At 48.6% G+C, this 69,072-nt stretch overlaps 4 protein-coding genes and 1 non-coding gene across 12 annotated transcripts; 3 read left to right on the top strand and 2 right to left on the bottom strand.

Moving 5' to 3' along the window:
• Positions 1-8,508: 8,508 nt before the first annotated feature.
• LOC126493100 (U1 spliceosomal RNA) lies at positions 8,509-8,668 on the top strand. Its single transcript, XR_007589749.1, has one exon. It is a non-coding gene; the product is annotated as a U1 spliceosomal RNA (small nuclear RNA).
• A 16,932-nt stretch (positions 8,669-25,600) lies between these two features.
• On the top strand, positions 25,601-48,273 carry Ttyh1 (tweety family member 1). 5 transcript variants are annotated; one of them, XM_050129807.1, is made up of 14 exons: positions 25,601-25,836; positions 28,712-28,890; positions 30,851-30,962; positions 31,743-31,963; positions 34,609-34,704; positions 38,910-38,982; positions 39,276-39,351; positions 40,063-40,118; positions 40,283-40,375; positions 40,779-40,871; positions 44,769-44,911; positions 45,045-45,090; positions 45,326-45,400; positions 46,650-48,273. In XM_050129807.1, the coding sequence occupies exons 1-13, from the start codon at positions 25,711-25,713 to the stop codon at positions 45,362-45,364; spliced, it is 1,353 nt and encodes a 450-aa protein (XP_049985764.1). In that variant the 5' UTR covers positions 25,601-25,710; the 3' UTR covers positions 45,365-45,400; positions 46,650-48,273. The 5 variants fall into 5 exon arrangements, 3 of the variants coding, with proteins under 3 accessions (XP_049985764.1, XP_049985763.1, XP_049985762.1); XM_050129806.1 differs by having other exon boundaries at positions 45,998-48,273; XM_050129805.1 differs by having other exon boundaries at positions 45,522-48,273.
• A 139-nt stretch (positions 48,274-48,412) lies between these two features.
• On the top strand, positions 48,413-59,664 carry Leng8 (leukocyte receptor cluster member 8). Of its 3 annotated transcripts, XM_050129801.1 has the most exons (16): positions 48,413-48,562; positions 50,347-50,439; positions 51,042-51,213; positions 51,558-51,665; positions 52,634-52,744; positions 53,565-53,817; positions 54,027-54,168; positions 54,369-54,572; positions 54,938-55,216; positions 55,309-55,449; positions 55,569-55,854; positions 56,259-56,360; positions 56,446-56,514; positions 56,602-56,731; positions 56,812-57,019; positions 58,409-59,664. In XM_050129801.1, the coding sequence occupies exons 2-16, from the start codon at positions 50,402-50,404 to the stop codon at positions 58,569-58,571; spliced, it is 2,406 nt and encodes an 801-aa protein (XP_049985758.1). In that variant the 5' UTR covers positions 48,413-48,562; positions 50,347-50,401; the 3' UTR covers positions 58,572-59,664. The 3 variants fall into 3 exon arrangements, with proteins under 3 accessions (XP_049985758.1, XP_049985757.1, XP_049985760.1); XM_050129800.1 differs by having other exon boundaries at positions 56,812-58,551; XM_050129803.1 differs by lacking the exon at positions 52,634-52,744 and having other exon boundaries at positions 56,812-58,551.
• Positions 59,226-61,665, bottom strand: Leng9 (leukocyte receptor cluster member 9). Its single transcript, XM_050129804.1, has one exon. It carries the CDS (start codon positions 61,231-61,233, stop codon positions 59,707-59,709), a length of 1,527 nt encoding a protein of 508 aa, XP_049985761.1. The 5' UTR covers positions 61,234-61,665; the 3' UTR covers positions 59,226-59,706.
• Positions 61,666-62,772: 1,107 nt separating this feature from the next.
• On the bottom strand, positions 62,773-68,178 carry Cdc42ep5 (CDC42 effector protein 5). Of its 2 annotated transcripts, XM_050129886.1 has the most exons (4): positions 67,679-68,178; positions 67,275-67,381; positions 66,736-66,815; positions 62,773-63,438 (listed from the first exon to the last, which is right to left on the bottom strand). In XM_050129886.1, exon 4 carries the CDS (start codon positions 63,436-63,438, stop codon positions 62,977-62,979), a length of 462 nt encoding a protein of 153 aa, XP_049985843.1. In that variant the 5' UTR covers positions 66,736-66,815; positions 67,275-67,381; positions 67,679-68,178; the 3' UTR covers positions 62,773-62,976. The 2 variants fall into 2 exon arrangements, with proteins under 2 accessions (XP_049985843.1, XP_049985842.1); XM_050129885.1 differs by lacking the exon at positions 66,736-66,815 and having other exon boundaries at positions 67,679-68,174.
• Positions 68,179-69,072: the final 894 nt, after the last annotated feature.

Here is a 69,072-nt window from a genome sequence, read left to right as displayed (position 1 = left end):
TAGAATTGTACCTCGCTCCTTTTACGTAATATCAAGGACTTTGCTAGTGAGTCATGCCCCTAACTTCACACTGGTGGGTTCTTTGCAGATGTCCTGTTGAGCCATGTCCCCCTTCCCCTCACCGGGAAATTCTAGGCAGGGGCTCTACCACTGAGTCATGCCCCATCCCTTCAGTGGAGGATTTTAGGCAGGTTTTATACCACTGAGCCACACTCCCAGCTCCTCACTAGGGGATTCTAGACAGGTTTTCTACCACTGAGCCACACTTCCAGCCCCTCACTGGGGGATTCTAGGCAAGGGTTCTACTGCTGACACATGCCCTCAGTCCCTCCATGGAGGATTCTAGGCAGGTGCTCTACCACTGAGCCACACCACTTACTCCCCATCCCCTACCAGCACAAGTCCCTTCCTCACACTCACATCCTTTGGTCTTGTGTTGTTTAACCAGGACCATCTGTGTGACCACGGATTTAAAACTATACACTGGAGCCGGGTGGACTCACCATTGGGTGCACAACTGAAAACAATGATACCTCCTTTCCTAAAATCTATCAGTAACCAAAAGTTAAGCAGAGAAAAGTAGGGCATTGCAAGCCCCTCCCTCATCTATAACTGACTGATTACAGGCCCAGACTTGCATGGGTCCCAGTGCAGGTGACCACAGCTGCTGCGAGGTTACCATTGCATGGTATTCTAGGGGCTTTCTAAAGCTATCGCAGCTGGAGCAAAGGTCCCCAAAGTAGATATGTTGTTGGTGTGGCAACCACCGCGATAACTGTGGCTACGACAGGAATAAAGCGCCTTGAGGAGACAATCTGATGTGAAGGCTCTCCCAGGTGTCAGTGGCTAGACTGGTGATTCTTTTAGCAGGCACAAGGGATTTAAAGCAGCCACAACAGTCATGATGACAACCGAGGAAGCAGCTGCTTGATATTTAGGGCTGGGGGTTTAACTCAGATGTTAGACTCCTTGCCTAGGCACAAAGCCTTGGGTTTCATTCCCAGCACCACATTAACCAGTCGTGGTGATGCATCCAGGTAATCCCAGCACTACAGAGGTGAGGGCAGGAGGGTCAGAAGTTCAATATCAGCCTGAACTCCATTCATGAGACACTGCCTTAAGGAAGGATGGAATGAAAGAATGGAGGGGGGAGAAAAAGACGGAGGGAGGGAGAGAGGGGAGGGAAGGAAGAGGGGAAGGAGGGGAACTGGAAACTGGGAGCACCTTTATTCCTTCTGTCTCTGCCTTAACTCCCCCTAGAGAGTACCACATAGGCCCAAAAGAGAGCTGGAGTTCAGAACTGACTCTAAAGAAAGTTCAATACATGGTAACAGTGGGCAAGCAAGTACTTTGGCTTCCATAAAAGGAGGCAAAGCAAGACTTCCCGCTAAGCCCCAGATGGATGGAAATGTCTTTCCAAACAGGAAAGGAACGGCCATGTACAGAGCCAAAGATGGCAACCACGCTGTCTCCATGCAAAGCCGTCAGGGTGATACCTGAAATAAAGGCTCCTGCTCCTCCTGCCTGCCCACACACATTCTGCCAGGTGCCCAGAGAGGATATTTTTTAGAAACTAAGAGGCTGACAGACCTGTGGGTGAGAAGGTTGAGCTCCTCAACATTTTAATATACAAGTTTTGCAAACATAAAGGTTGAAAGAATTTGACAGTTTCTATCTACTCATAGTCTGCTTGAGTACTTTCAATAGCAGCTTACCCTGCTTGGTTTTAAAATATAAAGTCTCTATTAACTCTTTGAGAATCTCATACTTGCATACAACGTATTTTGATCATAACCACTCCCACTCCTCCCATAACTCCTCTCAGGTCCATCCTTCACCCCTTCTAACTTCAAGTCCTCTTATTTTGCCTTAAATAATCTTCAGAGCTCAATCTGTACTACTCATATACTCACCAGTACAGGTGTATACAATGGATCTTTGTGGACTTACTAGGAGTCAACCTGTAAAAGCTCTCCTTTTCCCAGAAGCCATCAACTGCCAAAATCTCCTCAACCAGGGAGGGGCGCTGGTGAGCCCCTCTCACCTCCTTGCCGGATCATCACCTGGCTTGATCTTGTGCAGGCATCCACAACCTCTGTTGAGTTCATGGATACAGCAGTGCTGTTGTGTCCAAAGGAAACTGGTTTAGGCAGTCCTCCTTGGCCTCTGTCTCCCCTTCCTCGATGATGGTCATTTGGAGAGTGAGGGTGGTAGAGGTGGCCCATTTTTGGCTGAACATTCCACACTCATTATTCTCTGTACTTTAATTGGTTGTGATGCTCTGCCTTGACTGTTATCCACTACACAAAGCAACTTCTCTGCTGAGGTCTGAGAGCCACACTAAACAATGAGTATAGAGATGGAAATTTAGAGGGTAATTTGATAGATACTACTCTCATGTCTTAGTTAGGGTTTCTATTGTTGTGATAAAACACCAGGACCAAAACCAACTTGAGGAAGAGTTTATTTTAAGTTTCCTTGCCAGATTTACAGTACCAAGCGTGATCCTCTAAGAATATCGTTGCTCAGTTAAGTATGTGAATGCTGGTGTGGATTTCTGTTAGGTAAATGCCGAGTTCTGGAACTCCTGAGTCCTGAGAAGAAATTGCAATTTTATTTCTCTGGGTAGAACTCTCATGTTTAGTCATTCAGGTTAGTTGTTTTATTGCTGCTGATTATCAGTTTTGTTCATGTTTTAAACCAAATCGCAAAACTTGAAACCAGCCACTGACTATTTTAAAATTCTCTTGAACTCCTACTTGTATATATAGTGGGGGTTGGGATATGTGAGGGTCGGAGGATAGCTTGAGTGAGACAGTGGGTTTCAAGGACTGAACTCTGATTGCCAAGCTTGTCAGCAAGCACCCTTACCCTCTGAACCATCTCACTGGCCCACAACTGACAGTATGTAATTTGGCGAATTTGGTATCTTCATATATTACCCAACTTCAAGACAAATTCATCACCCTGAAAGGAGATTCCATCCCCTTAAGTCATCATTCCTTGAGTCCCTGGCCACCATCTCTCAAAATCAGTGATCTGCTTCTGTTGGCATGGCTTTTGATATACATGGACTCATATGCCCTGTGACTTTGTGTGTTTGGTTTCTCTGACCCATCATACCCACCCATGTCCTAGGTATTAATAATTCATCCCATTTTTCTCTGAATAATATTCATTTTTTGTGGGGTTCTGGGATGGAACCTAAGATCTCACATATACTAGGCAAGTGATTTATTACTGAGTTACATCCCTAATCTCCTTTCCTTTTATTTTGAGATAGGGTTTCACTAAGTTTCCTAGGCAGATCTTTAGATCACCCTGTAGCTAAAGCTACCTTTGAACTTTTATCCCACACTGTCTCAATCTTCTAAATAGTTGGGCTGACAGATCTGGACTACTATGCTAGGCAACTAGCCTTCCTTTGCAGGGTCATGCCATTTTTTGCTTACCCATTCATACACTGATGGGTTGCTTTTAATAATCATCCAACTCTTGTGGTGCCCAAGAGTTCCAGGGTTAAACTGTGGGACCACACATTCTGCCCTCGAATCCCAGCTCCACTAGCACTTTTTGTGATAGTGATCAGATGGCTCATAGTCACTGACCATTTATCTGTTTTCTCAAAAGCAGAACGAAAGGAATGACTGTGTCTGACTCACAGGATGGGTGGGAAGGTCGAGAGAGTTGATCTTTGGTGAGTGTCTGTAGCCTTGGAATGACCCTTAACTCTTTTCATCGTTAATGAAACTAAAGCTTTTGTGAAGCCAAGTCACAGATGCACTGGGAGGCGAAGTCAGGTTTAAACCCACACTCATATCCTACATAGACTCATGTCCTACATATAGGCCTAGTCCTTCCTCCTCCTCTTCCCTCCTCCTTCTCCTTCCTTTTTCCTTGTTTGTTGGAAGTCTCCTACCCCTCAAAAATACCTCAGAAGCCATAATAATGGTGATGACAGCCAAAGAAACATGGCTATCGTGTCAGAAGGAATAAGATACATGATAAAGTATATGCAATAGATTATTGCCCCATCACCAAAAAAAAAAAAAAAAAAAAAAGAGGACTGATGTGTCTCTGTTCTATTTTGCCTCTCTGTTGCCATGATAAAATGCTGACCGAAACTTACTGGGAGGAAGTGTTTCTTTGCCTTATAAGCTGAAGTCCATAACAGAGGGAAACTGGGCCAGGAACATGGATAGGAACCTGGAGGGAGGAGCTAAAGCAGAGACCATGGAGGAACACTTACTGGCTTGCTTTCCATAGTGTGCTCAGATTGTTTTCATATTGTGGTGGTTTGAAACAAAAGTGTGGCCTTGTTGGAGGAAGTGTGTTGCTGGAGGCTCAGCCTCAGCTCTGATTCAGGTCTTGAGGTGAAAAGGGGCATCAGTGCAAGGGAAACTTCAGACCCTCAAGTGGATTGCACTCAATTGACCCAGAGAGCTTGAGCTGTCTTTATACTTTAACAGAGTATTTGTTTCTTACCAGGGTTTCATGAACAACTTTATTATTGGCTCCTTTTTTTTTATTCTTAAGAAATACATCATATTTTATAAATACATCGTAGTCATTATAAAAAGCCTTCATTGTTCCCCTTTATGCTTCCCCAAATATACTTTTCCACCCCTTACATAACCTTATTCTAGACATAGAGCTCAGCATTTTTGCAGGATTAGCTAAATATTGAGTCAGACACATCCCGTTCTTGCAGCATTTATGTCAGCTAACAGCCACTTGGGTATAGAAACTTAAAAATTAATAGACAGGGGTACAATGCTTTAAGGACAACAATATTCAAGCTCAAACAACTCTTTAATGTCTACAAGATATGCTTTTATACAGTTCCCTTCTCTACAAAAGGGCCCCATGTCTCAATCGCACAGACTTTGATAAGCCCTCTTTCCATCCCACTGTGCCATACATCTTTCACCAATATAAGCTCCTATCTATGGTAAAGTTGGATCTCTTCATCCCCCATTTACACTGCATTCTTCCGCATTGGAATATACTAGATCTTATCATTGAGTCTATATGGTTGGTGTCCAGGGAACTTACAACAGTTGACATGATGCATATTCCTGAGACCTTTTTCCTATTCTGCGTAAGTAAGCCTTACTCTCCTTTCCAGAACTGACACATGGTTAACGTTCCAAGTGTTGTTTTCTCACATATGCCTAATTGTCCCTATTGAGTTAGAAAAGTTCTCAGGATCAGGAGTTGTAGTTAGGAGATTTGAGAAACATTAACCCCCTTTTGGATCTTAGAGGAAAATATTTGAAAATGAGCAGAATTTCTGGGAAAAATTACAGCTGTTGTATGTGTGACTGACAAAGTAAAACTAAAAACCCACCCAAAGAATCACCAATATAACGAGAGAGAAAAGAACATGGAAGTTGTGTGAATTTTGTAAATCCCTGTGCTGTCTTATGGACTACTGATCCTTGGCAAGCGAGAGTCCATTTCCATGGGTGCCCTGCCCTGAGGGAACCCTCTGGACAGGTCATATGCTGATCCAGGAGTTTGTCGCTTTGTTGGGTGGGCCTTAAGGTCTCTTTCTCTCAAGCTTCCTTCAGTGAGTCAAGACGTAGGACTCTCAGCTCTAGCACCACATCTGCCTCTATGCCACCATGCTCCCCAACTCGGAGATAATGAACTGAACCTCTGAATACGTAAGTGAGCCATTTCAAATAAATGTTTTAATTTATAAGAGTTTAAACTGTCATGGTGTCTCATCACAGGAATAAACCCTAACTAAGACATGCATACACCCAAGGACCTCCTGTACATGAATGGCATTGCCCAAAGTGGGGGAATCTCCTTACATCAGTCAGCAATCAAGAAAATGCCTCCAGAGACATGACTATAGACCAGTCTTGATGCGGGAAGGTCATTGGTTAATCAATAAAGAAACTGCTTGCCCTCATAGGTTAGAACATAGGTGGGCGGAGTAAACAGAACAGAGGAAGAGGAAGTGAGCTCAGACTCGATAGCTCTTCTCTCAGGGGCAGACGTGATGACGCTCCAACCCAGGATGGACGTAGGCTAGAATCTTCCCGGTAAGCGCACCTTGGGGTGCTACACACATTAATAGAAATGGGCCAAGCAGTGCTTAAAAGAATACAGTTTGTGTGTTGTTATTTCGGGGCATAAGCTAGCCAGGCGGCCAGAGGCCGGGCTGTGGGAAGAGGCCCGCAGCTCCCTCAATACAGTCTCATGGGGCCAATACCTTTATAATTGTTTCCTTTTCCCAGGTGACAGTAGGTTGTGTCAGGTTGAGAAAAACTAACTAGCACTGTTCCCTGTCATTGGAGGATCCTTGAAAATATTTTGCTCTGTCATAAGAAAGAAGATATCACAGGCCATGGATTACATAATTCTGGATCCATGTGAAATCCCCAGAAGGCAAACTTAGAGTTAAAAAGCAGATTAGCAGGGGACAGAAGGGGTAGATAGTTGCTTCTCTCCATCACAGAACATTCTATGGGCCGGGGAAGACGGCTCCTACCATGTAGTGGGAACCTGAATTCAGGTCCCTATAAGCTTATACCCATATAAGCTGGGCAGGGTAGAATATGCCAGTGATCCCAGCACTCCTATGGCAGGATAAGAAATAGAAACAAGAGAATCCTGGGAAGTTTGAGGGTGAGTTGTCCTGGTGTACATAGGAGCAAACAAAGAGACCCTTTCTCAAACAAGGTAGAAGGCAAAGGACCAACACTTAAAGTTGGTCCCCACATGTGTGCTGTGACAGGTACACTCTCACACTCAAATGCACGCACATCAAGCACACACACACAATTATAGTAGCGTGTGTACATGCATGTAGAGCTCAAAGGATAGCTTTTAGGTGTTTGTTTTCGGCTCCTGACTTTTTGATGCAGGGTTCCTCTTGTTTCTGCCATGCTGTTATCCAGCCTATCTGGTTCACAGCCTTCCAAGTGATTCCCCTAACTCTGCCTCCCATCTCACTGTAGGATTACTAGGATTTCACACACATCCCACCACAGCATCTGGCTTTTTCACATGGGTTCTTAGGCTTGCAAGGCAAGTGCTTTTACCCACTGAGCCATCTCTCTGGTCATGAAAAAAATACTTAGGCTATGGCAATTCTAGCAAAAAGCTGGTATAAAGCCCTATCTCAAAGGAGTCAGCTGATGCTGAGGACCCTACTTGTAAATTTCTCCTGACAAAGAGGCTTGGGTCTTTTCATTCCTTCCTCCATGAAATCAGCTCTAGTGTGGCTTCCTCTCACTCTCTGGCTTCTAGCCAATTTTTTCTTCTTTCTTTCCTTCCTTCCTTGCTTGCTTCCTTTCTCCCTCCCTTCCTCTTTCCTTCCCTGCCTTCCTTCCTCCCTCCCTCCCTCCCTCCCTCCCTCCCTCTCTCCCTTTCTTCCTTTCTTTTATGCAAGATCTCTCTATATAGTTCTGACTGTGCACGAACTTGACATATAGAGTAGGCTGGTCTTGAACCTACTTTCGTCAACCTGCCTCTGCCTCCCAATGACTGAGATTAAAGACATGCGCTATCACACCTGACACAATATTTCTCTTAAAATTATTTCATTGCACTCTCCAATGAGCTTGCAAGGGAAATCAACAGAAAGACAGACAAGATGTACATTTTAAAATCCAGGAACTGCTAGGTTTTACTGTCTTTCTCCTTAGTTGGTGGCAAATTGTTCCACGCCTGCACGCCTGTCATGCTATAAATAAAATGATTTAATTTTTTATTTCACCTGCTGGAGCTAACGCATCTGCAGCAAAGCCCACACACGTTTCCTGCCAAGTTCCATTCAGAATCTTACTGCTGTGCTTGGAATCACCCCAGCAGCTTCTGGTGCCCGAAAATATACTCTGAACTCCCAGCCACCAAACTTTAGAATACTGCGGCATTCACCCTGCCTGCTCCCAGACCCATGCTTTAGCGATTCTCCAGCTCACCCAACTAGCCCTCACCAAAATGCTGTCAGAGTCTTCAGCCCTGCAACGGCTGACACCCACTAGCCATAGCTTCTTCTCATGCTCCCTCTACCACCTTTTGTTTCCACCTCAAAGCACCTCTCCTGGAGTCTAGAGAAATGGCTCAGCAGTTTAGAGAACATGTTGCTCTTTCAGAGGACCTGGGTTCAGTTCCCAGGACCTTCATTTTGGCTCACTCTTGATAACTCCAGTTTCAGGGGCTCTGATGCCTTCTGGCCTTTGTAGGTACTGCACGCACATGGTGTTCATACATACATGCACACATTCCTTTAGGCAAAACACTCATATGTATAAGTCAATTTTCAAAAAATAAAAAAAAACTTTTTAAAGACTTCTCCTGGTTATTCTAAATAAAAGGTCTTCCTCGTTGTGCCCCATCAGACCTCCATATCCATGTTCTATTGTCATTCTTTCCACAAGTATAGTCACATGGGGAGAACTGTGTTGTTTCCAACCAACCACCACTACATCCAGAGCCAAGAGAAGGAGACAGTCTCTTCTGAATTCTGTATCTAAAGTTTATGTCATGATACTTATATGGCCAGGGAGGTACCATGATCACATGTGGTTTCCCCAAGGTGAAGTTTATCCATTACACTCCAGATGTGCTGGCCCTGCAAGTTCCCCAAATTTGGGAAACTTGACTGCATACTTGTGATAGTGGAGGGCTGTGTTCTCACTCTCCTCTGGCAAAACAATAAATTTAAATCATTAATCCCAACCATGAATGAAATGGCATTATAAATGGTACATTTTGGGGTGATTGGTTTTAGACGAAGTGACGAGGGTGCTGCCTCCTTGATATCATTCCTGTTTGATATGGTGGGAAAGACACTGAAACCAGACCTCCCCCCCCCGTGTTTCTCTCCCTCCATTTTTTGCTCTCCTCACTATGCAAGGGTATACTAAGATAGCTGAAGCCTGAAAGACAACGTTCAGATCATTCTAGAATTTCCCCACCCATTTTTCCCATCTAGAGAAGCCAGATTCATAGCAGCTCTTTGCAGCACCCCACAGAATGTGTCGAGAGGGAAAGTTAAATATAGAGGCCCCCTGAGACTCTTCGCCATCCAGAACTGTCTATTGACAAGACCAGTCTTGTGCAGACCCAGTCCAGGTAGCAGAATCTACTCCAAGCTCATGATATATTGGGTGTGTCGTACTCAGAAGATGGTATATAATGGCCCTATCTTCTGCCTCTCACATTCTTTCTGCCTCCTCATGTAATGGTCCCTAAGGCCTAGAACAATGGTTCTCAACCTGTGGGTCATAACCCTTTTCAGGGTCAAAGGGGGCTTTCACCTTGCTCACATGTCAGATGACCTGCTTATTAAATATTTGCATTACTATTTGTGACAATATCCAAATTACAGTTATGAATTGGCAACAAAAATAATTTTATGGTTGGGTTACTACAACATGACAAATGTCTGTATTGCTGTATTAAAGGATCACAGGATTAGGAAGATTGAGAACCAAGGCCCTAGAGGGAAAGGTATATCTTGCTGAACAATGAGCTCAACTGTCGCTTATTCTCAGCATCTATTCAGCCATGAGTTGCCGCATTCACCACTGTTGGTCGCACAAAGACAAGGTTCTTTGGCTAAGGTTGAGTAACAATTATATATGGGTATACATATATTTAGAAGGTAGTGTGATGCTATGTCAACTTAGCTGGAAATGGTACCTTGTTCCCTCTGAGAGCCCATGAGTTCGCTAGCCAAGTGATTCTGACTAGATTTACAGTAGCAAGCATAGATTTCCTCCCACGGAGCATATCTCAAATCTAATTAGAGAGTGCTTGGTTATCCCAGTAAGAGTCGTGCCTCTATGCCACTAGGGGACAAATTGTGCCAGGCAAGGTGATGCTGTAGTTTGTAAATTTCACACCCTCTCTGCTGAGATATTGGCTAATGATAAAATCTTGGAGAGAGGGAGTCATTGCCTCTAGTTTTGGACTTGCTGGCGAGTTCACCAGGCTCCAGTGGATACTTCCAAGCAGATGATGATACAGACACCAATAGTTAAACTCTGAGTCTCCAAACAAAACCAAAAGACATGAATGAGAGAAAGGGATCTATAGGGAGGAGGGAATTTAACAAGGGTTTGGAGGGAGATGAGAAGGGCATGTGGGAATAAAGGCAACCATGGTGTGATATAAACAGGTATGAAATTGTCTGATAACAAATTAACTAAAAACAAAGCAAGAGGAGTATATTTAGACGACCCTATGGAAACCATTCAATCTAGAGACGACTTCTATAACTCAAAGAGGAAGCATCCCAGGGAACTCCTAACATAAGTGTCTCCCAAATCTCTACATCTGAGGGTTGAAACATTCCAAGAGAAGCAAGCAGGCTGCAAAATTGCAAGGGATGTTCATTGAAGTTCTGGATAGTACCACTAGATGTCAGTATTCAGTGTGCCCGTTGTTTAAGGCCAAAATAGAAATATTGAGGAGCAAGTAAGTATCTTACAGGCTAAAATCCCGGGAAGGGTTACTTTCAAGTTCCTAAGCGATGATCTCTGCAGTAAATTACTGCAAACCTAATACCTTACAGAAAGTCATCTACATTTAAGACAGTGAAGTACACGTATCTCTTCAAAGCCAGTGGATTCCTGACCAACAGGCCTAGCACATGACTCCTGTATTTTCAGTCTATATGTTTGCTTGTTTGTGATTTGACATCTTGAGGTCTTGAAAACTCTATAGAGGACTTTTCTAGATATGTTATCACATGTTAAACAACTCATCTGTTATGATGTTTAATTTTGGTTGTCAACTTGATTGCTCCTGGGCTTCACTAAGGGACACACCTGTCTGGGGCAGGACATTTCCTGTGACTATGATAAAAAAAAATGCTCTGACAAAATCAATTTGAGGGAGAAAGCGGTCATTCGACTCACTTTTCCAGGCTGCAGTCCATCATGGGGAAGTTAAGGCAGCAGGGATTTGGAGCAGCCAGTCACATTACAACCACAGTCAAGAGCAAAGAGCAGTGAACCCTAGCACTCAAGGCATTTCCCCATTTTTATACAATCCGAGATCCTCTGCTTGGGAACTGATACCACCCACAGTGGTCAGATCTTCACTTAAATCAAGACAACCCCTCAGGGACATGCCCATCATCCAGGATAATCTAGACAGTCCCTTATTGAGGCGCCTTTCCTAAGCGATTCTAGATTGTGTCAAGCTGATAAGTAAAAGTAAGCATCAAGAGTGCATTTCCTAGAACCATTAGGAGGAGGAAGATCTTGCCCAGAATGAACTTTACATTATGCTGCTCAGATAAAGTCCTGAGAGAAAAGCAGGCTGGGTCTTGCCTGTCTGCTTAAGCCTTTGCTGGTGAGTGTATCCACACTGTGGTTGCTGCCTCTGCCACCAACCATCCTTTGCTGACATCAGAACCCAGATTTTCAGCCTTCCAATATGGATTGAAGGTCAGTGGCTCTCCACAAATTCTCTAGGCCTTCAACATTAGATTAAGACAGCTGAAGATTGGCTGGATAGATGGCTCAGTGGTTAAGAGCACTGACTGCTCTTCTAGAGGTCCTGAGTTCATTTCCCAGCACCCATATGGCAGCTCACAACTGTCTGTAACTCCAGGATCCAGATACACATAGAGGCTAAAACACTGATACAGTAATTTTAAAAAAAGACCGCTGAGGCATCTAGCTTTGTGGACTGAGCAGCTTCTGGGCTCTCATTCTCTCTAATGTTCAGACAGTCACTGTTGGACTCCCAGTCCCTATTGTGTCAATCAATCCAATAAAGCCACTATATGACATCCATTCTTGAGACCCTCTCTCAAAAAAACAAAATGAAAAATAAAAAACATTCTGTCAATTTTGTTCCTCTAACTAAACCTGGCTGTTGTATCTGTGATTGTGGTTTCCCTATGTAGACCACACAATCTAGAATCTAACCACCAAACCCACACACATCATCCACCCACTCCTCTGTTGAGCCTGTCATGGCTCAGGTTCTCTGTCCTCAGCATTCCAAGACAGGTACCAGGCTTTAAAGTCACCCTATCCTGAGAGACACTGAAACTATTAGTGTTAATTAATTCTAAAATTGATTTTCACAAATACATTAATGTATCTCACTCACGAATTCCCCTTATTTTCAGTGCCTCTTGACTGGCCTTGTGCTTCCCCGTGTATTTTTGTGTGGCACAGCACATCCCTTTGTCTATAAAAAGCTACCCTTCAATGGATGCTCTCTTCTTATCTGTTGGTTTCATCTTATCTGTATTTTAAAACATCTTGATGCCTGAGTGAAATGAGAGATAGGGATGTGCATCCCTGGTGTTTGGGGTTGGAAGGATGCCACTGTGAACATTAGACCAGGTCACCTTTGCAGGGCTCACAGAAGGCTCGATGCTGCAGAGTCTATGTCTGGCAAAGAGTAAGCTGCCTAGAAATGAGAACAGCCAGAAGGTTGCCTGAGGGGAAGATTGGCCCCAGGGGAGTCATGGTAAACAAGAGCATAAAGGGGCAGGGCTGGACAGCAAGAGTTAGCGCGTCACACACAGGAACTGGAAGAACTGTGGAGAAGACAGATTCAAGTAACATCAGGACTCCTCCTAGCCAGAGTCCTGACGTCATCCGAGTTTTCTTTTTCATTTGCAGATGCCTTCTGCACAGGTGAGCCATCCTTAATCCCTTGTGATGCTCCTGCAAACAGTGAGATGGAGACAGACAGAGCAACGGAGACAAATTTTCTTGGCCAAGCTGAAGGTGATAAACAGTCTTTGCAAATCTTCCAACCCTGGAGATTAGCTACAAAGTCATGTCTCAAAAAAAAAAGGACAAGCGGGACATAGGTAGTGGCACCTGGCTGGGATGCTGTTTTCCAGTGAAAATGAGGAGGGGGATGAGGATGTAACTCAGCTGGGAGAGCACTCACCTAGCATGCACGCAGCCCTGGGTTTGAGCCCCAGCACCACATAAAAGTGGGTGTGGTAATATACACCTGTAATTCCAGAACTCAGGAGATGGGGCAAGAGGATTAGAAGTGCAATATAGTAAAGTTGAGGGAAACCAGATTGTACTACTTGAAACTCTGTTGTCGCGGGAGGTCCTTCCGCTTCTCCAACCAATAGCTGCTGAGATACCAGCCCATTGGGGGCGTGGTCTCTCTCCCTTTAAAAAAGCAGCTACTTCCCTCCACTCGCTCTCTCTTCACTTCCTGCTCCGCCCGTGACTAGACTCCCTTCCTGGTTGCACAGAGGGCTGTTGTCTGGGATGGTGATCTGTAAGTTTTTTCCTCTTTAAATAAATACCACCCTATTAATCATAATTCCAAACTGGCGTGGCATTGGTTGTGACTTACCCCTTCACTCTGTCTCGAAAGAGAAGAAAAAGAAGAAAGAAAGATAGGAAGAAAGGAAGGGAAGGAGGGAGAGACTGAGGGAGGCAGGGAAGGAGGAAGGGAGGAAGGAAGGAAGGGAAGGAGGGATGAGTCATGTTAGCCAAGACAGATCATATGCACGTCATGGCAGACACAGCAGTACTCCAACTAATCCACAGGATGGTTTTATGAGTTGAATCTAAGATGCACCCACAGCCCCTAAAGGCTCTTCTTATAAAGTCTTATCATCAGCTGGTGGCGCTGTTTAGGGAGGTGGGATCTTTAGGAGGGGTCTGACTGACAGAAGTAAGTCGCTAGGTACAGACACTTCAAGGTTGTACTTGACCCCATATTTTTCTCTGCTTCCTGATCTACTTGTGCTTCTGCCTCGTGCTCCAGCCACCAGGCACTGACCTCCACCTTGTCTTTCCTGCCTTAATGGACTGAAACCCTCGGTCACCAAGCCAGAATAAATTGTTCTCCTTTCAGTTGTTTCTGCCAGATATTTTGGTCACAGGGATACAAAAATAACTAATGCAGTTGACACTTAGGATGTACACAAGATCCCAAACAACTCTTTCCCATCTAAATGATGACTTCTTGCCTGGCACATCTAAAACACCAAATCACACACACACACACACACACACACACACACACACACACACACACGATGTATAGCTGGCCTGTTTCCTTTTTTCTACTCCTCACTCTGTTACAGATTTTTAGTTTGGGGTGGAGGATAAGTGCATAAAAATATATTCTACGGTGAAAGTACAAGACCAATACAAAGCTCCACAACTTCCATTCCTGATGGCTACTTTACTTATGTAGAAATACACCGAGATGTGTAGACTTTGGGTCTGATTAATTTTGATGTGATATTTTTCTATTTGTAAGGTTTTATAACAAAGCTAATAAAATATAAGAGAATAGTGACCCAAATGCCTTAGTCAGGGTTACAGTTGCTGTGATGAAACACCATGGCCAGTGGAACTTGGGGAAGAAAGGGGTTTTTTACTTACCCCTTCTTCCTCATCATCAAAGGAAGTCAGGGAAAGAACTCAAATGGGACAGGAACCTGGAGGCAGGAGCTAATGCAGAGGCCGTGGAGGGGAGCTGTTTACCAGCTTGTTCCTCATGACTGACTGACTTACTTGGCTGCTTTCTTATAGAACCCAGGGCCACCAACCCAGGGAAGGCACCACCCACAATGGATTGGACCCTGCCCTATCAATTACTAAGAAAATGTCCTACAGGCTTGCCTACAGCCACATCTTATGGAGGCATTTTTAACTAAGCTTCCCTCCTCTAGGTGACTTTAGGTCATGTCAAGTGAACATGAAACTAGCCAGCACACCAAATAAATCCAAATCTCATGAGGCTTTCTTTTTTTCTTTCCTTCTTTGTTTTTTGTTTGTTTGTTTGGGTTCTTTGTTTTTGGTTTGTTTGGGTTTTTTTTTTGTTTTTGTTTTTGTTTTTCTTTCTCACAGAGTCTTCTGGTACCTGATTAGCCTTGTATAGCCAAGAATGGCCTTGAATTTCTGATCCTCTTGCTTCTGCCTCCTGAATGCTCACATTATAGGCATACACCAACATGTTTTATTTGTGAAGCGCTTGGTGTTGAACGCAAGGCCTTGCACATGCTAGGCTAGCACTATTGCGCAGCCTTGTAAATTTGGGAGCTTTGTATATGAGGTATGTACACTACATCACACCTTCTTCTGACCCTCAGGGTCAAAAGAGAGCTTCAGATCCCTTGGGACTGGAGTTACAGATGGCTGTAGTTGGAGTTACAGATGGCTGCCAGGTAGGTGTTGGGAACTGAACCCAGATCCTCTGCAAGAGCAAAAAGTGCTCTTAACCACAGACCTATCTCTCTCCTAGTTATATTTTTTATTAAAATGCATTACATAATTTTCCCCTGGCTTTTCTTGCTCCAACCAAGTCCCCTCTTTCCAACTTAAATTTTTTTATCTTTATCCCCTCCCTATTTGTGTGTGTCTCTGTGTGTGTGTGTGTGTGTGTGTGTGGTGTGGTGTGGTGTTGTGCTTGTTGTATGTATGTGCATGTAGTGTGGTGTTGTGTGTGGTGTGTATGTGTGTGTGCATGTGGTGTGGTGGGGTTGTATATTTGTGTGTGTGTGCATGTTGTTGGTGCCCAACCAGAAAAATTGTAGCTGATATGGGTGCTGACACCTGAACTCAGGTTCTGTAGAAGAAGCAGTCAGACTTTTAAATTGCTGAGCTAACTCTCTAGGCCCTATTTATTTTTACATTTATTCATTTGAGGTCAGAAAACAGTATGTGGGAGTCTGTGAAAGGAAATTATCCAATCAGGAATCCCAAAACCAAGTTCTCAGCCCAAAGGAGATTTATTTGCCCCAGAGGGACAAATGGCTTGGAATAAGAGACAAAATCAGGAGACAAGCTGGGTGACTGTGGCACACGCCTTTAATCCCAGCACTTGGGAGGCAGAGACAGGTAGCTCTCTGGGAGTTCAACAGGCTCCAATGCTACAGAGAAACCCTGTTTCAAAAAAACAAAAATAAAATAAAATAAAAAACAAACAAAATCCAAAACCAGGAAACAGATGACCAGGGAGAAGGGGAAGGGAACAAGGGAAAGGGGACAGGGGTATTTGTCCCCAAGGACAAAGGACTGCCTCTGGGTAGAGAGGAAACAGACATGGGATATAGACACATGGTGGTTTATAAATGTAAAATGGGAAACCCTATGTTAAGGTAAGGTGTTCAGTTTTTAATGGGCATGTTAATTAGTTAGCCAAAGGGGGCTTCTTATTGTTAGACTTCAAAACTTTAATAGCTGAACCTTGGTAGTCAGTCTCAGGAGAAGGAAGAGTCCAAAAAAGGCAATAGACCTTGGGGCTAGCTTTTGGAGTGTAATCTAAATATTTTTAGCAAGGCAAAGGGAACAGGAGAGAATGGCAAGGCCTGCCAGAGCCATGCTTGCCGTGCTCAAGCTGGCCAGAGTCCCTTCTGTCTGTTTTCTCCTTAAACCTTGTGGGTCCCAATTACGGAGCTCAGGTCGTCAGGCTTGGCGACAAGCAGTTTGACCTGATGAGTCATGTCACTGGTCCCTAACTTCTTTTTACAAGGACTCCAGTTGTGTCAGAGTCCACTCTTGGGGCCTCATTTTACTTCAGTCATCTCGTTAAAGATACAACCACATCTGAGATACAAGGGGCCTACGAGTTTAATAAAGGGATTTTGGGTGATGAACACACATCACCCAGAATATACTTTTACTTGGTGTGGATTACCTCTGAGCCTATAATGTGTGTTCTCCTTGTGCCTGGAGCAATGCAAGATGCTTCTTTAACCTCAGTGTCACTTAGCTGTTAAGCTCCACACTGAACTATTTCTCCTGTGGGGTGGGAGGAGGCTCATGAAAACTACAGAAAACTTAGAGGAAAGTCTCTTGGGGGCTCCCTCTGAGGTTCTAGTAGAGATAAACAATTGATGGAGGAGAGGAAGCTGGCCAGTGGAACTGCCTGGAAGATATCCACGAATCTCCAGGGATGCCAGTTTTATGAGGCCTCATCCATGTTGGATGGACTTTGCAGGGACAGAGCTGCCCAAGTCACCCATGCTCCTGTGAATAGCTCCAGTAAGTCTGCTGTATTTGAATAGAACCATTCCTCCTGCCTGACTCTGCCATCCCTGGCCTGGGTGAATAGGAATAGACTTGTGGGCGAAATAACAGAACCGGGCTGCCTATCCAATGGTCTTTGAATGGAGGACATGGAAATTATGTGAGTAGAAGATGAGGATGGGGAGGAGGAAGAAAAGACAAGAAGACTCCCGGGAGTCCACAGGGATGACCCCAACTAAGACTCCTGGCAGTGGTGGAGAGGGTGTCTTCACTGGCCATCTACTGTGATCAGATTGGTGACTACCCTAATTGTCCTCAGAGAGTACAGTAACTTTATCCAGTAACTGATGGAAGCAGATTCACAGCCAAGCACTGGACTGAGCTCCTGGAGTCCTGTAAAACAGAGATAGAAAGGATTGTAGGAGCCAGGGACGTCAAGGTCACGACCAGGCAACCCACAGAGATGACTGACCTAAGTTCTGGGAGCACGTGTCTGTGGACTGGAAGTTGAGGAATCTGCATGGGACTGACCTCTGCGTGTGTGTGGCAGTTGTGTGTCTTGGTCTATTTGTAAGGTTCCTAGCAGTGGGATAGGGACCAGTCCTTTGCACTTGACTGGCTTTTGGGGACCTGTTCCCCATACTAGGTTATCTTGCCCAGCCTACAGGAGGAGGAGGAGCTCAGTCCTGTCTCAACTTTGTTCAAGCCCATGGGAGGTCTGCCCCTTTCTGAATGGAGATGTAGGAGGTGTGGATAGAAGGGGCATAGATGGTAGTCCCAGAGAGGGGAATGGATGGAGAGGAAGGAGGGGAAAACTGTGATTAGCATGTAAAATAAATGAAAAATGTTAATTAAATAGAATAAAAAAGGAGAGACAAAAGTTTCTCTTGTGTTAGAGATTCTATAAAGTCCAAGGACAGAACTTGGAAAGTGTGAATTAAAATGCTGCCACCAGAACTCCAGAGCCCAATTATCTTGGGTTATTTTTACTCCCTTTGAAAGCAATCCACTGGCCACCCCTGTGCCTGACCTAACAGCCTGTAACTATCAAAACCTTAAAATGTTATTGTCAGAACGGAATTGAAGTGCTGGACATCCAGCTGGTGTCGGAGCTAGGATTCCAGGTGGAAGAAAGAAATTATTAAAAGGTTTCAGGAGGCAATATGGGAAATGAGATCTGCCTGGCTATTAAAAGATACTATGAAAAGAGCACCCTTAAATTTTATTCTTAGCATACCACCAGCCCCCACCAACCCCAAAGCTAAGAATGACATCATATAGCAACTGAAACCCATAGCAGGAATTCCACCCCCCCATGCCAAAACCCCTCACCAATTTCTTTGGCAAATACTTGATTTATAACATTTTTTTCTGTAACTAACTAATAAAATCTCATGAAACTATTTTCACAGCAGAGCATGGCTTTGGGAGAGTGGGGACAGACCCAAATATGTGTTCCTGGACTATGCCTACCCATATGATTCCACAATAAACTATCACAGCCTCCCTTTGGGGTAAGGAGTGTGCTTTAGAGATAAGAGCTGCGGCTTTGCCTTGACATCAACAGTAGCCAGTGAAAAGGTTTTGTGCCCCGATAAACCTCCCCACCAAAGTAATAATGAGAATCAGACCAAATCAAACCTAATTAGAGAAAGCCCAGGTTTAATGTATACCAGCGCTCTTAGGTGGCATTCTGGCCCCCAGAGAGGAGATGAAAAGGAAGAGCGGAAAACCATGTTTGGTCTCTGGGTTGCTGTTTAAATACCCTGTGGGAGTGGTCTTGAGCATCTCAGAGGAGGGGTCATCATTTGTCAGACTTTCTTGGGGTGGAGCCTCGACTGAGGCAGCACCCAGGGGAGGGGGCTTGGGATGGAACTTCCACCCAAACATTTCATACTGTTTGGGTATATGGATGCCAGGGGCTGGGGTGAAGCCTTAACCCAAACAGTTGGAGGTAAGGAAAGCAGCAGTTCTTGAAAGACTGGTCAAAAGGGAAGAGGGCTTCCCAAGAGCTTCCATCTGACAAGGATTCCAGCTACTTTCCTGGCAAGATGTGGGAGAGAAGAGCCAGAGTGAAACAGTGCCAGTGAGAGCACCCCATCCTGCTCTACTTGACCCCAGAAATTGGAGCAGGGGAGAAAGGAAGAGAATAAGGAGAAAGGACAGGCTGGTCTGTGCTCTGTTCTCCTCCTTTTTTCCTGGGGAGGTCTCAGCTCAGGCCCCCACCAGGTTAAGAGAAGCAACTTCGAACTGATGGACTGTTAACTACTTTAATATTAAGTTAGGCTAAATGATAGGGCCCCTGGAAGTTCGACCATCGGAAAACCTCAAAATGACAATAAAATACTGAATGCGTTCTCCAGATTATGGCCAAGGAACAAAGCAAAAATTGGGCCTTATCTGGACAGAGTGGCACGTCTATTGAATTACAGCACTTAGGAGGCAGGGACAAGCAGATCTCTGTGAGTTCAAGAACAGACTGGTCTAGATAGCAAGTCCTTGGTTAGCTGGGGCTAAATAATAAGTCCCTATCTCAAAGTGTCAGAGAGGGGGGGGGAGGATGTAGAGAAATGGCTCAGTGGTTAAGTGCACTGGCTGCTCTTCCAGAGAACATGGGTTCAATTCCCAGCACACAGATGGTGGTTCACAACTATCTGTAATTCCAAAGCCTGGGGGATCTGACACTCTCCTCTAGCTTCTGAGGGCTCTAGGCACACATGTGTTGCGCAGCATCCATACAGACAAAACATTCATTCACTTAAAACAATAATAAAATAATTTAAAACAATAAAAAGGCCAAAAAAAGAAGGCCCAGTCACACATAAAGACAAATAAAAAAAAAATAAAGCTGTTTTGTGCTCTGAGTTCATTTTAGAAGATGTTTGTAACATACATTTATTTGTTTATAGTGCATCTGTGGGGGGGGGGTCATGAAAGCCAGGGGACAGCTTGCAGAAGCCAGTCCTCTCCTTTCTCCATGTAAGTGCCAAGGATCAAAGTCAGGTCATTAGACTTTGTGGTAAGTACCTTATTAGCTGTACCTGTGTACTGGTCCCCAGACCTCATATTTAAAACTCTTCTGTTGTGTTTTTTTTTTCATTCACTCTGCTTTCTTAAATAAATTTTATTTTAGAATTTCAGATGCAAGGCAAGTTGCCAGCTACAGAGTTCCTACACACCTTTCCCAGAGTCTCCTCCTATGATCATCTCACATTCCTAAGATACTTTGTCACAGCTAAGGAGCCACAGGGTCACACTGTTGCTAACTGTAGTTTACACTGTACTCATATTCCCTTCCTTTGATTTAATGTCACTTCTCTGTCCCCAGATCCTGTTACATTTGTCCCTCCTATCTCCTTAGGCTCTTCTTGGCCTTGGCAGTTGTACAGGCTTTCTTTGTTTTCACTAACCTTGACAACTTTGAGAACTCTGGCTAAGGATTTTATAAACTGTTCTTCAGTTGGAATAGTGTGTGTGTGTGTATGTGTGTGTGTGTGTGTGTGTGTGTGTGTGTGTGGCTTGCATGAATGTCTGTATGCATGTTCACACATGCGAGGGGTTTTGTGCATGAGTGTGTACATACATGTGGAGGCCAGGGCTGACAACAATTATCTTCCTCTATATCTCTTCACTTTATTTATTGCACAGGGTCCCTCACTGAATGCAGACTTTGAAGACTTTGTTAGTCACCTAGTCCAAGGGATCCCCTGTCTCTACCTCCCAAGACCTTGAATTGGAGATGGGCCATGATGCTTCCATAGCTTACCAGACATATTTTCTCTGATATATAAGCCTCCCCAAACAGTGCCACAACTGGAAGCTGAGTATTCAAATGCCCAAGACTATGGGAGACATTTATCATTAGATAACTACAGACAAGGAGTCACCATTTTAATGACTGATGACATTGACCTTGGTCACTGTCTGAGGACGCATTTGTCACGTTTTTCAACTTTGAAGGTTTTTTTTTTCATTTCTCCTTTCTGAATCTGTATACTTTAGAAAGGGGTCAATGGTTCAGCCCATCCTTTGGGATTGAGGAGCTTGTGTTGCCCATCTAGTCTTTGGATTGCGGCTTGTTACATAGTGTATGGTCAGTTTGTCAGGGGCTACCTCATTAAAGAAAATGGACTTCTCTTCTCCTAGCATCTATAAAATGTCATTAGCTCCTCAGTTAATAGTGGCAACATTCCCTCCTCTATGCTGGATTTTGTCTGGCTGGAGCTCGAACAGGTTTCACACATGATGTCATAATCACCATGAATTCATAAGTTTACCTGACCTGTTGTGTCTGGAGAACTCTATTTACTAGAAATTATCCACCAAATGTGGCTCTTATGAATCTTTCTGCCTCCCCTGAAAAGACCCCTGAGCCTCTGAAGGAAGGGTGTGATATGAACATCCATAGCATTTTGTTCTCTGCACAGTGACCAGCTGTGGGTTTTTGTGTTTGTTCCTGTCTACCGCAAGAAGCTTCTCTGATAGGAGTTGAGAGATTCTCTGTTCTATAGGTATGGTCATAAACCATTCCCTTAATATTACGTCCATTTGACAGAAAAATATTGGATTCTCCCCTGGGGCCTATAATTCATTTAGCCACAGATTCTTGGCCCCTTTAATAGTGTTAGGTATAAATTCCATGTCATCCTTTGTGGATATATATACTGACCATTTCCAGTCCTGGATTACTACAAATATAGTTGATTTGTACACTTTTTCATAGTTTTTTTTTTTTTTTGGGAACTAGCTCTTGTAGACCAGGCTGGCCTAGAACTCACAGAGATCTACTTGCCTCTGTCTCCCAAATGCTGGGATTAAAGCTGTACCCAACCACCGCCCGGCTTCTTTCATAGTTCTTGTGGTAGATGGATGTCTTCATTTTCCCTGAAGAATACTTAAGTGTAGACTTGCCAGATCCAAGGGTAGGAGTTCTGCAGAGAAACAGCACAAATGAGATGGATGAGTGATGGATAGATAGTAGATAGATAGGTAGGTAGTTAGACAAAGAACTAAAGAGGGAGAGAGAGAGAGAGAGAGAGAGAGAGAGAGAGAGAGAGAGAGAGAGAGAGAGAGAGAGAGAGAGAGAGAGAGAGAGAGAGAGAGAGAGAGAGAGAGGAGAGTCCATTCCTGATACCAACTTCTGTATTAGTTACTTTTATAGTTGTGATAAAATGTCATGACCAACTCAAGTTACAGAAGGGGAAATTTGCACTCAGGATTCTAGAGGAAGAAGCTGTAATGTTGGGGGTGGAGATACGCGGCTTGCTTCATTTCTTCTGCCCTGGAGAGGAGAGGCATGGCGTCACTTCCTCTTCCTCCCAGCATTCTGTTCTGTTTACTCCACCCACCTATGTTCTAACCTATCAGGCCAAGCAGTTTCTTTATTAATTAATGAAACAACAGATAGAGACCCACCTACATCACTAACTGGGGACCAAGTATTCAAGTCCATGAACCTGGGGAGCGACATTTCTCACTCAAAGCACCACAGATAGATATACTATACAGATGGATGGATGGATGGATGGATGGATGGATGGATGGATGGATGGATACATACAAAAATAGATTGAAGGAAATTTATTGTGAGAATTAACTCAAACAACTATGCAAGTGAGAAGTCCCACAATATGAAGTCCTCCCTGAAGACCCAGGGACATCAGAGGTTGACTTCACCTTCAGTCTGAATGTCAGAATATCAGGACCTCGAGTATCTTATAGCAGAAGAAGATGTTATAGGTATCGAAAAGAATGTGAGCTTATTTTGTTCTAACCCTCAATAGATTTGGGGGTACACAAATCTTACATCTAATATGATGGGTTAATATCTAATCTCCAACAACTTCTCTCAGACACACGTACTGTGAATAAATAAGGTTGTACCAGCAATCTGTGTATCCCCCAACCCAGTCAAGTTAGCACATAAAATCAACCACTCTATCATCTGGGCTCACACCAGGCAGCTCAGCTGTGAGGTCTGATCCAAGCTGTCAGTCATTTGAGTCTATACTTGAAGGTCACCCACACGCAGTAAGAGCCATTTCCCAAGTGTCTTTTGTATCCAGAAGCAACCATTTCTTTCCACCACACACTCAAATAGACTATGGAATTTGTTGTTAGTATTGATTATTTGTACATAGCAATGGGTCTCATAATATTTTCATTCATAAATATACACACATATATATAAATATGATCTAGGTCCCCGGATGACCAAAAAATGCAGTGTTTGCCTTTATAAATCTGGCTTATTTCAATAAAAACAATGATCTCTAATTCCATCTAATTTTTCACAATTAATAATTCATTCTTCTTTACAATTCTATAAATTTCCATTGTGCATACAGACCACATTTTCTTTATCCTTTTTTATTCTTTATTTTTTATATTTTATATTTTGCTTTATATTTATTCTTTTTTCATCTGCTGATGGACAGCCGGGTTGAGTCTGTCACTTGACGACTGTATGTGGTGCTGCAGTAAACACAGATGTGTAGAAATCCCTGTGGCACACTGACTTAAATATTCCCCTTTTCCTACACCTTCACACTATACTCACAGTCCGTGTCTTGGGTAGCTACCATCCATAGGAGGCTGTGTCATTTTCCTTCAGGACACAAAGCAATGCCTGAAGCATAGCAGACACCCTGCACTGTGTATGAGGCCTATAGGAAAACAAATCATAGTTCATTCCATTTAGTGAGGACATACTATGTGCTAGAAATAGGATACAGAACTTGGTGATATCTCCAGGAATCTCCGCGTACCTGGTTAGCCAGCAAGGCTCTTCGAGTCTAGGTTGAATTTCTCAGTCGAGGCCTGCTCTCACCTTCTGTCAGGAAGGGCTGGGCAGGAGGGCTCCGTGGAGGAGGAGACACTACTACCTCTCCTGGGCTTCTCTTCCACTTCTCTGACTCAACATTACCATGGTCCCCTCATCCTCCGCTTGCCCCTTGCATGCCAGTGAGGCATAGTGTCTGGCTAGACCAGAGCTTGCAGACCAGCCAGCACCAACCCACAGACAGGTTTTATTTGGCCCACACAGTCACATTTTTTATTTGAATTCATTTTAACATTTAAAAGCTGAAGGATTTTGCTTTAAAAATATCCAGATTTCTGTCTTCGTTTGGAAATTTGGAACATCTGGTGAGGCTGGGTCCCTCTTCCCATATGGTCAGTACTGGCTGAAACTAAATGGCCCCGACCACGTGGTCAATGCCAGCTTCTCTACACCCAGCCTGAATTAATGCCTGTGGAGCCTGAGGTCATTTGGGAATGGTATCTCCATCTGGGGACTCCAGAATCCCACAAGGGCCATCTGGGAATAATCCCTCCATATCACTTCCAGGAGAAACAGAGAGGATAAAATGATAGGTGGAGGTCAAGCCTACAGACCTATATTGGATGTACTACAAATCTCTGGTATAATAGGACAGGTATCTTAAGTTTAATCAATACAGGCTAAAGCAGTTCCCCCAAAAAGGCTGCCTTCTGGGACCAAACCACACATTCAAGAGGCAGAGAGATGGAGACAAAAGAAAGACAGGGACAGATGCAGAAAGCAAACAATTCAAGTTCTCTCTCTCTCTCTCTCTCTCTCTCTCTCTCTCTCTCTCTCTGCCTGTCTCTCTCTTTCTCTCTCCTTTTGCTAGCCCTTTCCTATCAACCTGGACCAGAATCGAGATGGATACCTTTTACTCTCTCCATTATTGGGTATTTCAGGGGCAAAGACTAAAGACTGTTCCTTTTCCACACCAAGAGGGACCCCCGTGTGGCATCCTGGAAATGTTAGTTCTAGTTCATACAGTGAAGGCTGGGGTGATGATATCACAGTCGTCAGGACCCCCGCCAGGGTCTCTATATACCCTTCCTCATCTATCTGTGTGACTTTAGTGGCTTCCAATGAGATCCCAAACAAGTATATTTTTTTTTCTAGAAGATACCTTGAAAACTTTAAGGTGGATGGCGATGGGTGAGGATGGTATAGACTGACGCAGTCTGAAGGACGTCTCAAAGACCTGGGAAGCCACCTCATGCAGATGGGATGAGTTCCTACGTGGATAACAGGAACCCTTACACAAAGCGGGTGGGGGGGGTTGTCCTCTTATAAGAAGTTGGTTAGTCCTTACAGCATGTGCAGGTCTTTAAACACATCCTAGAAGGATCTGTCCACACAGGAATGTTCCTGTCCATATACAGGTTAGGACAAAGTGGTGGGGGTGGGGGCTGGGACTTTTATCCAAGCAGAAGCGCTCATTACAACAGAGAACACTCTTAGAATAAAAGTGAGGGATTTTCATTGGCGCGCCTGGGTATTACCTACAAAATGTTGCTCAAATACTAACGACCTTTACACCAAGGTGAAGGTTTTACATAAGGATAAAGAGCTTGTGTGCTTCAGAGAGAAATCACAGTATCCTGCTTCTTGCACGTACGGAAAGAAGGAAGGCTAACCGATTTTGTTCTCAGCACAGCTCAGCCCCTAGATACAACTGACTTGAGCAAAGACCCTGCACCTGCTCAGGCAGCAGGTGGGAGCCCGGGAGAGGGCGGAGCAACTGGGCCCACTGCTCACACCGCATTGCCTCCGGTGGCCGCCAGGGGCAGCACCGAGGCGCCTGCCGCACCTCCCCCTCCCCAATCTCCACCCCCCGCCCTCCGGGCTCCTGCTCCCGGGAGCCCCGCAAACCCCGCTCCGCCCGCGCCCCGCACAGCACCGAGGCTCCCGGCCCGGTCCGCCCAGCTGCCCCTCCCCGGGGCCATGGGGGCACCCCCGGGCTACCGACCCTCTGCCTGGGTGCATCTCCTCCACCAGCTGCCCCGCGCTGACTTCCAGCTCCGACCGGTGCCCAGCGGTTTTGCGCCCCGCGACCAAGAGTACCAGCAGGTGGGATAGCAAACAGGGGCAAGGTACCCCGGGAAAAGGAGTCTGGGTCACAGTTCCTGCATCTTGGGGGTCGGGGACCCAGCCTGCTTTTGGAGGTACAAGAGCATGATTAGAGGTAGAGAGCTCATACCTTGAGGTTCCCCCCTCGGACGTGCGCTGGGAATGCAGACCCCTCTCTTACTAAATAAGAGAAAGCCAAGAGCCTAGACACCCCTCCCCAAGAGTCCTAAATGGGCGGAGATGAGGCCCCAGCATTTGGGCTCCCGAGACCAGCCTTGGAAGCCAGTCTTCAGGGTCATCTAAGGAAAGGTCCGCTCTTGAGGTCCTACATGAGAAGGACCCCGCCCCTACAGAATCCCAGCTAGTAAATATGTCCCAGAAAGGGGGGTACCTAAGAGAAAGGACAGAGAGCGGGAAGTCTGGGAAGGCAGCTGAAGTCTGGGACCGGGGATTGATATCCTCAAATAGGGAAGAGAGATTTTAGGGCCAGGGCTGGGAAATGAGGTGAGGTGAGATGAGGATTCAGGGTGTTTTGGGCCTGCCCCAGGACGGAAGGGGCTGTCAGGGCGTTAGAGAGGATCGGGTGGAGATGAGGTTAGTTTGGGGGATAGTAAAGAGAGGCCTGGGTCCCAGGAGGGTGAGGCTGGTAGTGGAACCTCACAGAAGCTGGGTCTCCAGGGAAAGGGGCCCAGCTGCAGCTCTGGGTGGGGGGGTGTGAATGTCCCCTGACCCAGTTTAATGCAAGTCCTTGACTTTGAGATTAATGAGAAAAGCTTGGCTGAGCTGGGGGGGCCTGGGGAGGGGGGCTGGGAGTCAGCCCTGCCCTCTCCCCAAATCTGAATCTCTGCGGCTTCTGGGAAAGGGGCACAGGGTTGGGAGAGCTTCGAGGGAGGGGGTGTTCCCAGAAAAGCAGCAAGGGGGAACGTGTGCTGTGTGCTTGCTATTTGGGTCATGGCTGGCACAGCCTGAGCGGCTCCTCCCTGCCTACTCCACCCGCCCCCTCTCCCCTCCAAACAGGGACCGCCATCCCCTCGCCCACAGCCACTTACACAATCACAGCCTCCAGACGGTGGGTCCACCTACTCCCAGCCAGACTCACGGGGCTTATGGCTCCAGAGAGCGCCTCAGCCACGAGGAATCCCCCATGGGCCCCCAGTACCACCACAGTTCACTCAACCTGATCTTCAACAGCCGGAGTCAAAGCTAGGGCACATACAGTCCCATCCCCGGGACATTCTTCCTCATAAAAATGACCACTGTGAACACAAAAAGACGCTATAAGGGTCTCTGGAACAGGACCTTCAGGATCACATGACAAGGCACATATACACAGCACACTCATATGTACACCATCACACACATGGGCACACACAAACACCCCACACGTGACACGTCTACACCCCCGACTACACACACACACACACAAACTCACAAAACTCAGTCAAAGTCACGCACACATACACTCCACAGTCCAACACCACTCACTGACTGAAGAAGCTGTGTTCAGAAAACGTCAATGCCCACAAGTGTTCCCTTGCACACAGACATGCAGCATGACCTACACAAACGCCTTATACTCACAGCCCATATGCCCTCACCTGGTGGAAGGCAAATTCACAGCCACAGAAACACTGCTCACACTTGTCACTCACACAGGTGCTGTGAAGGACAGGCAGATATGCTATGGTTCAAAAACAACAGTCCCTGGGAATGCAGGGCTGTGATTCCAGATCTCATCCTGCCCACATCCTGCAGTGTAGCTCCAGGCAACTTTGTCCAGCTCTGGGCCTCTGAGAAGACAGGTGACACAGGTCTCCCGGAAGCCCCTATCACATGAAGAGCCTACTGTTCTATAATTTATTTGAGACAGGGCCTCACTCTGTAGTCCAGGCTGGCTGGAGTTTATGTAACTGGGACTGGCCTGAAACTGTGACAACCTTCCTGCCTCAGCTCCAGAGTGTTGGGGTTATGGGGTGAACTGCCTTTCCTAGCTCAGAGATATGATGTTCTGCAAGGTGTTCCCAGCTATGAACACCCTTTCTGCCTGCCTTTCCTTCCCTCCTGCCTTTGGGTCTCACTACATACTACCATGTCAGTCTCCGGTTTTCTGTAGTTCTTTCTCTGTGTGTCTCGTCATCTCTCTGTGTCTGTCTCTCTTCCTCTTCCCTCTCTCCCTATTTGTGCTAGGTCCCTCTGGAATTTTTTATGTCTTGTCTCTACATTCCTCTTTCTTTTTGCCTTTGTCTCTTTCCTTGCCTGCCTCTTCTGTCTGCCTATCCCTCTCTATTGCTTGATCTGTCTTCCCTATCTCCATCTCTGAGCCCTGTGTGTATGTATCACAACACACACATGCAAGCTGTCACAGCACCCTGTCCCCGTCCCCAGCCCTGGGGTGACAGACTCAACTGCAGTGGGTGTGTGAGCTCAGCAGCAGGAGGGGGTAAAGAAGGCTGTCTCTCCTGCTCCCCTGAAGTATGGAAATGGAAGCCTTCCTGCGCCTTCATTCCATACAGTTCAGAGGGAACCTCTGGAAGTTCGTGAGACATGCTGCACTCCTATTGCCTGATTGCGGTGAGGAGGAAGCCTAGACTCAGAGAGATGAGGCCCCTTTTGAGGCCATACACCCTGGGAAGAACAAGCAGGGTCAGAACCCCAAACCTGGGCTCCTTACTTGGATGCTGCCTCCGGCAACCTAGCCCTAAATTCTGGATGGGCCTCAGTTGCTAATATGAGAGAGAATAGGCATCTCAACTTTTCCACAACCTGGGTGCCATCAGGGGCTGGGCTTCGTGCCGCTGAGCCCCCCAACTGAGGAAGAGCTTTTTGTCTGGGACATGATAGTGCTCTCTGAGGCTTCTCATCACTTCTTCCTCAGGCTCTGCTGCTGGTGGCAGCCTTGGCCGGGCTGGGTTTGGGCCTGAGCCTCATCTTCATCGCCGTCTACCTCATCCGCTTCTGCTGCTGCAGGCCCCCAGAACCCCCTGGGGCCAAGAGTCCCCCACCCGGAGGAGGCTGTGTTATCTGGAGCTGCATCGCTGCCCTTCTCGTGGGCTGGTAATGGGGTCCCAGGATGGGTGGGGAGTGGGGATAGAGCTCCCTACACTTGCTCTCAGTCTTGTTTAAGTTACCTTGGGGTATGGACCTTGAGTTGGCGCAGAGAGTACCTGTCTGCTTGGTGAGTGGAGGGCTAGAGGCTTAAGGAGGATATAGCAGCCACCCTGGGAGTAGAATTGAAAGCCTGGGATAGGTTTGGGGTTCTCAGTGGTTGTGCTACCTAGGGGAGTGAGATGGTCTCTCTAGACCTCCGTGTCCATAAAGTGAGTTTTGCAATACTACCCATACCCTCCTTAGTCACACTAAGACTAGAGAGTGCACAGCACCTGGGTCCTAGGGGGTGTCCTCCGTGTCAGCACTGAACAAAGAGTTATTCATTCACTGAGCTCATTCATTCTACAACTGAACATAACTACCATGTGCCAGACACGGGACATGCCAGCCCAGGCACTCTGTGACTTCAGCCAGAGTTTCAGTCAAGGAAACAGCAGGGCTTACAGGGCAGCAGCAGCACCTGCTCAGCCCACACCCAAGCTGGGTCTGAGTCTTTTAAGAGCTGTGCTCAAGATGGCCACACCTGGCTCTGATTGAGGGACGGTTAGGGAGGGAGAGAAAATGAATTTTCAAGCCCATATGGTTTAAGAGGCAAGTGGAGATTCAGACTCATGAAAAAAGAACCCTCTCCTCCCACTTCCCCCTCAGGACCCTCAATAGGAACTCCACAGGAGCTTCAGTGAACTTGACACCAAGATTGCTGGCTCTGAGACCAGCCCCTCCTAGGTCATGGTTAGCTGACTTATGTCACATATGAGAGTATTCAGGACCTGCTGGGGACCTCATGCACAGTTAGCAGGAGCCCTGGTGTCCCCTCCAGCCATCTGGGGGTGTGGCCTGGAGTAGTCACTCCAATCTGGGCTCTGGTCCACTCTTCTCATTGTAGGAAAAAGAGGGTGTGTGTTTGGGAGTATATGGGGGCTGGGCACCCTCTGTCCAAGATGTTTTCTCATCAGGCTCTCCAGAATGGGGGTGGATGAGGGAGGCTGACAAAGGCCCAGTGGGGGAGAGTCACAACCCCAGCCCCCTCAGAGCCTGGGAACAAGAGGAGCTTTGTAGGGTTCTGAACAATGGGGCAGGGCCAGTAGGCTCCCATCCAAGGGATGGGGTGGGGGCCTGTGTAGCCCAGGGCTGGGAACTGTGAGGGCATCAGGCTCTCGCCCCCTCCAGTGTGAGGCACAGACTCAGGGAGAAAAGTGGGTCCCCATATTCAAGCCCCACAATGGAAGTCTGTGTGTTGGCTGGGCAGGGACAGGAGCCCAGCTCCTGGCCTGGCCTTCAGCCCTCCCTCCCACATTCTCTTACTCCTCTTCCAGCTGGCCAGATGCCTGGATCCCTGGGCAGCATAGGGGAAGGCTGAGAGCTCCCGGGCATGCGGTCTTTTACAAAAGAATTGGGGCTAGCGACCTTGTGCTCCTAGGAACCTGTAGGAGGCAGGGGCAAAGAAGACCAGGAAGGGCTAGGAAGAGACAGGGGTTGGAGCCTAATGACTCCTAAGACAAGGCTGTGAATTCTCGGGTGTTTTGACAAAGGATGGAGGAACTGGTCGTGAGCTGATCATAATTAGGAGTTGGTAACCTTTTAACCGGGGATAGGCAAAACCAGGGTTCCATTCTGGGGAGGTGCGAGTTAAATCTGGGGGCTCCTTCTTTTCCACCACTCCACCCACCATTAGCATCACAATGACGTCTTTCCAGCTTGGGGGAGTGAGGTCTTCGGGTTACCCTGGCAACTGGTGGAGGCCAACCTTGGGCTGTTCCTTTTCCCACGGAGGATGAACCAATAGGGTGGATGCAGAGATTGGATAGGCAAATGAAGCAAAGGGGAGGACTGGTAAGTGTGGAGGCATGATCCTGCCCTCCAGATTCTGAGACTGTTTGGTATTTCTTCTTCCTTCTTCTCTCAGTGCAGGCATTGGCATTGGTTTCTATGGCAACAGCGAGACCAGCGATGGGGTGTCCCAGCTCAGCTCAGCTCTGCTGCATGCCAACCACACACTCAGCACCATTGATGACTTGGTGAGAGGGGCAGCAAAGAGCCAGACTGCAAACTCATACCTCAATTGATCTCCACATGGGAATGTGGTCCCCCACTGAGGAACAAAAGAAGCCAAGATCAAAGCAGATCCCAGACCAGAAACCTAATCCCTAGATCAGAACTGTAAACTCAGACCTGCTGACATTAAACCATATGTTCCACCCAAACCCTGCAACCTGGAGCTGGATCTAGAAGATTCAGACTCAGGCTGAAGACTCTTATCCAGGCCCAGGCCTGCACTTCCGTTTATAACCAAGCTAGAGATAAAACACCAAGTACACTACTGGTCCCTGTCTTCAGGCCAGATCTAAGACTACAGATCCTATCCTTGGACCAAATACAAGCTCAGGGACCCCCCACCACCACCACTGTGAGATCTTATACCCCAGGATATAAGCTTGGGACTGAGATGCAGGTGTTATACTTCAGTGCCTACTTTAGAGCCAAGGAATCAGATTTGAGATCCCAGACTTAAAAGGACTGATGCAGACTTCTGACTTAAGACTCATCCTTCCATTTTGACTTAATTTCAGTGCTGGGGTTAGAATCTTTACCTTGGACTCAAGCTCCTGACTAAACTAGAGGACCTGGGAGCCCCACCTTGACTCACCTTATTCCCCGTCTCCAGATGCCCCAGAACTCCAGATCTCAGGCAACTGATACTCCTCATCCCTGCTTCACCCCCGAGACCCCATTCCTCAGCCCCAACCCTAGGCTTTGGAAAGGGCGGTCCCAGACCTGAGACCATGTCATCTCCCCAGGTGCTGGAAACAGTGGAGAGGCTGGGTGAGGCTGTGAGGACTGAGCTGACCACCCTGGAGGAAGTACTATCAGAACGTGTGGAGCTGGTGGCTGCCACCCGGGGAGCCAGGAGGCAGGCTGAGGCCGTGGCTCAGCACCTACAAGGACTGGCCTTCTGGCAAGGAGTGTCCCTCAGCCCAGTGCAGGTGGCTGAAGATGTGACTTTTGTGGAGGAGTACAGGTGGGAAAAGGGCCTTTCTGTGTTTTTTTTTTTGTTTTTTTTTTTTGTTGTTTTTTTTTTTTTTTAGCATTGTAGTCTCACACTAGTCCCTGGGGTGATGTGGGACAGTATCTGGAGACAGTTTTATTTGCCCCACTGGGGAAGCAAAGCTACTGTCACCTGGTGGAAGCAGGGATGATGCTGGTCAGCATCCCCCAGGCCAGCCCCACTGTGGAGAATTGCCCAGTTGTGAACACAGACCAGCTGACAAACTGAGCTGTGAGGTTGGATCCAGAGATTGGGGGCCCATCCTCATGTTTACATACCCCCTCCACAGTCTCCTCTCTCATTCTTTCGCTCACTCGGCTATTACTTGACTCATTCGTTCAGCAAATCAATCACAATTCAGCTTTCTTTTGGACTAACCCAGTAGCAAACCTACCTACCAGATTATTTGGGAGGCAACTGTTCACTGCAACTACTTAGCATCTGGTGAGAGACGACACATGTGGTTAGGAACCTTATCTTCAGGAGACCACTCTGTATTTGTGCACACTTACACAAGTTTCTTTGTCCTTGGTTTTCCCACCTTAAAGTCAGTCCTGTTGTGCGTAGCTCAAAATGCCTTGTGGAGAGTTAATAACTTCGAGTGTAACAAAGACTATGTTATGACAGATAGAACAGTGCCAGTAAAGTACAGATATGCCAAGCAGAGGGGATGACACAGGAAATTCCACCCAGAAAAGATTCTTTAGCAGGGAGATCAGTATAAAACAGGCTTACAAAGCCAGATTTGGTGGTATAGGCCTGTAATCTCAACTACTCTGGAGGCTGAGGTAAAAAGGTTGAAAACTCAAGGCCTGCTTGTTCTACTGAGTAATTTCAAGGTCAGTCTGAATAACTCAGTGAAGCATTGTCTCAAAGAGGAAAAAGAAGGCTGAGGATCTGGATAATGGAAGAATGTTTGCCTAGAACTGACTGCTGAGGGACTGAAAGTGTGACTTAGAGGTAAAACTTCTGCCTAGAATCCCCTAGTGAGGGACTGCGGGTATGACTCAGTGGTAGAGCACCTGCCTGGAATCTCCCAGTGATGGGATGTGGCTCAGTGGTAGAGCGCCTGCCTAGAATTCCCCAGTGATGGGCTGGGTTTGTGGCTCTGGTAGAGACTTATTTAGACTCTACTACTGAGGGGCTGGGGAACTTGACTCCGGTAGAGTTGCCTACTTAGCATGTGTGAGGCTCTGTGTTCACCAAAGCATCAAATGGAGTAAGAAGAGAGGAACTAGAGAGATGTATTAGTGGCTTAAGGGCACTTGCTGCTTGTATAGAAGACCCAGGTTCAGTTCCCAGCCCTCATGGTAGCTCACAACTATCTGTAACTCCAATTCCATGGGATCCAACACTCTTTCTGACCTCTGCAGACACCAGGCATGCATTTGGTAGATGTACATATATGTAGGTAATAAATATAAATATAATAATAAAATATAAAATAAATATTTTTAGAAAGCAGGTTTTCTGTAAGGTGGGTGAATGAGAGCTTTGGAGCATGTAAAATAGGAAGGGGCTTGTCTGGGGACAGGCAGGGCAGTTTATGTGAAAGTGTTTAGAAGGGCCATACTAAAAGGTGACACTGGGGAGGAAAGGGCAAGCTGTGAAGCCCTCTGAGTCAACCATCCATCTCAACAGCCAGCAAGACCTGGCTTTATATCCACACAGTTATTTCATTTCTTCTTGCGTTTAGCTGACGCTCCCTAGTCTTCTGTTCCCAAGCAGGAGGCCATGCTGCTTGGTACAATCACACTGGGGCTGAAACAATCCCAGCAGCGGATGATGCTGAAGATGAGGCAGTGGGAGACAGGCAGGTCTAGGTCCAAGGGCCACAGGTTCTGTGTCAGCCTGGTCGAAGAGGTAGAGGGGACTGTGACAATGATGCTTGGCAGATGCTCTGGAAAAGTGTCTGGTAAAAGACAGGCCCTCAATAAATACATTGGGGCCATGGAGGTGAGTGCGGAGGTATGGCCAGGGACAAGGTCTCAGGGAGTGCAAAGCACAATTACATGGTGACTGCTGAGAATGAATCTCTTTGTGGAGCACTCACAGTATGCCAAGTGCCGAGTTTGGGCCCCCATGTGGCTTCCTCTACAGTCCTGATGCATTACTTACTTACTTACATATTGTGTGGCATTCACAGCTCCCGGGATGATGATTTAGCTAACATGAACTTCACCCACAAGCCCATTCTCCTAGGACTGTTCCATGTGTCCATTTATTCACCTGGCAACGGATTTTGAATTTGACCCTGATATGCCACTCATGTTCCTGGTAGGGAAACTGAGGCAAATAGGTTACATGGCTAATTGCGTAATTGAGACCTAGACATCAGACCTCTGAAGTGTGCACTAAGTTCCTGGGTGACTGACAACCTACAGTACTGGCTCAGGGATTTATTTAGAGAGGCCAATGCATTTGTCCACAAACACAGAACTTCTGTGTGATCTGTTCAGGGTAGGTTTCAGGTGCTCCAGAGTCTTGTTAGCCCATGCACCGTTTCACCAATGAACTTTGCTGGGCAGCAGGGAGGTTGCAGGGTCGGGTTGGGTTAGCGTGAATCTGAGGTCCTGCTGGCCTCCAGAGGCCCACTTCCTTCTCCCTTCTTCCTACAGGTGGCTGGCCTACGTCCTCCTGCTGCTCTTGGTGCTGCTGGTTTGCCTCTTCACCCTCTTGGGCCTGGCGAAGCAGAGCAAGTGGCTGGTGGTTGTGTGAGTGGAGTATATTGCACAGGGGAGAAAACCAGGCGGGTTTCCAGCATGCAGCATTGCTAAAGTCTTAGGAAAGACAAAGGCTGTGTTTTCTATAAAGGGGGGGGGGGATGATCAGGTGATCGCTGACATGGCACAGATACTTTCTCCCTTGGTCACCACAACAAACCCATGGAGGAAGTGCCACCAGGTCCTCTGTTTGGCAGGTGAGGGACTTATGGTAATGTGGGGACACATAGGACCCATGCACTTATTGAATAGTTCACTGTGTACCAGATATCATTCTTAGGACTTCATGGGACTTTTACACTCAGTTACCCAGGGATGTAGGCATTGACCTCTGCAGAAGGAGCAGCGGGCAGGCCTGCTTTTCGTCCCACCCAGCTCCCGCACGACTAGCTTCATACTCGAAATAACTACACAGAAACTGTATTCATTTAAATACTGCCTGGCCCGTTAATTCTAGTCTCTTGTCGGCTAATTTTTATATCTTGCTTAACCCATTTCTAATAATCTGTGTAGCACCACGAGATGGTGGCTTATTGGGAAAGATTCAGCATGTCTGACCTGGCGGCTGGCTCCATCACATCTGCTTGACTCAGCTTTCTTTCTCCCAGAATTCTGGTCTGTCTACTCCACCCACCTATGTTCTGACCTATCAGGCTAAGCAGTTTCTTTATTAACCAATGAAACTATGACCCTCCTCCATCATTTCCCCTTTTTCTGTTTAAACAAAAAAAGAAGGCTTTCATTTTAACATAGTAAAATTACATTAACAAAACAGTTATCAAGCAAGAATTACAGTTACAATATTTATATCTATTTTATCCTTTATCATAACAAAGGAAAACAACTATAACTATCTATTCTTCAACTCCATCAAAGACTCCAGAAGGATATAGTATTACCTAAGTAAATGAGAAGTAAGCAACTTACAAAACTCTAGAAATCACAGCGATATCTTGCTGCCTTGACAGTCACCCAAAGTTCCTCTGTACCGTTGGGGCATTCATCTTTGGCCTACAGGCCCATAGTATCCAGAGACATTTTCATGAAGCAGGAAATTTCAAAGGCAGTTCAGTCACTATCTGCTGTGTCCTGCAAAATGTATCACAGACTCTTTCATGAATCAGGAACCCCAAAAGATCATCTCACTTTTAGGCAAGTTTAGCAGTCCTCTCTCTGCAGGTTCTCTGTGTCCAGTTTATGCAACAGTCCAGGCAAGAGCAGTTTCTTGCCCAAATGGCTATCAAACTCCATAAGGAGCCTCTTTGATGCCCATCCTTTTCTTGAAGTAGCTGGTGCTGCCAGGAGCAGACGTGTCTCATTGTCATGAAAAGCTCTAAGTTATTAAAACATTAAATGCCATATTCTGTAGTCTTTGAAAGATATGAAGAATGCCTATCTGAAATATATATATATACATATATATATATATATGCATAACTAGAAAATCTAACTAACATGACTATAAGCTTGATTATTATTAATGACTATCCATTAACAACCTATATACATTACACAATCACAATACGTTAGTCAAGGTCAGAAATACTTATACATATAACAAGATTGACCTTAAATTTATATCAATAAAGTCAAATCCATACCAATGCAAATTATTCATATCTCTATCATATCCCCCTTTAAATGTAAAAGAACATTTATAAACAGTATTTGGGAATATGGGCGTAGTAGTTATTTCTCTCCAAACTGCTTCCTGCTGAATGGGGGCACTGTTAATCAGATCTTTCATGGTGTAACCTGTGTGCCAGATTCATCTCAGTCAGCATTGACTGAAGTAATTTTCTGGAAGGTGTTCACAGCAACCTTTCAGGAGGGTGTGGTTTATCATACCATATTGGAATAGTAGCAATCCACAGGATCTCATCCTCTGTGAAAACAAAAGGAGAACTTTTCCGAAGCATCATAACCTTAGATCCAAATTTTGAAGTCAAGGTATTTTCAAAATATCTATGTTGGATTGGTTCAGCAGCATTTATAAACAAATATCTTTTAGCAGCTATTACTCCTTCCTCAGCATTCAAACAATTCATAGAGAGCATAATAGCATACAGTATCAAGATTCTCTGTGTATTTTCCATCTTTGTGCAGCTTTGTTTTAACCTCTATTTCTTTCATTTTTACCTTTACTTTTTGAGACAGGTTCTCTGTATATCTTTGTCCTGGAATAACTCTGTAGACCAGGCTGTCCTTGAACTCTCAGAGATCCATCTGTCTCTGTCTCCTCAGTACTGGGATTAAAGGTGTGTCCTGCCACACCTTGAAGTCACAGAAATCAATCTATCTCTGCCTCCCAAGTATTGGGATTAAAGCTGTGTACCACCACACCCAACTACTCTCTTTCTTTCTTTTTGTTTTTTACTTTAAGAACTTTTAGCCTGCATATATTCTTAACACACTATAAATCATTTAGAGGTTTTCTTTGTTTTTGAATCTCTCTTTACTGTATTTCTCTCTCTTTTTCTGACCACATGAGCCTTTAAATTACTGAGCAATATGGGTAGGATTAAAGCTGTGGCTTTGCCGGCTGGATCCAGCCCATCCTTAGCTTTCTGAGATTCCAGCCTTGTGGCTGAGGTACCAGCCAGACCCGTGTTCATTGCCACAACTCTACAGTGTTTCAAAGTCCCTTCCAGCAAGCAAGCTGCAGCATTCTGCTCACAGACCACACTCAGTTGGATTGCCTGCCTGATAGAGTCAGAGTTTGCACTGGCAGTACGGTCCAGAATGCCAGCATTTTAAAACCGCACAGCTTTTTCCTGCTACGGATGAAAACCAAAAAGCATGTGTTCAGCTTTTCATCAACACTAAGTATTTCGTGGAAGGACCTCTTAAAAGAGCTACAGGGTTTTGCAGCTAAAGCTGAGTCAGGAAGCCTCTCTTAGATGAGAGCGCTTGCTTGCCTGTAGCAAGCAGAGCAGACCTGAGAAATTGCTGCTACCAAGAAAACATGCTTTATTCTTTCCCAAGCTTTCTCAGGCTTTCTGTGGATTCAGTTATCCACGTCTGGGCACCATTTGTAGAAGGAGCAGTGGGCAGGCCTGCTTTTCATCCCGCCCAGCTCCCCACACGACTAGCTTCATACCCAAAATAACTACACGGAAACTGTATTCATTTAAATACTGCCTAGCCTGTTAATTCTAGCCTCTTGTCGGCTAATTTTCATATCTTGCTTAACCCATTTCTAATAATCTGTGTAGCACCACGAGGTGGTGGCTTACTGGGAAAGATTCAGCATGTCTGACCTGGCGGCTGGCTCCATCACATCTGCTTGACTCAGCTTTCTTTCTCCCAGAATTCTGGTCTGTCTACTCCACCCACCTATGTTCTGACCTATCAGGACAAGCAGTTTCTTTATTAACCAATGAAAGTATGACCCTCCTCCATCATACCCCTGTTTAATAGTGGGAGGTGTTTGAAGCCCATGTGACTAGGTCAGGACCACACAGCAAGAAGTACTGTGGTGGGGCTCAAGTCCAGCCTGCCCATCACTGGAAGAGTTTATCTTCCTCCTCCCTTGTGGCCCACTGTCTGTGGACTCTCCCTGGGAGATAAGTCCAACTACTGCATCTAGGCTCTCATCAAGGTTTGGAGACTCATAGAACACACTGTGCTGAACAAGTATATGACTGGGGGCCAGGTCTTCCTGTTTACCACAGCTTTTAACCTCTCCTACTACCCCAGGACCCAGAATTATTCTACCCCTCACAACCCTGGACATAGGTCAAGACTTAAATAAACCAAGCTCTGAGTTTCAGAAATTAACTCTGAAACACTCTCCACACCTTACATCCTGAAAGTGGAGGGAGTGGAGAGAGGATAGCTAAATAAAATAGGCTGTAGATGGGCCTGAAACTAGCTTAGAACCTCCAGGACCCTGTGCAATGAAATCCCAGTGAATTCAGCTGATGGGTGGACAGCTGCCTGCTAGGGTCCAGGAACAGCTGGGATAGTGGCTGCTGACCTGCAAGCCAAGACCTTCCCCTCTCCTTTGCCAACTGAACAGATGTTCTATTTGACGTCAATCTGGGCCTTACCCCACCCTTTACTCCCATGCCTCTGACGCTAATCCTCTAGGCTATGGAGGTTGGTGGGTACTGGGGAGGGCTGTGATTGGATGTGGGGTATAGAAAGAGGCAAGGCTGATTAAGAGATCTGTGTCCAATCACCTCCCCCTCTAGGATGACCGCCATGAGTCTCCTGGTGCTTGTCCTGAGCTGGGGTTCTATGGGCCTAGAGGCTGCCACAGCTGTGGTAAGTATGGGACTCTGGATTGGGGTGTTTTGAATCCTGGGGTGGGTGTGACCTAATTATTGCCATTGATCCTAAGGCTTGGTGGATATGATCACAGTTCTGAGGTTTCAAACTTATTTGCTGGGTCCTGAGAGGGCAGAAGCTGGGGCCTAGACTAGACTCCTCAGTCTGAGGAGAGCTAGGGTCTAGACCCCTGGATCTGAGGGATCAGGGTTGGAGCCTGGACCTTTGAGTTCTATGAAAATAAGAAATTGGACATTTCTGGTCTGATCCCTTCCTATTTCCTTCATCAGGGCCTCAGTGACTTCTGTTCCAATCCAGACACCTACGTGCTGAACCTGACCGAGGAGGAGACAGGGCTCAGCTCAGGTGACTCCCATAAATCCTTGTGGTCCTCGGCACTCCCTGCCACCCCCCTAGTGCCCAGTCCATTGTAGGTGTAGAGTGTAGAATCATCTAGCAATCCTGGCAGGATGGTAAAAAGCAGGATCAAAATGTGAGTTGTGGGGGTGGTGGAGTGGGCCATGGGCCTCGGTGATAGGAGAATTTGATTGATTATGGGAGAACAAGGAAGCATAATTAGGTCAGTTGAATTCCAGGTGCAGGTGAAGTAGAAGGGATGGAAGTAGGTGGTGTGATATTGCCCACCTATAATCCTAGCTCTCATGATGTGAAGGAAGAAAGATCAGAAGCTCAAGATGATCCTCAGTTACATAGCAAGTTCAAGGCTGGTTTGTGCTACATGACTCTGTCTCAAAACAAGAGCAACAAACTGAACAACAAAACAGGCAGGAAGAAGAGAAGGAGGGAAGGAAATGGAAGGAAAGGGGAGAGGGAACAGAACTGGGGAGTGAGGGGAGGGAAGGAAAGGAAGCGATGAAGGGAGAGGAAGAGGCGGGGGAAAGAGAAGGGAGAATGGGGGGAGGAGAAGGAAAGGATAGGAGAGTGACTAGCAGGTCTTTGAGACCCCAAGAAAGTTCCAAACTGGGGAATGTCCGCTGGGCTATGGCCCTCCAGATTTGCCCAGGGAGAGTCTAGGCCCAGGCTCATAGCCTGCTCCTTTCTCTCCCTCCACTTCAGACATCCTCAACTATTATTTCCTGTGCAACCAGGCGGTCTCCAACCCCTTCCAACAGGTTAGGACTATGGGCAAAGAAACTAATGTGGAGCCCCAAGGGCATATGCTGGGCTGCCCTTTTGGGAGGTGGAGGGGGCTAAGGTCCTGAGTTGTGTATTCTAGTGGACCGATGGCATGGTGGATACCCTGACCTGAGTCCTTCTCTCTCTTCTCCCCCTGCAGAGACTGACTCTGTCCCAGCGAGCTCTAGCCAGCATCCACTCCCAGCTTCAGGGCCTGGAGCGGGAAGCTGTCCCTCAGTTCCCTGCAGCACAGGTTAGGTCAATGGACTGCACCAGTGGGTGGGGGAGGGGGGAGCTGAGCCTGGTGAACCTGTGGGATGCTGGCCCATCTCATGTGAAGGGGCAGGTTGATTGGGTCAGATAGACTTGTGGAGCTGACTCTTCTCTAAGTAGGCATGATTTCATGTTGTGTGCAGAGCCTATGGAAAGGGACAGGGCAATAGAGCTAAGCAGCTCTCTGGGCCAGAGCCTCCAGAGGCGACAGAAGTAGACTGGTCTCTTGGAGCTGGGGATGAAGTGGAGGCGAGGGAGGATCTAGAGTGCTGTTGAACCTATGTAAAAGGGACTGTCTGGTCCCTCTGGGAAGTGGGGCTCATGAGTTGAGGGCAGGACATTGCTGGGTAGCATGACTGTGTAACTGTTCCCTCCCACAACAGAAGCCCTTGTTATCTTTGGAGGAGACGCTGAATGTGACAGAGGGAAGCTTCCACCAGTTGGTGGCACTGTTGCACTGCCGCAGTCTGCACAAGGTGCGCTCTGTGTGCTTGCTTGCCTGCCTTCTGTCTTTTCCTCTCTCCTTCCTCTCCTCTCTCTTCCCCTCTGTCCCTCTGTCTCCCTCCCCTCTGCTTCTCTCTCTCCCCTCCTCCCGAGGTTTTCAGCTTCTACCTTCTCCCCTACTTCTTGAAAGCTGTTCAGCCTCTTAAGCCCTGGAATGAGAGCCTGAGAAGGCTCCTAATTCCCTGGATTGAATGCTAGAGATCACGGATCTCTAGATGTGAAGGGGGGGGGGAAGGGCAGCAGTCTGTTCAAGCCCACTGTAGGCTCAGCTGTGAGCTGTGTGGCCTCAAGAGCAGTCCAGCATCTCTGAGTCTCAGCTTCCCCACCTTTATACCTTTGGGAGAACAATTATGAGCATCACAAAGACTCTCACCCTTACAACATCAAGAGTTGCTTTTGCCTTGATCCTGACTCTATGGGGTCACTGGCCACTGACCCCAATAAACAGGCCAGGATGACTTTTTTCTTTTATAGTACCGGGGGATTGAATTCTGATACTCTAGCCTATTAGATGAGCACACTACCATTGGTGTGTATATGTGTGTGTGCGCGCGCACGCGTGCGCACACATTGTGTATGTATGTGTGCGTGTTTAGGGTTTCATGTAGCCCAGGCTTGTTTCCAACTAGCTGCATACCTGAGGGTGACCCTGAGTTCTGATCTTTTTGTGCTTACCTTCTTCCTGAATGCTGAGATTACAGGTGTGTGATGGCACACCTGTATGAAGTACTGGGTATAGAATCCAAGGCTTCATGTATTTTAAGGAAGCGCTCTACCAACTGAGCTCTGTCTGCAACCTCCAGTCTTTTTATTTTTATTTTCGAGACAGGGTTTCTCCGTAGCTTTTGGTTCCTATCCTGGAACTTGCTCTGTAGACCAGGCTGTCCTCGAACTCACAGAGATCTGCCTGCTTCTGCCTCCCGAGTGCTGGGATTAAAGGCGTGCACCACCACGCCTTAAATACTTTTTAAAAAGTATTTTGTATTTTGAGGCAGAGTCTCATTAAGTTACCCAGATAGACCTTGGACTCCTAATCTTCTGGTCCCAGCCTCCCCAGTAGCTGACAATATTTTCCAGACCCAGCAGGGAATATTATTACATCTTCTGCAAACCCGGAGGCTGGGAGAAGGCAGTTGAGTGATTTTCCCAGAAGGCAAGGACGTCATGGAAGGACACAGAGCTGCTTCTGGTGTGAACTGCTAAGCATGGCCAGTCTGTCCCCTTCTGATTTTGAAACATTTTTACCCATCTGCCATCCAAGGGCTCACTGCAGATCAGATCTGGAGAACATATGCTTCTTCACCACCTCTGGTCATCTGGTCTACCTTAGGATTAGGATACAGACTCAGCAAACAAACTCCTCTCTACAGGGAGACCTAAGCAACACCTGGAGGTCCTTGCCCCAATTCCCTATTGCTGGATATCCAAAGTCTGAGATTAATGTGGTATCCTGCCTCAGAGGGCAGGTACCAAAAAGTCAGTGAAGGGTCACTGAATAGGTATCTGAGAAGGGCCAGGTAGGGGTCCTTGCTTTTTTTTATACAATGGCAAGCTGGGCCCCAATCCTCTTTTATGTCTCATTCAGATGCTGAGCTTTAATTCTGGTTCCAAGATGACTATGAAGGGAGAGATAAGGGGGTCAGAGTCTGTGCCAACTATTGAGATATCATGTGACCCTGGGCCCTGATTCTCCATTTAGACCTTTTCCACCACATGTTAAAATTAGGGACAGGACTGAGGACTTTGCTCCATCTATAAAGTACTCACCACACAGTCATGAGGACCTGCCTTTGATCCCCAGAAACTATGTAAAAAGGAGGGCATATGGTGCTCAGCACCGAGGGGGCAGAGACAGGTGGATATCGGGACCTGCTGGCCACCCAGCCTAGCCCAGTTAGTGCACACCAGGTCCCAGAGAGAAAGCCTACTTAAAAAACAAATAAAACATTGCTGACAGTGACTTGATACACCTTTAATCCCAGCACTGGGGAGGCAGAGGCAGGCGGATCTCTGTGAGTTCGAGGCCAGCCTGGTCTACAAGAGCTAGTCCCAGGACAGGAACCAAAAGGCTACAGAGAAACCCTGTCTCGAAAAAGCCAAAAAAAAAAAAAAANNNNAAAAAAAAAAAAAAAAAAAAAAAAAGAATGAGTTTTAGGACAACCAGGGCTATACCGAGAAACTGTCTGGATAAATAAAACAAAACCCAAAATGTATTTGGACTTTAACCTTTGTTCCCACCCCACATGCACAGGCATACAACAACAACCCTTCCACATGTACACACACACAAACACGTGTAGACACAAATATACACATAAATAAAATAGGGACAAGAGACACTAGGCTGAGAAAGAACGGACTGGGTGTGGTGGTGCACACATTTCATCCCAGCCCTTCCAGAGGCAGATGCAAAGACAAGTGGAACTCTGGGAATTTTAGACCAGCCTGGTCTACAAAGTGAGTCCCAGGCCAGCTAAGCCTATAGGGAGAGACCCTGTGTAAATGAGAGGCAAGGGGGAGGTGTCTCTGGAACCTAAGAGACTTGGTTCCAGATTCAGCTCTGTACCTTCTAGGCTGTGTGTCTCTGTAAAAGCAGATTGCCCACTCTGGGCTTAGCTTCTTTCCACAGCGTCAAAGGCAGCATTGTATGGGGCTATTGGCACAGTATGTGTACGCCTGATGCAAGCCTAACTGGTTAGTATCCTGATGGGCTCCTCCCCACACACTTCACTTACTCAACAGTAGGAGCCTCTTCCCTCACCCCAGCACTTGCACCAGGAAGTCAGGACTGCCCTTCCAGCTCGCTGTCCTCACTTCCCCCTGCATCTGCTGCTCACACAGCCACTGCAGCTGCAGACCCTGGTCCCTCCCCTCCTGCCAAGACCACAGCCTCTTGCATGCCCATCTGCTCATTCCATCTATCCAGAGACAGCTAGTAATCCTTTCAAACACAATCAGATCAGAGTCTTCCTCGAAAAGCCCTTGCGTGAATCCCCCTGCATATGGATTAAAGCCAGGGCTCCTAGCACTGACCTAGCAGAGCCTGTATAGACAGCCCTAGCAAAAGCCGCCTTGTGGCCTCAGTCTTGGTGATTCTACCCTTGTCCTCCATGTCCCCCAGCTACCTGCCTCTGTCTGGAACTAACCATCTGCCTGGCTCCTTGTGCCCTTCTCAAATGGCCTCTGCTGGCACTGTCCTAACATCTTACTGTCCTACCAGCTCACAAGCTACCTTGGTCCCCATGTACTGAAGGTTGCCAGTGCTGAGCAAAGGCAGCTTAGTCCATTTCTACAGAATGAACCAGCACGTTGGCTGTGCCACTGGGCATTGAGGTCACAGTGGTTCTGCTGTCCTCCAGGGCAGCTTTTCTGTCTTTTCTGTCTACTGTGCCATTTCCAATCCTAAGTTGTTACGTAAGCCAGCGATTTGTGGGACCCAAGGGGCACCTGACAATGTGTGGCAACATGAATTTCACAGCTACAGGAAAAGGTGCCAGCGTCCTCATCTGTCAGTACATGTGGTTGGAACAAGGAGAGGCTGGTGGGAGGCAGCAGTGTAGAGGCTCTTCCACCTGCGATCCTGCGAGAGCAGTTCTCTGGGCGCTGAGTGGAGATGGTGGACCACTTTGCATGTGGGGCAGAGGCATGAGATAAAGACAGGAACGGACTGGTGGGCTGCAGCTCAGCCAAAGGCACAAGGTGAACATATGGATGGCTTTCCATGTTCAGAACAAGCTCTCTGACAGGAGACTACTCTTGGGCACAGAGTCTCGGTGACTCATGCAATACCACTCAGCCAGGCAGGTGGATGGTTGGACCTGTGTACAGAGTACGTGTGTGCACGCTCTAAGGCTTACCCTCTGCCTCAGGACTATGGCTCGGCACTCCGAGGCCTGTGTGAAGATGCCCTGGAGGGCCTGCTGTTCCTGATGCTCTTCTCTCTCCTGTCTGCGGGGGCCCTGGCCACCACCCTTTGCAGCCTGCCCCGTGCCTGGGCCCTCTTCCCGCCCAGGTCAGCAGGGGAGAGAGGGCAGGGTCCCCAGGGAGGGGACAGGAGGCAGCACCCAGGGCCACTGGTGGGGATGGGGCAGCCTCCTGATGGGTTCCCATCCTGCTTCTCTGCCACTCCCCACATCACACTCCAGTGATGACTACGATGACACAGATGATGACGACCCTTTCAACCCTCAGGTACAGACCCTGGTCTGCGGAGGAAGGCTGGGGTGTCAACTCCTGGGTCTGAGGGAGAAGGACTGGGGCTGGGATCCTGGGTCTGAGGAAGGGATGGGCCTGGGATAATGTGGGAGGAGAGATGAGTCTTGAACCTGAGGGAGGGGCGCTGAGGTCTGGGATCCTAGGTCTGAGGGAGGGCCCCCCAGTATGTGACAGATTCTCATTGTATGTCTTCTCCCCATTATGGTGCTAGGAATCCAAGCGCTTTGTGCAGTGGCAGTCTTCCATCTGAGCCTCCCCTCCAGCCTGGAGTGGCATTTCCTGTTAGGTAAGCTTTAATGACACCTTGGTGATCTGCTGGGCCTTGACTTATGGCACTCTGAGGCTGGGTGGGTGTCCATGGGAGTGTCTCCTGCCTATGTCAGCTCCTCATCTCTCCCTCTGTCTAGCTCCTTTCCTGGCTGCTGGAGAAGGCCCCACTAACCTGACCCTGACTGGGCTCTGACCACTAACACTGCTGGCCATGGACACCTCACATAGGATGACATTCTGCTCTGGCCCCAACATTCCCCCATTCCCATTTGTCTTTAGCACAAGGGACTGCTGAGATGGCAGAGCAGGGATCTGGGCTCTCTGGGAAGGGGGCTGACCCACAGCCAGGTGTCCCTCACCTCTGGCTGGCTGCTGGTATTGTTCTTGGAGGGACTAGGGGAGGCAGGAGTAAGGATGTCTCTGCTCCTGCCATATTCCAGCAATCTCAACTCATGGCACTAACTTGGAAGAGGGTTGATTTGAAATAAAAGGGAAGACTATTTTACAAGTAGCTAGGACCTTCTTTTTTTCTCCCCTCCTGGGAGAAGTCCTGACTGAGCTAGAGAGATAACCCCTTCCCTGACGGTTGAAAGGCAACTCTCCTCTTGTCTAGGTTCAGCACTGCTCTGGTTGTCCTGACAAAGGAAGAGGCAGACCCAGGAAGAGAATAAATGTAGCATTAGATCTAAACATGCATGAATCCACAGGAACAACAAAGTCGAGCTTCCAGGCATGTGGAATGTGAAGGCCTAGTGGGTTTAGGAACGGTGTGGCATCAACTCACTTCCTAGCAGTTCAAATCCAGCACAAGATGTCAGAAAACCTAAGTGTGTGCCAGTAAAGGGGAAGAAGTATTCAAAGAGAAAGTAGAATATTTGTATGTAGTGCTGCTAAGGTGATGTAGAAGAGGAAATGTGAAGATATAAATCTAGACAAGAAAAGATAAGGCAGTCAATGAGCTAAAAGCTACAAACAAACCAACAAATACGGCAGAGGAAAAAGGGAAATTTATTGTATGGGAATAATGCCTATGTAGTTCTCTTTTGTAAAATGAAAAGATAAGCACATATGACAAATAATTCATAAAAAGACAACTCAGTTTAAAAATAAGCAACTGAAGTGAACATACGAAGAAACAAAAATCCAGAGACAAAACTCATAAAGTGGTTAAAATTGTAATGATTTCCAAACACAATGTGCTACTCCCCTGCCCAGTACTTACTTACTGTGACGTTAAATTGGGGTGCTGTCTGGTGCTGTTCTAGAAGCCCAGAGAAGAGGTGCTCAAAATATGCTGCCCAGAGGCTGTGAATCCCCAGTTGTGTGAAAATAAACAAACAAACAAACAAACACCTACTTATCTGTGAAAGAATGGCAACTGTGATCCTTTGAGGAACGGCTTCCAGAAAGAGACAAGCAACTGAAGATGTGTGTGAAGAGCCCTCTGTCCAGGCAACATTTGGCTTAGTTAAATGCTGGAGACAAAAAGTCCACAAAAGGAAGAGAAGTGACCTGCTAAGTAGAACTCTCTGGAAGACCAGCAGTTCTCTAAGGGAAGCCAGTAGAGCAGGATCCTTAGGTTGGGTGTTACAAACAGTGGCAGTCGGGTGCACAAGCACCAGGTGACAGACCCTGAAACGCCCCCACACAGCGGTTGGATGCACTGCTGAATGTGGGTAAGTCAGTTGACTCGTTGAACCTCAGTTGCATCTTCAAGAAAATGGGTGTCATAAATCCAGAAACCTCAGCTCTGACAGGACAGGGAAAAGCAAAATAAATGCAACATGATGCTCTGGGTTACACACTGGCACACAGAAAACATTAAATGAGAAACGTATCGAAGTCTAAAGTTTGCGGCTTAGTTCAGAGTATTAAAGCAACGTCAGTCAGTTTCTTACTTTTTAACAAACAAACCAAGGTGAATCCGAGGTGATAGCAATAGGGGAAACTGGGCATTCTATGCCTAACTCCTGTATTATCTTTGCAACTTTCCCCCCTGTAAACCCAAATTTATTCTAAAATAAAAGTTCATTATAAAAAAGAGATTTGGGAAGAAGCCTACCATGCTAACAGTAACAAAATGTTATAAAGTTATCGAAGTGTTGTGTAATAACCAAAAGTCTCTGGTACAAAGTGTGACTAGAAGCTGGGTTATTATCAATTTAACAGGTATCCCTAATTGAACAGCACAATTCAATCATTTCTGGTGTAAAGAATGAGCTTTAAGAAAAGTCTACTGGGCCGGGCGCGCGCCTTTAATCCCAGCACTTGGGAGGCAGGGGCAGGCGGATCTCAGTGAGTTCTAGGCCAGCCTGGTTTAAAAGAGCTAGTTCCAGAACAGGCTCCAAAGCTACCGAGAAACCCGGTCTCCCAAAACCAAAAGAAAAAGAGAAAGAGAAAGAAAGGAAGAAAGAAAGAAAGAAAGAAAGAAAGAAAGAAAGAAAGAAAGAAAGAAAGAAAGAAAGAAAGAAAGAAAGAAAAAGAACATAAAAGAAAAGCCTATTGTGGCCGGGCGTGATGGCGCACAACTTTAATCCCATAGGAGGGAGGCGGATCTCCTTGAGTTCCGGGTCAGCCTGATCAGCACATACACACATTCTAGGTTCTGCAAACCTTTCCCTACACCTTCCTCTGCCCCGGCTACCTTTCCAGCGTCACAGCCAAAAGGCTACTCCTCAAGCGACGCGTGTTTCCTGCTTTCTTGGGGTCTCACTCAGTGTTGCTCACGCCAGGTGTGCCATTCCAGGTTTAAACAAGCCTATTGGGGGAAGATTCATCCTCATCACTTATTCACTCCTTTTTTTTTTAAACGTCATAGCGCTATGCGCAGCCTCAGAACTCCCGTCCCTATAGTTTACATTTTATGGCTGATGGTGCTGTCTGGGAGAGCCTGCGGCGCTTGTCCCCGTGGGGCCACCGTCCACGCCCAGCTCTCAGTTTGCTGACAACGCCCACACGCAATTGCGTAGGCGGGATAGGTGGAGGGTGGTTCAAAGCGAGCGGTGACATCCATTGGCTGTACGCGACACGGGGCGGGTACAGACGTCTGGGTGACGCCATCACGCCGCGGTCAGGACGTTCCAGCCTCAGAAGAGCCTGCCGGTGACCGAGCGCTATCGCGGGTGTCCTGTAGCCACCGTGGCCCACCGGTGACGAACCCCGGGAGCAAGCGGTCCTGGTGAGTGTGAGGACTGGCGGGCGGACTGGCGGGCGAGCACAGGGACTCCTTCCGGCTCCGCGCTCGGCGAGCCCGGGCCTGCTTGGTCGGGCTAACCGACGCCGCTCCCAGCGTCTGTGAAGGGTGTGGCCGTCGGCGCATGCGCCCGGGGTTTGTGTGCGCGCGGCTGGCGACACTGCGCGTGCGCACGCGCTTCCGCTTCGCCACAGTCCCTGGGAACGCTGCGGACCCTAGTGCCCTAGGCGCTCCCCTCGCGGCCCCATTGACCCGCTGTTACGCCGGCCCCGAGTTGCCCTGGGCAACCCAGAGAGACCATCCTCGCGACTTGGTGCGGAGGCACGGCCTGGCTGGTGGCTGACCGCGGGGATAAAGGAGGGTCGCTTGGGCTCAGGGTGGCCTCCATCTCCACCTGGTGGCGTGGACCCCATGCCTGCGGGACAGCCAGGTGCATAGAGTCTATGTTGTCCTCGTCTGTCAGATCCCTGACCCCTAGGCCTCACTCCTAATATCAGTTAGTACTACCAGGGTCTCCCACTTGCTTCCCTACTTTCGACCGACCCCTTGACTCCACCCAGTGGTCTGTCTGTTTTTCTTTTTCTTTTTTTGGTTTTTCGAGACAGGTTTCTCTGTGTAACAGTCCTAGCTGTCCTGGAACTAGCTCTTGTAGACCAGGCTGGCCTCAAACTCATAGGGATTCCCCTGCCTCCACCTCCCAAGTGTTGGGATTAAAGGCGTGCACTACCACTGCCTGGCCCTGTTTTTTTTTTTTTTTTTTCTTAATGTCTTTGAGGCCTGTCATTGCCCCTAAGGCTTCCTGCAAGCTTTCTGGTTCTTCCATGGGCTTCTTTGCTGTAAATTCTATTGTTTTGGCCTCAAGTCCTGACCCCAAGGCAGTCCTTCATGTTTCTGTCACCCCACCCTTCACCCCTAATGGTTTCTTAAGAAAATTGTGGGCCTCCCACATCACCCCGAAAACTTTATCTGCAGACATCGTACCAAGGGATTGCCTGTTGTTTCTTCCAGACTAGCTCCTGCTCCCAGGAACATCTCATACAAGTCTCTGTCCTCTGGGGGCTCTTCATTGATTCAAGTGCTGACAGCCAGTGACTTCACATAAGGAGAGCCTCCCCCACCTCCACTTTCTGTTGCTCCTCAGTGAGACATCCTGAGATTCCCTTTCTCTTTGAAAACTTTGCTTTGTTCTCCGTGTTACTCTCAGTCCCGGCTCCATGATCCTCTGTGTGTCCCCAGAAACTTCCCTCTTGCCAAACGTCTTGGTAGCTAATGCTTTATTCACGGGTAGTTAAGACTACTCACTGGATAGTACCTGCCTTCTTTCTGCTTCTTTAGAACCTGTATCAATACTCTAGGAATTGCCATTGGATTCCCTGCCCAGGACGTGGGTCTCCACATCCACCACCTCAGTCTGGTTTCCCCTCGAGTCCACTCTGATCGTTTCATCATCATCTCTGTCTTTCACTTTTACATCCTGCATTTTAGGGAGTCCAGTGTCTTCCTTTCATGCTCAAGTCTCTTCATTCCACAAGAGGAATTGTCTGATTATTTTTACTGGTTTTAGAAACAGGATTTCAACATGTAGCCTAGGCAGGCTTTGAACTCCCAAAAGAGTGTTGGGATTGCAGTCATGAGCCACCATGCTTGGATTCTTTTCCATTCTTTACCAGTGCTCCTTTCTATGAGATACTCTGTCTTTCCTATCTATCCTTTTATGGATCCAACATTCTTTCTTCCTCCTTAGGTCTAACTCATCTTTTTTCTTATAGACAGTGAAAAAGCAGTCTGGCTCCCGAGGTCAACTCCCTATACCCCAAGGTCCAGATGGCGGCCAACGTGGGTGATCAGCGCAGCACAGATTGGTTAGTAGGACTAGGGGAACACAGCCCGTGGTGCTGGGAAAGAGGAACAAAATACAATGGGACTTCTTTGCACGGCCTGGAAGAAGAAATCCACATTCTGGGGGCTAGGGTGGAGGGGCAAGCTTCCCGTCTGAGCTTTCTGTGTGTGCATACCGGTGTGTATGTGTGTGTGTGAGTGTATAATTCACACTCATGTAGCTCAGAAGAGGCATGAGATCCCTTGGAGCTAGAGTTATAGGTGTCTGTGAGCCACTTGACATAGGTGCTGGGAACTGAACTCGCAACATCTGCAAGATCAGCAAATGCTCTTAAATACGGGCCATCTCTCCAGCCCCCTCTTACTGTCTTTCTGATAATTCCTTTTTTGTTTTTTTTTTGTCCCCCCCCCCATAGTTGGCCATATCAGAATTCATTGACTTGTAAAAGATTGAGTCCTTTTAAGGTCACGTAAAGTTTTGTGTATACTGGTCAACCTTCTGTTTGCTTGGCACTTGCTATGTGCCAGCTTCAGCTATGGCTGTGGTAGGTAGGGATCTTAGCTCTGGAACTTTGACCTTGTCTGCCTGTGTACAGTAGCACATAACTCTGTCTCACCTTTGCAGGTCTTCTCAGTATGGCATGGTGGCTGGAGCCAGCAGAGAGAATGGCATGGAGACCCCTATGCACGAGAACCCAGAGTGGGAGAAGGCCCGCCAGGCCCTGGCCAGCATTAGCAAAGCAGGGGCTGCCAGTAGCTCCAAAGCCAGTAGCAGTGGGCCGGTGTCCAGTGCACAAGTGAGAATGGCACACAGGACTTGGAACTGCTGTGCTGGGTGGGGCTGTTGCTGAGGGAAGGATGGGGAGGATGCTGACTTTCAGAGAATGGCATGCCTTAGCAGACTGGAAATATGTTTCCCTGTTAACTAAACCAACAACTTTGAGTCAGCTAGGGTCTGAGTGATCCTAAGGAGGGAGACTTGCCCCATCTTCCAGAAGTCTACTCTTACTGTAGAGGCATGGACTCCATTTCTTTTCTGTGGTTAACTCTGCACTAAAGGCCTGTCCTCTTGGGACTGTAGTGCTTGTAGATTCCTGTGGCTGTACTGACAGATACGTACATGCTGCTTTTGTCTCCACAGTATGTCTCTCAGGCAGAAGCCTCAGCTTTGCAGCAGCAGCAGCAACAGTACTACCAGTGGTACCAGCAGTACAATTATGCCTATCCTTACAGCTACTACTACCCCATGGTAAGTACCTGACTATAGGGTGAGAGCTTTCTGTCTGTGTGGGGCGTGGCTAGTGGGGGTGAAGACAGACATAGCAGTGTGCAGAAACCTACCAGTATCCCCTAATGTAAATCCCAGCTTCCTGTTCCGGTCTCACAAGATCTGACTTGTCCGTGTTCCATCCCACTGCCTCCTTACCCTAGGACTTTAGGATATCCTAGTCCCCTGTGCTTTGCTCTGCTGCAGCTTTCCATTTTACTGTGCTCACTTCAAGATTCCTTGCTGCCCAGAGAGCATCTTCAGAGAGCCTTCCACTGCCAAACTGTTCAAGTCATATTCCTGCTTCTCTTCTTTGCCTTGATTTCTTTCATGCTAATTACTGTGGGACGTTACCCACTTACACCTATAGCTGTATAGCTATGTGTGGACATTGTTAAACCCGGGATTTGTTTTTCTTTTTGAGTCAGAAGTCTCTATATAGCCCAGGTTGACTTCAACCACTTCTCCTGCCTCAGCCTCCTGAATATACATCACCACAACAAGCTTGCCTTTTTTTTTTTTTTTTTTTTAATTTTAATTTTTTAAAGACAAGGTCTCACTGTGTAGGCCTGGTTGGCCTGGAACTAGCTATGTAGATTAGGCTTGCCTCACACTCCACAGAAATCCACCTGTCTCCATCCTGGCTCATAAGTCCTATGATTAAAGGGGTGAGCCTGTCCCTGTCTCCTGCCTGTCTCTTAATCATAGCATTAGAAATGCTGGCACTCACTGCTTCTTTTCACTTGATAGCAAGACCTATGGGTGCTGGCATGTGTGGAATGAAGAGGCTTTTGGTTTTGATTTTTTTGAAAATACATGATTTGGTGCATTTGTATGGTGGAAAGAACAAGGGCCTGGTGTTTACAGCCTCTTGAGTTGAGCATGGGTCCAAGGGAGGCCGAAGGCATGAGCAGCCTTCACTAACTCCGGCTCCTCCTGTGCCTTGGCAGAGCATGTACCAGAGCTACGGCTCCCCCTCCCAGTATGGGATGGCCAGCTCCTACGGCTCAGCTACAGCCCAGCAGCCATCGGCTCCCCAGCACCAAGGGACTCTGAACCAGGTAATGCTTTGCCTAGCTGCTCCTGGTAAGCTGGGAGCAAGAGCTTTTGAAGGGACTTGCAACCATGAATGGTCTGCACTATTTCAAAGCTGCTCCCTCCCCTCTCACTTGTTCTTTCTTGTCAAGCACCTTCTAAAGTAAAAGCTTAGCTTTTAAAACTAAGATGGGCTTGAGGCTGGGCAAGGTCCGGGGGCTGTAATGTTGGGGAGATGGCAGGAGCAGTTTGTAGTTTGGCAGTCTGCCTTCTCTCTTTTTCTCCAGTACGTGTACTCACAACTGTGTTCAGGAGCTAGTGTGCCCCCTGCACACACAGCAAGTGGTGTACACACACCCACACCCATACCTACCCAACATGCTGCCTTTGCAACTGGTGCAACCTAGAGGAGTGGAGGACCCTAGGGCATAGGAAGTACATTGACCTGGCTTTGAGTCCTTGCTTTGCTTCACTGTTCTCTACACATTAGTGGCTCCTCAGAGTTGAGAGGATGCAGCCTTTCATAGAGCTTGAGTAAGTGTGTTGTCACGTGTTGATGTGCTCAAGAGAACCCTAGTGGATGTGTCGTCGGTGGCTTTTAATAGAGTCAGGCCCCAGTGTTGGCACTGGTGGTAGGTAGCTGAGCCTATGGAAAGTTGCTCAGCCTCTTGAGTCTGAGACCTCTCTGTTGTGGGAAGGATAGCTAGTAAAAATAGATACCCCAGGAAGCCACCAATCATACGGAGTGGCAACCCCCAGAAGATTGTAGCACTTACTGCTGAAGAAGGTGACTTTAAGAACATCAGGATGCTGCCTGCTGCCTTCAGCCTCTGCTTCTTCCCACAGCCTCCGGTCCCTGGCATGGATGAGAGTATGGCCTACCAGGCCTCCCCTCAGCAGCTACCTGCAGCTCAGCCCCCTCAGCCCTCAAACCCTCAGCATGGGACACATGGTCTAAGCAATGGCCCTCAGCCTGGAACAGCCCCAGCCACTCAGCACAGTCAGACAGGGGCACCTACAGGGCAGACCTATGGGCCACACAGCTACAGTGAGCCTGCCAAGCCCAAGAAGGGTCAGCAGCTGTGGACCCGCATGAAACGTGAGTTAGCAGACTTGGGGGTCAGAAAGTTGGAGCCCATTTGTGAACCACCCAGAGTGACTGGACCTTTGTCAGGGTGTTGTGATCGACTCTAGTCTAGGGAAAGACTGTTCTGGAACAGATTTGCTCATGCTAGAGACCTGCTCCAGCGCTGGCCAGTTTGAATGTCTGGGAAGGACCTAACTCCAATCTCTGCTGTCCTCCCACAGCAGCCCCTGGAACTGGAGGTCTCAAGTTCAACATCCAGAAGCGGCCCTTTGCTGTCACCAACCAGAACTTCAGCTCCAATACAGAGGGGCAACACAGTAGCTTTGTTTCCCAGCCCAGCTCTGAGAAAGCCCAGAACCATAGGTAAGTCTCATCCCCATCCCTACCTACCCATGCTCTGTGTTCACCAGTGTCTGTTCTCTAAGGTCCCTCCGTGTGCCTCATGTGGTGAAGGGAACCCTGGGAATATGTGGTGTAGGACTGCCATCTAAGATCACAGTAAAACTTGTGCTGAGATGTGGGGTCCTCTCACCTGAGTGCTCTCATCTGTCTTATTCCCACAGTGGGCCATCTGGCCGGGGAAACCTGTCTGGGAAGCCGGACGATTGGCCGCAGGATATGAAGGAATATGTTGAGCGGTGCTTCACTGCCTGTGAATCAGAAGAGGACAAGGACCGGACAGAGAAGCTGCTCAAGGAGGTGCTACAGGCCCGGCTCCAGGATGGCTCTGCCTATACCATTGACTGGAGCCGAGAGCCTCTGCCTGGGTCAGTCTGGGTGACACTATGAGGGAGTGGGGATGCTGGGTCCTGGCCTGGGGACTTGGGCCTCAAAAACTGACAGCTCTATCTCAGGACCCTTTGGGGAGGGTAGAAAGCCCAGGAGTGATCAAGGATAGGGTTTTGGGGAGTGGGCAGGTCTGGCTGGGGAGGTATGGGTGGCTTTGTGGCTAAGAGCATCCCCTGGACACAGACAATCTTGGGCTTGGTCCCTTTCCTGCACCACAATGGCTGAGTTGCCAGGGTAAGTGCCTCTCTGTTCTGAGGTTTTGTGGCCCTGGGCCACAGGGTGGGGTCTGCAGTCCTGCAGGTTGGTGGCTGGTTGGTAATGCCCTGCCCTGCTATATCCTCAGGCTGACCAGGGAGCCTGTGACTGAGAGCCCCAAGAAGAAACGGTGGGAGGCCCCTAGCAGCCTTCACCCTCCCAGGGGGGCAGGCTCAGTGACCAGGGGCGGGGGTGCCCAATCCCAGCGAGGGACACCTGGGTCTGGGGGTGCTGGCCGAGCCCGGGGTAGCAGCTTCGCCAAGTTCGGCAACCGCAACGTCTTCATGAAGGACAACAGCTCTTCCTCCAGCACAGATTCGCGGTCACGCTCTTCATCCAGGTCCCCTACCCGTCACTTCCGGAGGAGGTGTGCAAGCTTGTACTGGAGGGCAGCTGGGAGGGGGCTGATGCCTCCTAACCCTTGTGCTTCAGGCCTGACTTTTCTGTTTCCCTATTTAGTGACTCCCACTCAGACTCTGACAGCTCTTACTCAGGGAATGAGTGTCACCCTGTAGGCCGCAGGAACCCACCCCCCAAGGGTCGGGGTGGTCGCGGGGCCCACATGGATCGGGGCCGAGGCAGGGCGCAGCGAGGAAAGAGGTGAGCTTTGGGTGGGATTTCTTTCCTAGGCATAGGTGGAGTTGATTGGGTCTCACAGGTGGGGTAGATGGCCTTCAGAGTGACTGAAGACATTGGCCTTCTTTACGCTTTGTCCCCAGGCATGACCTAGCTCCCACCAAACGCAGCCGCAAGAAGATGGCAGCAATTGAGTGTGAGGACCCAGAGCGTGAGCTTAAGAAGCAAAAGAGGGCAGCCCGCTTTCAGCATGGGCACTCACGCCGCCTGCGCCTTGAACCTTTGGTGCTGCAGATGAGTAACCTGGAAAGCAGTGGAGCTGACCCTGACTGGCAGGAGCTACAGATTGTGGGCACCTGTCCTGACATCACAAAGCACTATCTACGGCTCACCTGCGCCCCAGACCCATCAACTGTGCGACCTGTGGCTGTGAGTCCCAGGCAGTGGGTCCACCACCAGGAGGTGTTAGCATTAGGCCAGGGAGGTGGCAGCTCTGGCTCTGAGAAGACCCTAGCGTGCAGGCTCTTCACACTTGGGACATAGCCTGGCCACAGTCAGCCTTACTACAAGCAAAGTCAAGGCAGACTTTCATATGGGACCCTGGAGCCAGGTGGCCTTGCAAAGGCAGCTCTTACTCTGCTTCAGTATGGCACAGCACTATGTGTCAACAGGAAGTTGTGGGGCACTGAGTCTTGCTGTGTGTTGCTCGGTTTGTTTGTTCATAGCAGTGGTGACCCACTGATAGAGGCTGTGCTGCAGCTCTCTGAGCAGTGACACCGTGGCTTTGGCCTGTCAGCTGTCTGTACACTCAGCCTTGATTCTATTCCCTGCAGGTTTTGAAGAAGTCTCTGTGCATGGTCAAGTCCCACTGGAAGGAGAAACAGGACTATGCCTTCGCCTGTGAGCAGATGAAGTCCATTAGGCAGGACCTCACGGTAAGTCAGTTGCTGCGGGGCTCTGTTGTCAGCCATCTTGCCCTGCTCTGCTCTGCCTGACTCTCTGCCCGTTCCCACTGCCCAGGTACAAGGCATCCGCACTGAGTTCACTGTGGAGGTGTATGAGACACATGCCCGCATTGCCTTGGAGAAGGTAGGGAGTAGGCAACTGCCATGGGGCACCCACCCTTTTGAAGCCACCTGTACTTGCCTGTTCTTACACCCCTTCCTCCACGCTCAGGGTGACCATGAAGAATTCAACCAGTGCCAGACTCAACTCAAGTCTCTGTACGCGGAAAACTTGGCAGGCAATGTGGGTGAATTTACTGCATACCGAATCCTCTACTACATCTTCACCAAGAACTCTGGGGGTAAGAGGCCATCCTAACATGATGGGTGCCGTGCCCAAGGTGGCACCCTGTCACCTGACCTCCAGTTATCTCTTGTGCAGACATCACTACGGAGCTGGCATACCTCACAAGGGAGCTGAAAGCAGACCCCTGTGTGTCCCACGCATTGGCACTGAGGGCAGCGTGGGCCCTAGGCAACTACCACCGCTTCTTCCGGCTCTATTGCCATGCACCTTGTATGTCTGGCTACCTTGTGGACAAGTTTGCAGACCGGGAGCGCAAGGCTGCCCTCAAGGCCATGATCAAAACGTATGTGGCACTGCACTCTGCTGCCTTTTGTGCTGTGGCTCTGCCACTCTCCTGCTCACGTGACCGCTGGCCCTCACTGCTTTCCCCTCAGCCACCCTGTTCCAGGTTTTCTCCCACTGTTCTTCCCTCGCTCCTCCTGGTGTCACGTCCTCTCCTCCCTGCACTCCTCTCTCACATCAGCTTGAAACCCCTTTTCCAGGCCTTTGCCTGCAGCTACTTGCTGTTCTTCTTCCTGACATAGTTATTAGAAAGGGTGGCCTGGCTCATATTGTTAGCAGTCTCTTGAAATGTCTTTCTGGGACAGTGTGATTGGGGCCTATGGCACAGGGGGTGGTGTGGCAAGGCCCTCTGGTCATCATACTTCATGAGGCTTGCCCATGTGGGGAAGAGATGGTCCCCATGCTGCTGCCATCTAGTGGGTGGAGACCAGGAATGCTGTGCAACAAAAGGCCCCATAGCAGTGTGCCAGTCTTGCTAAGGTTGAGAAACCCTGGTAAATATATCTGTCAAGAGTCTCAAGGGGTCTTGAATGCCGGGCTAAGCAACATTTTCTCATTTGGTCCTGTTATGGTGGGACCTGCCGAAGAAATTGTTCTAGGATTTTGTTTTAGTCAGTCTACTCAAGGGAGTGAGATGAGTGGGCACCGAGCTGTCAGCTTTTTATGGTCCAATGAGCAGCCCTCAAGCCTCAGTGGTGCAAGTGATTCTTACCCTGTTCTTAGTCAACCTTAGCTACATAGCACAAATGGTCCTTGTGAGTACTCAGGGCCCTGGCTTGTGTTGACCTCATTCTCACAGCACCTTTCCTATGAACTTGGCAGACAAGTCCCTGTCATGGCCTAGAAGGTCACCTGAAAGACAGGAAGGCTGCCCTGTCCCAGAGCCATAGAGTACCTGGGTTCCAGATACTTGAAACCAAGTAGCTAAAGGGCTGCGATGGCCTGCAGGAAAGGGTCCCCAAAACTAGTAGAACATGTACAAAATTAGGGCATCTTGGTACCAACCAGAAAGCACTGCTGAGTGTGACACTCTGTGCAAACATCCTCGAGGGTGGAGTATCACTGTCCCTACCCTCCAAGCCTTTGTACCACTTACTCTGTCTGGCTCCAGCCCCTCAGCCAGCAGAGGAGCCATCTGGGCCCTTTCCCTCCTGCCCCCTCCTTCCTGGACAGGTAAGTGTGGGCAAGGGGGGGCAACTGGGCACTGGGGCTACCAACCCCATCCCTGGCCCCCCCAAGCCGCTAACATGGGGAGGTTGGGAGGGGCTGCAGAAGCCAGCAGGTTCCTTGCTGAGGAAAATTCTGGGAGCCCAGATGGGGAGCATTGCTCCCTGCTCTTGGGCCCTCCCTTGTCTGCTTGCCTCATCATTTTCTCCTCTTGTCTCCATAGCTTCCGCCCTGCGCTGCCAGTCTCCTACCTGCAGGCCGAGCTGGCCTTCGAGGGCGAGGCCGCCTGCCGGGCCTTCCTAGAGCCCTTGGGCCTGTCCTACACGGGCCCGGACAACTCCAGCGTGGACTGCCGCCTCAGCCTGGCGCAGCTGCCAGCCTTCTGAGCACCCATCGAGCACGGGCGGGGTTAGGGCTGTGGCCCAGTACCGCCTTTGCGGATTTTGTTTTTGAGCCATGGACATGGGTTGTAAATTAATTTGTGGGGAGAAGGCTCCAGGAAGAGCCAGCATCCCTACCCCCGTTTCCCACCGGGGATCTGTACAGAGATTTTTCTACGTTTTTATTTTTTGTCTCACAGGGGATAATTGGGAGTATAGTGGAGGAGGGCGGGGCGGGGGCTACAGGTTCTGTGTTCCACCTCTCACCTCCACTAATGCTGTCTCAGTGTTTTTTCTCTCTCTCTTTCGAGCTCGTACTCCAGCACCTGACCCTGCGTGCTGGCCCATCCCATGTTGGGGGGTCAGCAGAAAGAAGACAGGCCGTCCAGCCCGCACCCGCCTGCAGCGGGGCACCAGCCAGCCACACCTAATTGCCTCGTCTGCCTCTTCATAGACTCTTGTTGCCCAGCTATTGGGGCCTCAGTGTTTGGGGTGAGGGGAGCTGCTTAAAGACTATGCCCCACCTTCAACCCCTCACCCCAGAAATGCCAGCCAGCACCACCAACACAGCCAGACCAGCGCCACACCGCACTGAGGACTCCAGGGCCTTCGCGGGACCATGCCAGCCGGGCTGCCTCGTCTTACTCGAGTTGTATTAAGTTGTCTCCGTGTCCCTTCCTCCCTCTGCCCCAATGTTTCTTCTGATTTTTTTTTCCCTTCCCTCCCTCCTCTTCCTTCTCCCTTCCTGCTCCCTGGTTCAACACAGGTAAAATGGTTACCCTCCCTTCCTTCCTCCCCTCTGCCTTCATGGATCACCAGCTCACGTCATGTTTCCTTCTCTTTCCTCTGTGTGTGTGTTTAAGTTATTTTTCTTCTTTCTCCCCTTTTCTTTTCACCCCTCCCTCCTCTTCTGCCATGTAACTGGAGGATGTGCTATGAGGTTGCAAACAGCTGGACTGTCAGGCTGCTTTTTTTCCAGATGCCTCCCTTCCTCCCCTTCCCACCTCTCCCCTCCCCTCCCTTCATTCTCCTTGAGCATTGAGTACAGTACATTTTGGAAGCTTGAAACCAAAAATTAAAAAGAGAGAGAGAGAAATTGTTTCTATTTGGCTTGTTTCTTCTACGAAGTTTGGAACGTTGGTCACTTGAGGGAAATCTCAGCCAGGGGCAAGTAGCTATGTCCTGCTCTGCCCATACGGCATAGCCAGAGTTTCCCTAGGGGCTGTCTTCCTAACTCCTGGTTCAAACTGAACTCAGGCTCAGGAATGCAAACCTGGGATCCCTGTGGCACCTTGGCCAGGGTGAGGTGTGGCTGTAGGCCCCCTGGGGGCTGCACCACTCTCAGCCCTTCAGCCTCCAGCCTCTGATTCAGAGTTTGAGCCATGCCTGCCAGTGTGGGGGAGGGTATGGCACAGAGCACGTGATGACCCAGAAGAACCAAGTCCTTGAACTGTAGCTGGGAGGGTACCTGAAGCCCTGGTTTCAGGAGGGCCCTCCGCAGAGCCCCGGTAGCTGCAGCCTCCTCCCCAGGGCCTGTCAGCCTCAGCAAGGCCATTGTCAGGTGCAGGGCCTGTACAGGTATCAGGAAAGCAGCACAAGGAGGAGCAATCCGCACCAGATGCTCTTGGGCCTTGACCACTTCTGCCCTAAGCCCAGGCTCTGTCGCCATCAGTGCCACAAAATGTGTGGGCCGGGGCTGGCGAGGGAACCTTCTTTCATCAGGCCAAGTCCCTGGAGTCCACTCACTTCCCATCTCTTCAGCAGAAAGCTTAGTAGCTTCCATGGCCTGTGCCTCCCACTGTGGAAGTAGAGTGGCTCCAGGTGTCTCTAGTGAGTTCAAGATCTCCTTTACTCCTGTGAAGCACCCGCTTGCCTCTGGTGTTCCTGCCTCTGTGGTCCGATTCAGGACAGTCTCTCTGGTTGCCCCACCCTCTTTGGGTATCTCCAGCCCCGAATCAAGCCCAGTTTTATTTTCCTTAGTTGCCCCACCGTCTTCGGGTATCTCCAGGCCCGAATCAAGCCCAGTTCTGTTCTCTTTGGTTGCCGCACCCTCTTCAGTTGTCTCCAGGCCCGAATCAAGCCTAGTTCTTGCCGGGTTTCCACTCCCTTCCTTAGGGCCATCCTGAGTGTCCTGACCCTCGAAAGCCGCACCTGTCTTCTCTGTGTCAGGGATTTCTGGTGCAACCTCTGGCCAGTACTCGTTCCCGTCGTCCAGTGCGTCCAGGATAGTGGGTCCCCGTCCAGCCACAGAGCCCGAGCCAAAAATGAGGTCAGTACGCGAGGCACGGTCCCACACCAGGCGGCCGCGGAAGCGGAAGTAGCGGATGCGGTGCTGTGGCACCGCCAATACGCCGGGCCCGAGCGCTGCCAGCGGCTCGTCCCAGCAGAAGGCGCAGAAGGGCTCTTCCTGCACGCCCAGGAAGCGGTCGGTGTAGCCCACCGAAAATTCGGCAGGGTCCAGGCGCGGATCCCAGCGGATGCGCTGGATGACGTCAGCGGCAGTGCGCAGCGCCGGCTTTTTGGACCCAGACTCCGGCTGCGCGACCTCAGGGGTTGGCGCTGGGGCCCCGGGGTGTGGCTGACGGCAGCGTGCGCCGAAGCGACAGCGGCCCTCTAGGAAGAAGCGACAGACCGAGGGGGCCTCGGAGGAATCGGCCCCTGCCTCCATGGTACCGCAGCACACTGGGCAGCCTCAGTCCACGACGTTGAGCCCCAACTGTGACACCAGGAGTCCCGTCCGCCTCAACCGCCTCACCCGGAGGGAGGCCAAGAGACGAGGCGGGACCTCGGAGTGTCCCACCAGCTCTGGTGCTCCCGGCCCCGCCCAGCTTATTTACGTGTAGCTGGCTTCTGAGCCTCTGGGAACCTGGTCATGCTCCGCCCAAAATGATCTTCGTGAGTCCAGCTCCTCAGAGGCCTTAGCGAGTCTAGTCCCGCCCAACCAGCCAATTAACTAGTGTGTTGAGATCCTCTCAAGAACTCAGTGGAGTCAAGTTCCATCCCATCCAACTATTTCATATGTGCTCCTCCCTTTCTGGGCTTTTGCGAGAGACAGTTCCCAACCCAAGCAAACACTTTACGTGTTCTCGGCCGCTTTCAGGGCTTCAGAGGAGCAAGGCCTCCTCTCTCCAGCCAGCTGATTTACATATATTTCCGCCCCGTGAAGTGGGGGTGGGGCTTAGAGATCCGGGCCTGCTGCAACCAAATACTTTGCTTGTGCCCTGTCCTTCTCAGGACACCACTCCGCAGCATGCGATTTACATGTACACAGCCCTTTGTGTGTGTCAGGGGCGCGAGCGGGTGTGTGTGTGTGTGTGTGTGTGTGTGTGTGTGTGTGTGTGTGTGTTCAATATCCTGGCTCCGCCCCCGACCTCCTTAAAGTGTGTAGTCCCCATACCAGTGGTTGATCATAACATACCTCACTATGAGCAAAGTGACTCCTGGTCCTGCCCCATGCAAAGTTACTTATGATTGTCCCGTCCTGTTTTTCCTGGGAGAGTGGCTTACCTTGGTCTCAACCCACTTGAACGATTTATGTATGCCCCTCCTCTCGTTGGCCTTACCTTGGCCTCGCCAAGTTTCAATGGTTTTACCTGATCCTGGTTGTGGGGTACGAGTCTTGCTCCTGTCCCCAGTCTAGAGGTTGGCACATATGACCCACCCCTCTGCAAACTTCAAAAGACCTTATTCTGAGTCCGGAAGTTGGTATCGTCCCTTCAGGGACCTAAGATAGCCACTCTCCAAGCCGATTGATAAATACTAGAGGTCCCCTCTTTCCGGGAACCTTTGAGAATCTGGTTCCACCCTCAGTCCATGATATAGGCCTAGAGAGCCCCGCACCTCTAGGGTGTTAAAACATCTGGACATCTATGGGCTCAGGGTTAACTTTGTGCCCAGATTTGTGACGCAACAGCTACCGCGCATGGCGACACTTAGTTGGTGGGAGCAGAAGCCCTACCTACCGGGACCATGCCTCTCATGGCTCCAAGGAGTACCCAACCGCTCCTCTTTGCAGTTGCTCTCAGAAAAGCGAATGGCACCGCCTGGTCAAAGTGCACCTGGGGGATGTGTAGGGCCAGGCGTCTATGACTCTTCAAACCAAATGTTACCCTAGGTGGTGCTAAGCAAACCACGGTGTCTGGACTTTATCCAGGTAGCAATGAGGCTGGGTCAATATTTGAAGAATGAATAAGACTGTGGGAGCGGCCAGGTGCGAGACTCCACCTTTGGGAGTGGTTTATTACATGGATAATTGGACTTGGCTTTTAGTTGGTAGCAATCGACCACTGTCCTGCCTCTGCACCTCTTCCCGTAAAAAGTGAACAGACACAGCACTGGCACAAACCTCAGCCATTTATGTGTACAAAAGTGGGTTATTCGGCGGGACTGAGGGGGTGCAGGAATCAGGACACTACAGGCCTATGACGTCGTCCAGTGGGAGGTCAGCATTGGGGTGGCAGCGGGCCTTCTGGTGCTGCGTTCCAGGGTGGGTGTCTCCGACAGGCTTGGTGGCTGTTGCTTCAGCACGCTCCGCGTCCATGACGCCTAGCACCGCGTCTAGCATAGAGGGGCCCAGGTCCAGGTGAAAGGACAACAGCGGGTCCGCAGGTGAAGGCACTCGGAGACCAGGCGCAGGGGGCTGTGGAACTGCAGGTGGAGGGACAGAATGCGGGGCCCCGACTGGTGGTGTGTGGGGCTCGGGGCGTGGGCCGCCCCCGTGGCGATTCAGGAACGAGGTGTCCCCGAAGGCATCGCCACCGCGCCCCACATGCAATGTGTGCCTGAAGTCTCCAAGGGGCGCCGAGATAGACAGTGCTCCACGCTCCAGTCGCTTCTTGGGCTGCGCAGGGCCCAGCTGCTTCAGCACCGGCATCTGTGGGGGCACAGGCATATCAGAGCTGCCTCACCCTGGAGCCCTACCTCTATGTTCCAGACCTGCCTAGTCAGCCTCAAAAATGCTGTGAGAGCCCAAGGTCACTACTGTTGGACTCAAATTTTAAGTTTTTCTGATTCTAACATGTCCATGATCATATTACACTATGTGGGGCACCCCAGTAACTAATATTTGAGCCTTCTTGGAGAGTAAGTACCAAATAATTACTTTCGGATTACTTCCCAACCAGACTAGTAAAAATCTCCAGTAAGCATTAGCTGTAGATGAAGTATAGATGAAGATTACCAGTGCCCAATCCTTGAAGACGGGGCAGACTCTATCCAGTGAGTACCCTGGGCACAGGTTTAGGATCAACCACACACGCTCAAGCGCCCTTCCCTCCACACACACTGAAGAAGTGTACTAGGAAGGCTCTACAGAGCATGTGCAAAATTCACTGTACAGACGACATGAACATTCTCATTTGGGAGGCTTTGGATGGTCCAGGGGAGCTTTATATTTATGCAGAATTTTAAAATTAAAATATGCTTTGGGGAGCATCTAGGGCATAACATCACCTAAGATATAACATCTCATTTTTTAAAACACAAATAATAAAGCAAATGCCTCATGTGTTAGAACTCGGTAACAATGAGGGCCCTGAAAGATGGTGCAGAGGTAAATAGTGCTCGACCTTCCAGGGGAAGGCAAGTTCCAGGACCCAAGTCCCACATCTTACAAATTCTAAATTGTAATTTTACAACTTTCAAGTTTCTTCCATACCTATGCAGCAAAATGTCTGATGCCCTCTGTTGGCCTCTGAAGGCACTGCACCCACGTGGTGGGTCACAACCATCCATCATCATCAGTTCCAGAAGATACCCTCTTCTGACCTCCATGGGTACCAAGCATGCAGGTAGTGTACACACATATATACAGGCAAACACTCATAGGTAACATAAATGAATAAATCGAATAAGCAAATATCGGCAAGAATGACATATGCTTGCAGCTGCCAGCTTGTGAATTGTATACCAGATACGCAGTTGCTAGGTTACTGCACCTGACTGAGTGGTAAAGAGAAACCCAGCAAACCTTGGCCCATATCCTGGAGCTTAGTCTTTTTCCATGGAAACTGTGACAGGAACTTGACAACTTTGTACTTTTAACACTTACTATTATGATGAAATCCCTTGTTTCTATTTCCATCAAAACCCCACCCTTTTCCAGTTCAGTGAATCTCCACAAATTAATCCTTCGTTTTCCTGTCTATACCTCAGATAAAATGACACTGCCAACTCCCTGCAGAGCACATAGAAACATGAAGTATGATTTAATATTAAGTGCTGCCAAGCGGTCGTGCTAGTGTTGGGAGAAGAAAAGGCTGTGTCACCCAAACAATAACTGCGGAATAAAGATTAGATTTGGTAAAATACACGAGGAAGGCAAGGGAGCCAACATTGTTCTTTCAGCATTCAGAACCCTGGGAAGGATCAACGAGGATGTGAACACAAAGTACAGCCAAAACTGTTCGAAATAATTTAAATGGATGCAGTCTAAGGACTATTGGATCCATGTACGCATGCACACAAAGCCCCTCCCACAGGGAGTGAGCCTAGAAACACATGCACACTTGTGCACTTCCCATGTTTACCCTCTGCTAGGACTGAACCTAGACTTTCATACATGCTAGGAAAGTATTCTACCACTGAGTTATATCCCCAACTTTCTCTTTTTAATTTATTAGCTGGACAGTGATGGTGCATGCCTTTAATTCAAGTACTTGGGAGGCAGAGGCAGGTGGATCTCTGTGAGTTCGAGGCCAGGTCTACAGATTGAGTTCCAGGACAGCCAGGACTGTTTCACAGAGAAACCCTGTCTGGAAAACCAAAAACAAAGAAACACAAAAACAAAATTAATTTTACGTACATTGGTGTTTTGCCTGCATATAGATCTGTGTACCGCATGCATGCCTGGTGCCCACAGAGGCTAGAAGAGGGTGCCAAATCCCTTGGAACTGGAATTACATATGGTCGAGATTTGCCATGTGGGTGTGGGAATCAAACCCATGTCCTTTAGAAGAGCCAGTCAGTGCTCCTAACATCTGAATCATGCTCCAACACTGCCATGCCCTTCTCCTAAACCTCTTTTTGTTGTTCATTATGGAACAAGGCCTTACTAAGTTGTCCACACCATTCTTTGTAGCCCAGGCCTTGAACTTCGTGAACTAACAGAGTAGCTGTGATTACAGGCCAGTATTGTGATTACCACCAGTATTGGTGTTTGTTGTTGGTTTTGAGAAGATTCATTTGTCGTTTGTTTTGTTTTGTAGAGAGCATCCTACAAGACAGATCTGGATGGCCTCCAGTACAGGACAATGCTCCTGCCTCAGCCTTCACAAGGTGCTGAGCATACGAACCTGTGCCATCTTGCCCATCTCTGAAACCACTGTTGTTACAGCAGTTCCACTCTGCCCTTAACCTAGGCGAATAAACACAGTTTTACTGTAACTTGACACACAATCACCACTCCCTCCTTCACTGCAATGAAAACGAATGTTTTAATAGGCTAAGACTTGCCCTTAACAATTTAGCAGGCCCTCGGACTTTCCCTATTTTCATTTCCTTATTTTTTAACTGTGAATATTGAGTCACAGTTAAGCATAAAAATCCTCTCTGGGTGTAAATGATGTCATTCCATTCATCGTAGTACTTCCTCTGCAGAGAGAAGTGAAAAGAGGTAGAATTCAGAAAACCAGCTGCCCAGGTTTGAATCTGGCTGGGGCTGTTGCTGTGTGGCTTTGGATTAGCAGTATAACCCTTCTGACCTTGTCTTCTCTATCTGCAAAGTGGGATGCCAATAGAATGCTCTGCCTTAGCAACCAAACAGTAGATGCTCGCTGAGAAAATGCTCCATAGAATTCTACTCCCGAATTTTTTGGACTCCCGAAGATAGAACCCCGAGTTAGCTAACATCTTGGGCGTTAGGCAAGCACTCTACCTTTGAGCCATGCCCCTAGTACCTTATAGGACAATAGCTGGGGCTTATTCAACTCTGGTTTGAATAAGAGATCCTCCTCCATTTCAAGAATAAGGTGGAGAATAATCTAGCAGGACACTGGGCTTCTTCTCTGACTTAGGCCCTAGGACACACGTATGCACACAGCCCATGCATGCCTCTCACACAAGCACAGGGAGATTTTAATGCCCTAATGCCCACGAAGCTCCTGGCTGGCTTGGAGACCTTGAGGGAGTCACTTTCCCCTCAGGCTAGGTGTCCTGCACACTCAGCTCTAACCTTCAATATGCTTGTTGCTGGGTTGTCACACTCAAGGCAATGCGGTCATTCTTGGAAAAAGTTCGTCATCAGCCTAGGATCTTACAGAGGGACCGTTGTTAGGGATCAAAGCAAAGTGGGCTGGATGCAAGCACATAGGGGCCCTCGCCCGCTTGGACAGAAACACGCTCAGATAAGCAGATCTCCTCTGGCCTCTTCAACTCCCTTTCCTGGCTAGGCACTGTGTAGTTCCAGCTGCATGGGTCAGGGGCACAGCTGGTTCACCTCTGTCCTCTCTCAGCCCCAGCCCTGCCAGGACACGGAAATAACAACCCGCTCAGGAGCTGGCCCAACTGGTTCTCAGGCTGGAGGAGGGTGGAGCCCAGACCTGGCAGGGGACCCCACCGGGAGACCCCTGAGATCTTAGGACTGGCAACTCTTTTCCTAAAGCTACAGGGCTGCAACAGGGACTTTAAAGGCCCTGGTCTCTTCGTTAACTAGTCTGTCTCTTTTTATTTCCTCCGGATGAAGACCCCTGCCCACCACAACAGCCTCCTCACCTCGTGGTCTTGACTGAATGGGTCTCCGGCTCAAGCTCTGGTCCCTCCTGGCCTCGGAGGCTACCTCACTGGCGCCCTTTTCCTTCTTTTCCCGGGCGGGATCTCACCTGGCAAAAAAGCAAATGTCATGCCCAACCTGGAAGGGGTTCCAGGACCTAGGCATGTGGTCTGAGTACCATCACCTCAGGTCGGGTTCTGCGCTCTTGGGTCCCAGGAGCCCCCCCCCCCCCCAGCTCTCTTGTTTCACAGGCAGGGAGTTTCCCTGGTCTCCGCTCTCACATTCCAGGGGTCCAGGCTTCTGCACTCTTTATCATTTACGAGGGGCCAGACCGCGGTCCTCCTCCCTCAGACACAGGAGACTAGATTCCAGAGTCTGGCAAACGCTGATTGTGGTCCCTTCTTACCTGCACCAGGAACTAAGCTTCAGCCCCTCTCGGGGGCCATGGTAGCCTACCAGGCGAGCGCAGAGTCAACGCCCCAGTCAGCCTAGTTGGTCTTAACTTCTTGTCCCGGGTTGAGAGGGTTAAGCCATAGGCCCCTCCCAGCCTTCCTTATTCCCCCAAAGTTTGCCTCTAAGATTTAAAGGACTAGAAAGCCTAGATGGTGGAAACGCTGAGAGCCCTTTGAGCGGATAGTGGGTGCAGGAGGATACCAGGACTGGACGTGCTGAATGCAGGGGCAGAGCTAGGGGGATGGACGGTCGCGCCCCCAGCCCGGCCCCTCCCCCTTTCCAGCTTGGAATTTCCTGAAAGTAGGGAAGTCTGGCTGTTTAGAAGACTAATTTCTTCCAGACTGCAGCTGTTGGGGAGTGGTGCGTGCGTGTGCGTGTGTGTGTGTTCAGAAAGAGAGGGAGACAGGAAGAGAGGAAAGGAGAGAACGTGTGTGTGTGTGTCTGTGTGTGTCTGTGTGTGTGTGTGCGCGCGCGCGCGCGTGTTGAGAAGGAAAGGGAGACAGGAAGAGAGGAAAGAAGAGAACGTGTGTGTGTGTGTGTCTGTGTGTGTGTGCGCGCGCGCGTGTTGAGAAGGAAAGGGAGACAGGAAGAGAGGAAAGAAGAAAGAGTCCCGCCTGGAGAAAGAAGTGGTGTGAGTGTCCTGGAGTGATCCCCAGATGGATGTTCCTATTTCAGACACCTTCCGGAGAAGGGTCCTTACTGTGAGTGTCTGTGTGTGTGGCACACAATTCACTGGTGTTCCAAACATCCTTCTGAAGCTCCTGGGGCATGGCTGGAGTGGGGTATGAGTGTCTGTCCTGAGGTGTGGTGTGGCTTAGGACAAAATCTACAGGAAGTGGGAAGGCTCAGAGGGTGCAGTGGTGACCCGGCTACAAGTCTACCAAGCAAGCCACTTTGAGTTGCACACTGAAAGACCACTGGGAACTTGCAGCGCCCAGGAAGGAGGGAGCACATTAAGAGGAAGGCAGAGGCTGAGGGCAGAGGCTGTTAGTCCCAGCACTCTGGAGACATAGGCAGGTGGATCTCTGTGAACTCCAGAGACTTCCACAGGGTTCACAGAGACACTGTCTCAGAGGGCTAGGGGTGGGAGGAGTGGACAGAGGCCTCGCGGAGCACAGACACACAGGGAAGCAGATAGAAGTGACTTTGCTAGACTCTGAGAGGTCAGCTTGAAGGCCACTAGGAAGAATCTAAGTCAGCATGACACATACCTGCTAGCCCACATGTTGGCAATTTTTCCACAGGAGCCAGGTTACTGGATTAGTAACAGGATTAGAAACCCTGTCTCGAAAAACCAAAAAAAAAAAAAAAAAAAAAAAAAAAAAAAAAAAAAAAAAAAAAAAAAAA

Source organism: Alexandromys fortis, unplaced genomic scaffold (assembly GCF_014885135.2).
Source record: "Alexandromys fortis isolate MF-2015 unplaced genomic scaffold, M_Fortis_MF-2015_v1.1 scaffold_282, whole genome shotgun sequence".
NCBI classification, from domain to species: Eukaryota; Metazoa; Chordata; class Mammalia; order Rodentia; family Cricetidae; genus Alexandromys; species Alexandromys fortis.
This window is presented reverse-complemented; position numbering and strand designations above follow the sequence as displayed.

What these genes read in the sequence shown, in the direction of transcription:
- Ttyh1 (XM_050129807.1), top strand. Translation starts at nt 25,711, where the DNA reads ATGGGGGCACCCCCGGGCTACCGACCCTCTGCCTGGGTGCATCTCCTC. An exon ending in GCTGCCCTTCTCGTGGGCTG is followed by an intron (nt 28,891 to 30,850) that starts GTAATGGGGTCC and finishes TTCTTCTCTCAG; the next exon opens with TGCAGGCATTGGCATTGGTT. An exon ending in TCTCCAACCCCTTCCAACAG is followed by an intron (nt 40,119 to 40,282) that starts GTTAGGACTATG and finishes CTCCCCCTGCAG; the next exon opens with AGACTGACTCTGTCCCAGCG.
- Leng8 (XM_050129800.1), top strand. Translation starts at nt 50,402, where the DNA reads ATGGCGGCCAACGTGGGTGATCAGCGCAGCACAGATTG. An exon ending in AGCCGAGAGCCTCTGCCTGG is followed by an intron (nt 54,573 to 54,937) that starts GTCAGTCTGGGT and finishes CTATATCCTCAG; the next exon opens with GCTGACCAGGGAGCCTGTGA. An exon ending in CCCGCATTGCCTTGGAGAAG is followed by an intron (nt 56,515 to 56,601) that starts GTAGGGAGTAGG and finishes CTCCACGCTCAG; the next exon opens with GGTGACCATGAAGAATTCAA.
- Leng9 (XM_050129804.1), bottom strand. Translation starts at nt 61,233, where the DNA reads ATGGAGGCAGGGGCCGATTCCTCCGAGGCCCCCTCGGTCTGTCGCTTC.
- Cdc42ep5 (XM_050129886.1), bottom strand. Translation starts at nt 63,438, where the DNA reads ATGCCGGTGCTGAAGCAGCTGGGCCCTGCGCAGCCCAAGAAGCGACTG.